Below are 69,914 nucleotides of genomic sequence, written 5' to 3' on the forward strand. Positions count from 1 at the left end.
AGAGTTTTCAGAAGAGACCTCGGAGGGCTTCATCCATATACTCTTATGGTAGCTGTAGTTGTAACCCTTTACTAAATCTTGAACTATATCGATATATCTATGTGTGTTGTGAGCTGTAAAATATTTCCATGTCCTCTCCTTCAAAGTTCTGTTAAAGCGTTTAACAACTGAAGCTTTCAAATCCGAACCTGTAGCAAAATGTATGATATTGTGCTTCTTCATGAGTTTCTGAAAAGTATTATTAAAAATATATTTTCCGCCGTCAGTCTGCACTTTCTTGGGGGCTCCTCCTTCCTTCAAGATAGAGTCAAAGGCCCTGGTCACCTCTGCCCCACTCTTATTTTTTAAGACCCTTACAAATGCTATTTTAGAGAAAATATCTATACCGTTAGCATGTAGCGATTTCCATCATTTTTATCTGCAAGGGCCTGCATGTCACATAGATCCGCCTGAAACTGGGACAAGGGATGAGTAGAAAAAAGTATATTTAGTGGAAATTGTTTTCGCACAGGTTTATGCAGAGTTTAAGCATCCTGCTCTGCTAGCCATTCATTCATTTGAGCAGCGCCTAACCTGCTACCTGTTTCTTCGGCTATAGCTCTCTGTAAACGCTCCTTACCCCCATAAGACCCTGGGTTAGAGGGGGGATAATAAATGTTTTTCAACATCTGCTCCGCCATCCTTCTTGCCTCTCTGATGTACAACGTTAATGAGCCCCTTTCAAATAACGACAACATTTCATTTTCATTTTCATTTTGAATTTTTATTTTTGCAAACATCAAGTATTACGTATACAGACAATTCAGGATTCGTAGCAGGATACTAGTCCCCGTTTTCTCAACGATCCATGCATGCAACACCCTGTATATTTGGTTTAGATTTACAGGCTTGTGTCACTGAATTTTCAAAACACACACATCCGTTATATATGTATATAAACAACAAATATGATACATGTTACAATTAAACGATGTTTCAAACAAATAAAGTTTGTTTCTAGTTCTTCAGAATCATCCACAAGATGGGATACCAGTTGTGTCCATTGTAGACTCTTGCCTGTATGTCGTACATGATTCATGATTTGCTCCATTTTTAGCACACGCTCTGCATTAGCCCATGTATTGTGGGTTGTGTAGAACAATACATTGTTCACTTTATTTTCAATAATTTGCTGCAGACATTTGTAAGTTCTCTCAAAAGAAAAAATGTATTTATTCTCTCTAACATCGTATGCATGTAGTTACCCATTGCTTTACATCTAAATAAAAAATATGTATTGTTACTCGGTCTCTTGCAGTTTATTGAGCCAGAAAGTCACCACATCAGCCACCAAAGCTTCCTTGTATTTGTTGTCATCCACCAGGGTGTGCCGGATTTCTTTGAGTTTCTCGTGGATGTAGATCGCCTCCTTCAGTTCATGTAGGAAAGCCTCGGTTACCCCGTAAATTCTGGGAATAGACGGCACAAGACCCATAGACTCCAGGGCTCTGACCATCGAAGGTATAAACCGGCTGTACCACAGTCTTTTCACCAGCTCCTCAAAATGGTTGAAGAAGTAGTACCGTGTGGGGTCTTGCCTGAGGGGAGTAGAATGGAGGGCTCTGAGGCATAGAGTCTTTAGGGTCTGGTATCCATGATGTATCGGAGTCCTGGTATGGTATATGAATATCCATGGTATATGCTGAAATGAAGAACCGGAGGCTTTATGGGCACTCCTTTTATTGTTGAACCAGTCCTTTGGTATCAGGGCGTGGTTAACGCAGCAGCCGCGTACTTTGTTCTCTCCGGGGGCTGACCCTTCTGAGGATGACCCTTCTTGGTGTTTCTTTGAATCATAATCCTCAGGATTCATATATATTATGCACTTTCTTGTTGGCTCTGTACAAAAAGAGTATCCACCAACTCTAACATTTTCAATTCCATTAGGTCCCAACTTTTAAAAGAAATAAGCATACGCAACCTAAAATCCCCAGTCAGGCCACCATCACAAATGTTTTGGTTGCGGATTTCCTCGTTGCTGATTAGAACTCCACGCACCCACATGGAAGTCCATTCTTTCTTTGTATTTTCACCCTATGAAATATTCTTCCTGAGGAGTCAAGAGCACCTTCCCAATGGGTCTCATAGCCCATGAACAAGCTATTCCCCTTTGTGATACTCTCAGTTTGGGACACACCACCTTGCGAAAAAACCTGCCAGTCTTCAAGCCTGTAGTCCACTCCTAAAGTCTGGTCTGTCTATTCTTCTCCTTCGGCTACGGAATAGAGTTTCACTCTACAGGCCGGGTAATCAAACAGATAACCCCATTGCTGTCCATTAGACATCGTCACTTGATCTTTCAGCGCAGTTGCGGGTGGTATTTGGGTTCTATACATATTTAGAAACTGCTTTTCTGGCACATTGTTGCTTTATACTCAAACCTTTCTCTATGTTTCAACCAAAGTCCTGCTTCCGTTGTTACGGTCATTACGGATGTTTCACTGATCACAAAACCCATGTCTAATTTCTTTAGTGGTTTATCGTGGGCGCTTGTGGTGTTCTGGCGCTTCTGTATAATGCGCCTGCCCCCCCAGTACCCCCGGACATTCCTGTTTCATAGACAACAGCCCTAAGGTCACTAAAACAGGGTGGGGGCCATACTCTTTGAAATGTTCAAACACATCCCCCCAGTTCAATGAGGTCCCTACACATCAATCATCATGAAAGCTTCAAAGGAACAGATGAAATATATGCATAAATGAACACTCACTCTAACGCGTGAGAACAGGAACAACAGGATGCCCATATATGGACACTCCCTAGAGCACGTGATAACTTCCCGCCAGGATGTCCTGACAGGATGCCCATATATGGGCATACACACGTGACCCATGACATAGGGTCATAAATCACAAGTTTGACTGTGCCGTCTACTGTATTCTCTCTCTCCTGCCTTTTCCTTCTGTTTTTTGCTAGCCCTCCCGGTTTTGACCCTTGCCTGCCTTGACTCTGAACCCGCCTGCCTGACCATACTGCCTGCCCCGACCTCGAGCCTGCCTGCCACTGTACCTCCTGGACTCTGAACTTGTTATGAACTTTTACCTGTCCACGACCATTCTCTTGCCTGCCCCTTAGATACTAATAAATATCAGAGACTCAAACCATCTGCCTCCCGTGTCTGCATCTGGGTCTCGCCCTGTGCCCTTACAGTATAAACCCAGATTTACAGTTTCTATGCCTTCAGTTTTCCATGTGGTCCAATTTATCAGTGAATTCTGAAAAGCTATCCAAGGATTGTTCATTAGGGTTGTGTTTTTAGGGAGTGAAATTAGTTCTTGTAGCAAATATGTTTAATTTTCGTCCATATTGTTATAGTGTTCTTAACTATGAAGTTGTTAACTTGTTATGGATAGGGGGCAGTATTTGCACAGCCGGATAAAAAACGTACCTGATTTAATCTGATTATTACTCCTGCCCAGAAACTAGAATATGCATATAATTATTAGCTTTGGATAGAAAACACTCCAAAGTTTCTAAAACTGTTTGAATGGTGTCTGTGAGTATAACAGAACTCATTTGGCAGGCCAAAACCTGAGAAGATTCCAAACAGGAAGTGCCCTCTCTGACTATTTCTTGGCCTTCTTGATCATCTCTATCCAAAACAGGGGATCTCTGGCATAACGTGACATTTTCTAATGCTCCCATAGGCTCTCAGAAGGCGCCAGAACAGGGAATGATGACTTTGCAGGCCATGGCTGAAAAACAGTAGCGCATTTGGATAGTGGTCGATCTGAGAACAATGAGACTGGGGGCGCGTGCACGAGCCGACACCATGTTTTTATTTTTTCGTCTTTGAACGAAAACAGGGTTTCCCAGTCGGAATATTATCGCTTTTTTACGAGAAAAATCGCATAAAAAATTGATTTTAAACAGCGTTTGACATGCTTCGAAGTACGGTAATAGAATATTTTGATTTTTTTTGTCACGAAACGCGCCGGGCGCGTCACCCTTCTTTACCCTTCGGATAGTGTCTTGAACGCACGAACAAAACGCCGCTATTTGGATATAACTATGGGTTATTTGGAACCAAACCAACATTTCTTATTGAAGTAGAAGTCCTGGGAGTGCATTCTGACGAAGAACAGCAAAGGTAATCCAATTTTTCTTATAGTAAATCTGAATTTGGTTAGTACCAAACTTGGTGGGTGTCAAAATAGCTAGCCATGATGGCCGGGCTATCTACTCAGAATATTGCAAAATGTGCTTTCACCGAAAAGCTATTTTAAAATCGGACACTGCGATTGCATAAAGGAGTTCTGTATCTATAATTCTTAAAATAATTGTTTATCGTGAGTAATTTAGTAAATTCACCGGAAGTGTTCGGTGGGAATGCTAGTTCTGAACGTTACATGCTAATGTAAAAAGCTGTTTTTTGATATAAATATGAACTTGATTGAACAAAACATGCATGTATTGTATAACATAATGTCCTAGGAGTGTCATCTGATGAAGATCATCAAAGGTTAGTGCTGCATTTAGCTGTGGTTTTGTTTTTTGTGACATTATATGCTAGCTTGAAAAATGGGTGTCTGATTATTTCTGGCTGAGTACTCTGCTGACATAATCTAATGTTTTGCTTTCGCTGTAAAGCCTTTTTGAAATCGGACAGTGTGGTTAGATAAAGGAGAGTCTTGTCTTTAAAATGGTGTAAAATAGTCATATGTTTGAAAAATTGAAGTTTTGGGATTTTTGAGGAATTTGTAATTCGCGCCACTCCTATCATTGGATATTGGAGCAGGTGTTCCGCTAGCGGAACGTCTAGATGTAAGATGTTCTTAGCTTTATCCTTTTGAAAACAGACATGTAAAAAGATTCCTGGGATGAACATACACATCTTCACTATGTACCCATTCTTCCTCTTTAGTACATTTAATTATATGTCACAAGTAAAAGCCTTGGGTAGCGAGTTGATACAATTCCAAGTCTGGAAGATTAAAACCACCCTGAGACTTAAGAAAATGTAAAACTTTCCTTTTTATTCTCAGTTTTATTTGCCCATATAAAGTCGACTATGACCACAAGTATACTTTTTTAATTAATGTCTTTGGTGGGTAATTGTTATTAACGAGAATAAATATACAATCTTTCGGAGCCATGCCATTCTGAAGAGGTTTATTCTACCTGTAAGATTTATGGGGAAATGTTTCCATTTAATTAGATCTGCTTTCATATTTTTGAATAATGGGATAAATTGAACTTCATATATTTGTGGTTTGTTGTCACTTATTAAGCATCCTTCTTTATTTAACCTGTTGAGGACAGACGTTCCTCTAGCGGAACCCCGTTCCACCTGCGGAACCCTTAGCTAACAGCCAATGGCATCGCACGGCGCGAAATACAAAACCAACTAAAATAAGACAATTCAATTTTCTCAAACAATCAACTATTTTACACCATTTTAAAGATAAGACTCTCGTTAATCTAACCACATTGTCCGATTTCAAAAAGGCTTTACAGCGAAAGCAAAACATTACATTATGTCAGGAGAGTACCCAGCCAAAAAATAATCACACAGCCATTTTCAAAGCAAGCATATATGTCACAAAAACCCAAACCACAGCTAAATGCAGCACTAACCTTTGATGATCTTCATCAGATGACACTCCTAGGACATTATGTTATACAATACATGCATGTTTTGTTCAATCAAGTTCATATTTATATCAAAAAACAGCTTTTTACATTGGCATGTGACGTTCAGAACTAGCATACCCACCGCAAACTTCCGGTGAATTTACTAAATTACTCATGATAAACGTTGACAAAATACATAACAATTATTTTAAGAATTATAGATACAGAACTCCTTTATGCAATCGCGGTGTCAGATTTTAAAATAGCTTTTCGGCGAAAGCACCTTTTGCAATATTCTGAGTACATAGCTCGGCCATCACGGCTAGCTATTTTGACACCCACCAAGTTTGGGACAACCTAAACTCAGAATTACGATTAGAAAAATTGGATTACCTTTGCTGTTCTTCGTCAGAATGCACTCCCAGGGCTTCTACTTCAACAACAAATGTTGTTTTGGTTCCAAATAATACATAGTTATATTCAAATAGCTCCATTTTGTTCGTGCGTTCAGGTCACCATCTGAAGAGTGACGCGCGAGCGCATTTCGTGACAAAGAATTTCTAAATATTCCATTACCGTACTTCGAAGCATGTCAAACGCTGTTTAAAATACATTTTTATGCGATTTTTCTCATAAAATAGCGATAATATTCCAACCGGGCAACGTTGTATTCATTCAAAGGCTGAAAGAAAAAAATGTAGTAGTCTCGTGACTGCGCATCTCCAGTGTTACTGTCCCCAGGCTGACCACTCACAGATTCTGCTGCTGTTCTTCGCCCAGAGACAGCAGACACCCCATTCCATTTTCTGGCGGCTTTAGAGAGCCAATGGAAGCCTTAGAAAATGTCACGTTACAGCACAGATGCTGTATTTTTGATAGAGATGCAACAGAAGGACAACAAATTGTCAGACAGGGCACTTCCTGTATGGAATCTTATCAGGTTTTGGCCTGCCAAATGAGTTCTGTTATACTCACAGACACCATTCAAACAGTTTTAGAAACTTTAGAGTGTTTTCTATCCAAACTACTAATTATATGCATATTCTCATTTCTGGGCAGGAGTAGTAACCAGATTAAATCGGGTACGTTTTTTTATCCAGCCGTGAAAATACTGCCCCCTATCCCAAAGAAGTTAAATGGGAGATCAAGCTTATCTTAGCTTTTAGGCCTATTTTTATTTTGGACAGTTTATCAAAAGTTTTGGGAAAAACTTGTCAATAATCAACTGACTGGCTTTCTTGATGTCTATAGTATTCTCTCTGGTATGCAATCTGGTTTCCGCTCAGGTTATGGATGTGTCACTGCAACCTTAAAGGTCCTCAATGATGTCACCATTGCCCTTGATTCTAAGCAATGTTGTACTGCTATTTTTATTGACTTGGCCAAAGCTTTTGATACGGTAGATCATTCCATTCTTGTGGGCCGGCTAAGGAGTATTGGTGTCTCTGAGGGGTCTTTGGCCTGGTTTGCTAACTACCTCTCTCAAAGAGTGCAGTGTATAAAGTCAGAACATCTGCTGTCTCAGCCACTGCCTGTCACCAAGGCTCGATCCTAGGCCCCACGGTCTTTTCAATGTACATCATCAACATAGCTCAGGCATAAGGAAGCTCTCTCATCCATTTATATGCAGATTATACAGTCTTATACTCAGCTGGCCCCTCCCTGGATTTTGTGATAAATATGCTCTACAACAAAGCTTTCTTAGTGTCCAACAAGCTTTATCTTCCTTTAACCTTGTTTTGAACACCTCCAAAACAAAGGTCATGTGGTTTGGTAAGAAGAATGCCCCTCTCCCCGCAGGTGTGATTACTGCCTCTGAGGGTTTGGAGCTTGAGGTAGTCACCTCATGCAACTACTTGGGAGTTTGGCTAGACGGTACACTGTCCTTCTCTCAGCACATATCTAAGCTGCAGGCTAAAGTTAACTCTAGACTTGGTTTCCTCTATTGTAATCACTCCTCTTTCACCCCAGCTGCCAAACTAACCCTGATTCAGATGACCATCCTACCCATGCTAGATTACGGAGATGTATTTTATAGATCGGCAGGTAAGGGTGCTCTCGAGCGGCTTGATGTTCTTTACCATTCGGCCATAAGATTTGCCACCAATGTTCCTTATAGGACACATCACTGCACTCTATACTCCTCTGTAAACTGGTCATCTCTGTATACCCGTCGCAATACCCACTGGTTGATGCTTATTTATAAAACCCTCTTAGGCCTCACTCCCCCCTACTGTATCTGAGATATCTACTGCAGCCCTCATCCTCCCCATACAACACCCATTCTGCCAGTCACGTTCTGTTAAAGGTCCCCAAAGCACACACATCCCTGGGTCGCTCCTCTTTTCAGTTTGCTGCAGCTAGCGACTGGAACGAGCTGCAACAAACACTCAAACTGGACAGTTTTATCTCAATCTCTCCATTCAAAGACTCAATCATGGACACTCTTACTGACAGCCATGGCTGCTTTGCGTGATGTATTGTTGTCTCTACCTTCTTGCCCGTTGTGCTGTTGTCTGTGACCAATAATGTTTGTACAATGTTATGTGATGCTACCATGTTGTGTTTCTACCATGTTGTGTTGCTACCATGTTGTTGTCATGTTGTGTTGCTACCATACTGTGTTGTCATGTGTTGCTGCCTTGCTATGTTGTTGTCTTAGGTCTCTCTTTATGTAGTGTTGTGTTGTCTCTTGTCGGGATGTCTGTTTTTTGTTGTTTGTTTTATCCCAGCCCCCATCCCGTCAGGAGGCCTTTTGTAAATAAGAATTTGTTTTTAACTGACTTGCCTAGCTAAATATAGGTTACATTTAAAAAAAAATAATAATTGTGGTCCACTTAAAGGATTGTTGTAGCTTGTGAGTTATTTTTATTTGTCATATTGCCTCTCTGAGTCCATTGTATAAAGTCAGAACATCTGTTAAATAAAGGTTAAATAAAATAAATATTGCCTTCATTTCATTTTTTTCCCCATGTTAATTTAAAATCCTAAGATTTTTTGAGTATTCTTAAATTATTTTTAGCAATGGGGCATAGAATTTTCTTTCTGTAAGAGATTCAATTGCCAGTGCAAACAGAATGGGGAGAGAGGACATCCAAAAGACTGGTGCCCCTTCCAAAGCAATTTCTTTAGATAATGTATTATTTGCGTGTATTTTTGCTTTAGGACATACAATACCAGTCAAAAGTTTGGACACACTTACTCAAGGGTTTTTATTTTTACTATTTTCTACATTGTATAATAATAGTGAATACATCAAAACTATGAAATATCACATATGGAATCAAAGTGTTAAACAAATCAAAATACATTTTATATTTTTCAAAGTAGCCACCCTTTGCCTTGACAGCTTTCCACACTTTTGGCATTCTCTCAACCAGCTTCATGAGGAATGCTTTTCCAACAGTCTTGAAGGAGTTTCCACATATGCTGAGCACTTGTTGGCTGCTTTTCCTTCACTCTGCAGTCCTACTCATCCCAAACCATCTCAATTGGGTTGAGGTCGGGTAAAGGTAGAGGTCAGGTCATCTGATGCAGCACTCCATCACTCTCCTTCTTGGTCAAATAGCCCTTGCACAGCCTGGAGGTGTGTTTGGGTCATTGTTCTGTTGAAAACAAATGATAGTCCCACTAAGCACAAACCAGATGGGATGGCGTAAATCAACGCCATCCCATCTGGTTTGTGCTAAGTGGGACTATGTTTAACACCCAAAATAAACACACAAGAAATAAGGTAGATATGTACAGAGGTAAGGTGACTAGGCATCAGGATATATGATAAACGGAGTAGCTGCAGCATATATGATGATTGTATGTGAGTGCATGTGCGTAGAGTCAGTATAAATGTATGTGCATATTTTGCGTGTGAGCAAATTATGTAGTGAGTGTGAGTGTGTAGGGCCCTGTGAGTGCATAGAGACAGTGTAAAAATAAAATACAAGGGTCAACTCAGAGTCCGTATAGCCATTTTGTTAGCTATTTATATAGTTAGCTATTTAGTAGTCGCATGACTTGCGGATAGAAGATGTTCAGGAACCTGTTGGTGTCAGTCTTGATGCACTGGTACCGCCTGCTGTGCTCCAGAGTTTCTCTGTGGAGATGGGAGAACCTTCCAGAAGAACAACAATATCTGGAGCACTCCACCAATCAGGCCTTTATGGTAGAGTGGCCAAAGGGAAGCCACTCCTAAGTGAAAGGCATATGGCAGCCCGCTTGGCGTTTGGCACCTAAAGACTCACACAGTGAGAAACAAGATTCTCTGGTCTGATGAAACCAAGATTTACCTCTTTGGTCTGAATGCCAAGCGTCGCGTCTGGAGATAACCTAGCACCATCCCTATGGTGAAGCGTAAAGGTGGCAGCATCATGCTGTGGGGATGTTTTTCAGCAGCAGGGACTGGGAGACTAGTCAGGATAGAGGGAAAGATGAATGGAGCAAAGTACAGAGAGATCTTTGATGAAAACCTGCTCCAGAGTGCTCAGGACCTCAGACTGGGGCAAAGGTTCACCTTCCAACAGGATGATGACCCTAAGCCAAAAGTGCTTCAACAAAGTACTGACTAAAGGGTCTGAATACTTATGTAAATGTCATATTTCAGCTTTTTATTTTTAATACATTTCCAAAGGGGAAAAAATTATGTAATTCATTTTAGAATAAGGCTGTAACGTAACAAAATGTGGAAAAAGTCAAGGGGTCTGAATACTTTCGAATGCATTATATTGTGCCACTGGCCTGAGATGATTGAAGTTCAATATGTAGCCTAGATCTAGCCTAGTAGGCTCACGTTAACTAGCTAGCTAACTTAGCTGGTTCATTGTTGTACATGAGAGGAAGTTAGGCTACCTAGATAAAATGCTTGCTAGCCTATGACAACAAAAACTAAAAGCGGGCTGTATGACAGTTCCACAGACCATTTTGCCAACATGAACGAGAGAAGGATGGCAATGGTGTTCTACTTGTCTACAAATAGGGTGAGTAAACTTACTTACGCACACACAGATGGAAATCTTTACCATGGACAACCACATGATATTAGGCAACATTGATTGGACTAAATTGTTTTTGGTATCTTTAAGTTTGTTTTCAGTGTATTAAACTAAGCATATATAGTTGATTTGATGATGTTTAAATGTTTAAGTTGAAATGGTGCTGGAATAGTGGAGACAGTGCTCCTGTTGTCCTTGTGCTGACTTGCGGTAACTCTGTGGTTCTAAATCAGTAGTTGTTTAGTAAACTGTCTAAAACATTAACTTGCTTGACCATGCTGCAGGTCATATAACTGTTTGTTACATGCATTATTTGCTTTGTGGATGTCACCGGATAGATGTTGCTCTCTCGTTTTGTGATGAAACAAAAGTATGTGTAGTTGAATTTATTCGTGTGACTTGTCTTGTTGTTCTCACAGCCTTATTGTACTTCACGGTGGCGTATGAACGAATGGGTTATAGAGCAAACAATGCAATTATCACAACATAGTTTGTAATATGGCTTTTTTACTGGCATGGCTTGGCTTCCTCAGTGATATTACCCACGCACCTCTACTGCTTCTGTCTTTGGGGCTCCCGAGTGTCACAGTGGTCTAAGGCACTGCATCTCAGTGCAAGAGGCATCACTACAGTCCCTGGTTCAGTTCCAGGCTGTATCACATCCGGTCGTGATTGGGAGTCCCATAGAGCGGCGCACAATTGGCCCCGCGTTGTCCAGGTTTGGCAGGGGTAGGCCGTCATTGTAAATAAGAATTTGTTCTTAACTGACTTGCCTAGTTAAATAAAAAATAGCCCTACACAAGAGAAAAACTATCAAATGTCACAGCTGCACACATTTTGCAATAACACCTGACTACATTCATCTTTCACAGATCACAGTGCATACAAGCTTCTGCACCTTCTACCACAACACCAAATATCAAATCTGCAGTGTGATCTGTTAAGGAAAGCTGTTTTCTCTGTGTCCATGCTAGTAAAAATGTATGTGGGCTTAGCTTCAGTGTGAACTCACACGCAGCAATGTGGGACAGGCTGGGTAAACAGGGTGGTAACATTAGTGCTCGAAGACATTCTGCTTTTAGAAAACGCTCATTTGAATCTCGCCCCTTTTGTGGGCTACTTGGATTGAAACGCCGAAAATACAAATGTACACAACAGTTGGTCACAAGTTGGCCACATACAATATTCCATGCAGCTACATGAAATAAGTAAACTATACTAGTAACTTATGATATTAGGCCAGTTTTTCTCTCACTACCCAATTTAATCATCACGTTATCTACATTTGTCATAATTTTATATGCAGTTGAGTCATTTTTTTCTGAGATCTATGTAGGTATATTAAATTAAAGTAATTGCATGGCATGAGGGCAAATTTCATGTAAGGTTTGATAGTGATGAAAGCAATCCGGAGACTACAATCCAGTACTGTTGAAATTAATTGCATAAATCATTGAGAGCCTTGTCCTGGAGGAGGATTTCACACTCAATAAATTATGTAAATACTCCCACAATCACGTGAGTGTGTGTGTGTGTGTGTGTGTGTGTGTGTGTGTGTGTGTGTGTGTGTGTGTGTATATATATATATATATATATATATATATATATAAATATAAATCACCCAGAAGGAGGAAAAGCTCCGTAACTCAAACGTCAGAACTTTTCAATCACTACACAATGCCATTAGGAACGCAATCACAAAATGAAGCAAGTCATTGCAAAATCCCCAAGAATATGCCCAGCTGCCTACCAGAGCAAGCTGTGGTAACAAACCAACCCCCCCAAAAATGGCTCATGAATGTTGTTATGAAATGAGCTCTGGAGACTTCCTGTGGACTGGCCAGTATGTCTCTGAGGATGATTTGGAGCTTTGTAAGCCATGTTAGTATCTGTAGCCTACTTATCAGTGACAGATGAAATACTACAGTCCTCCTGGGGTGCTGCAGATGGATGGGTGAGGGTGAGCGGCTGAGATAGGAGTGAGGGGAGGGGATGTCCTGTTTAGGTCATGTGCACTGGAGCACGTTAGTGTGGGAAAGGGGAGCACCTCAGTGGTTCGGGTGAAGGGAGAGAATGAGACCGAGAAGCAAGGCCTCACTGTTGTGACAGAGTCTGTTGGAGGACTCAGGGAGTTTTGAACGTTATGGGGACTCCGTGGGAATAGGGAACTTAAGCACACACGCACACACATGCATATTTTCCTGCAGTCGGCAGCTTTTGGGCTCTCTTCCTCCCTATGGTTCACTCTCTCTCTCTCTTTCCCTCTCTTTCTCTCTTTTTCTTTCTCTCTCTCCCCTTCTTTCTCTCTCATGGAACACACTTGACATTTTCATGAATCATGACTGTAACCTTTAGTAATTCATATTCTACACATTATAAACAAGGATTGGAGGGTGGAGTGTGTGTGGGGGGGGGGGGGATGTTGCTGGAGACCGGTAAACTCTCTGAGCTGAACAGTGCCGTTGGCAGACCCAGTCATAACAATGCATGTATGGGGAAGTATGGCACTCTTCGCAGTTCCTGTACCTCTTTTGGTTAAAATCATAGCCAGCCCATTTCCTTTAATTCTTTGCCTACTCTGGGAAACAATTTTATATCCTTCCTGCAGTCCAACTTTTGTGCTGCGGAGGCACTGGGAAGTCATCCTTGAGGGCATAATGCAAGACGGCTTCTCAGAATGAACTATTGTCTTTTTGTTTGTGTTTTAAACCCTTAATACAATGCCGAACTGTTTCTTGTAGTGTAAATAATGCCCGTTGTCTTGCTCTTCTTTGTTTATCCGAAAACAATGCTAACAGTAATCACTTCTCATTGTATATCACTCCGTTTGCCATCTTGATGATCAGAGTCGCATTGTCAACATCAATTCTCTTGTCTTTTCATACGTTTGTTTTCATTTCATAATAATGGGAAATGCTCCCAATTTTCGAAAGTGACTCTGTTTTGTCTTTACTGATTTACACAGAGGAATATGAACTCATTCATAAGGCCTAGTTAGTATCAATGCCCATATGGGACTGTATCAATCAACAATGTTGAGTTTTACCTTGAAGTTAACCTCATTTTCAGAACAACATACTTTTAGTTATGTAGTGTATGTGGACACTTGTTCGTCGAACATCTTACTCCAGAATCATGGGAATTGGTCCCCCCTTTGCTGCTATAACAGCCTCCACTCTTCTGGGAAGGCTTTACACTAGATGTTGGAACATTGCTACAGGGACTTGCTTCCATTCAGCCACGAGCATTACTGAGGTCAGACACTGATGTTCGGCGATTTGGCCTGGCTCGCAGTCGGCATTCCAATTCATCCCCAAGGTTTTCTATGGGGTTGAGGTCAGGGGTACGCACAATGCCAGTCCTATTTAGATTTTCCAATGGGGCTATACATTTGGGGTTTTTACTTGCCTTAGTAGCCTCATTTCACTGCCAAAAATAAAATGAAACCATCTAGTGTTCAGCGAAATAACAACACAATGTCAAATACAGATAGTCTAGTCAAATAATTAACATCCAATCACATTAACAGTTACTCTCTCGCCGGAATTCCACTAATGGTCCATATGTAGCCAAACGTAGCTGCTGCTCATTCCGTTTGCTTGAAAATGGATAAATGGTTAAATAAAAGTAAGGCACGCGTCCATTGAGACACACATATCAGCTCAACTGGGCTCATGAGTGGCACAGGGGTCTAAGGCACTGCATCTCAGTTCAAGAGGCGTCACTGCGGTCCCTGTTTTGAATCCAGGCTGCATCACATCCGGTCGTGATTGGGAGTCCCATAGGGCTGCGCACAATTGGCCCAGCGTCGTCCGGGTTTGGCCGGGGTAGGCAGTCATTGTAAATAAGAATTTGTTCTTAACTGACTTGCCTTGTTAAATTTAAAATAAAACATGTAGTGCTGCTACTACCAGCAGTACTACACCTGCACCTGTCAACGACACAAGTTGTCCTGCTTCCACGAGCACATTCAATGCTAGCATCAGTAATTCTACGTTTGTTGTTAGCCCAGCTAGCATGGACACTGACAGCTGTGAATCTGATGCAGCCGAAGAGCTACTGCCCCCTTACCCGGGAAAGCACCGAACAACAGACAGGGATGTTGGACCATGGAAGAGGCGCAAATATGATGAGAACTACATTGATTTGGGGTTCACTTATATTGGAAGTAGTGCCTTTCCTCAGCCACAGTGTTATATGTGCAAAAGTACTATATCACAACTCGATGAAACCTTCACTCTTGCGCAAACATGGCAATTTGAAAAATAAGCCACGGGAGCGTTTTGAGCGAGAATTAAGACGACTTTCGAGTAGTAAGACGTATAAAATCAGCAGATACCATTAATAAGGAGGGGCTAGAAACGTCTTATATGGTGAGCTACCGAGTGGCTAGAACAGGCAAGACCCATACTATTGTGGAGGACTTAATTCTTCCTGCTGCCGCGGATATGGCTGGGACAATGCTGGGGGAAAAGGACAAAAAACTATACAGACAATGTCTTCATCAAACAACACTGTTTCACGATGGATCAGTGACATGGCAGGAGATGTTTTAAACAATTACTGCTTCGCATACAAGCCAGTGAATTCTATGCGTTACAGCTGGATGAGTCAACAGACGTGGCGGGCCTGGCACAGCTCCTGGTATATGTCTGTTACGTTTATGGGGAGTCAATTAAGGAAGACATCCTCCTCTGCAAATCACTGGAAACCAGGACAACAGGAGAGGATATGTTTTAAGTACTGGACAGCTTTGTGACATTAAATGGACTTTGGTGGTCAAGATGTGTTGGTATCTGTACTGATAGCGCAAAAGCCATAACAGGGAGACATAGTGGAGTGGTAACGCACGTGCAATCAGTTGCTCCCGATGCCACTCAGGTACACTGCAGCATCCATGAGAGGCTCTTGCTGCCAAGGGAATGCCTGACAGCTTGAAATACGTTTTGGACACTACAGTGAAAATGGTTAACTTAGGGGCCCGTGAACTCTCGTGTATTTTCTGCATTATGCAATGATATGGGCAGCGACCACGTAACTCTTTTACAACATACAGAAATACACTGGTTATCAAGGAGCAAAGTATTGGCACATTTTTTTGAATTGAGAGACGAGCTTAAAGTTTTCTTTACTGACCATAATTTTCACGTCTGACCGCTTTCATGATGACGAGTTTCTCACATGACTGGCCTATCTGGGTGATGTTTTTTCTCGCCTGAATGATCTGAATCTAGGATTACAGAGACTCTCTGCAACTATATTCAATGTGTGGGACAAAATTGAGGCTATGATTAAGAAGTTGGAGCTCTTTTCTGTCTGCATTAACAAGGACGACACACAGGTCTTTCCATCATTGTATAATTTTTTGTGTGCAAATGAACTCAAGCTTACGGACAATGTCAAATGTGATATAGCGAAGCACCTGAGTGAGCTGGGTGCGCATTACGCAGGTACTTTCCCGAAACGGATGACACAAACAACTAGATTCGTTATCTTAATCCAAGATGGCGTAGCAGTTCAGACGTCCTCTACCCTCCTCTTGTCGTGTCCCGTGTATATATATATTTACATATTTTTCTTCACTTATCTTTTTACATTTTTTCTTCTAAAAACTCAACCTCAAAGCACTCTCCTGCAACCCGCCTCACCAATTTAAAAAATAAAGTATTATTTACCTAATCTGAATTCCACAACAGAAGCTAGCCAGAGGTTAGCCATTTTCACTGGCTAACGTTGGAGTTCAGCTAGTCAATAGCTCGAAAAGCTATCGCCAGTTTTTGTACAACGCGACTCAGACCAGAGCATACCGGACCTATTCTCTCTCCTTTCCCCGATTTCTACCGCAGGCTCTGGACATTTACACCTGGATCTTGCAGCTAACTAGCTGCTGCCTGAGTGACTATTGGCAACGTCAGTCCCGGAATTAACACACATTATTCCTGAGCTAGGCAGCTGAGGAGTTCCGTCAGCCACTCGTGGGCTTTTCCTGAGCTAGCCAGCTGAAGTGTCTCCTGGGCTACAATCACCTATCCTGACCCTTTTTACTGCCGATGCGGAGCCCCATCGGGTCTTCACGACTGGACCACCGACGTTATCTGCCCGAGGGAGTTATCCAACTGGCCCCTCCGTCGCGACGTAACCTGATCGCCCATCTGCGGCCGGCTAATCGTTAGCTGTCTTATCGGCTGCAATCTGAATAGGTCTATCGGACACTTTTCTTGGGCCACTATAACTAACTATTTTGCCAACTTGGACAGGTCCCCCCTTCCACACGGAACCCCACTAACCCACAGACGGAAACGCACGAGGTGGCTAAAAACAGACCTCCCTCCATCTTCCACCAGCTTGCTACCTATGGCCTGGCTAGCTGTCTGAATCTCACTGGACCCTCTGATCACTCGGCTAAGCATGCCTCTCCTTAATGTCAATATGCCTTGTCCATTGCTGTTCTGGTTAGTGTTTATTGGCTTATTTCACTGTAGAGCCTCTAGCCCTGCTCATTATACCTTATCCAACCTCTCAGTTCCTCCACCCACACATGCTATGACATCTTCTGGTTTCAATTATGTTTCTAGAGACAATATCTCTCTCATAATCACTAAATGCCTAGGTTTACCTCCTCTGTATTCACATCCCACCATACTTTTGTCTGTACATTATACCTTGAAGCTATTTTATCGCCCCCAGAAACCTACTCCTTTATCTCTCTATGCTGGACCTCACAGACGACCAATTTTTATAGCTTTTAGCCGTACCCTCATACTTATTCTTCTCTGCTCCACTGGGGATGTAGAGGTGAATCCAGGCCCTGCAGTGCCTGGCTCCACTCCTACTCCCCAGGCGCTCTCTTTTGATGACTTCTGTAACCGTAATAACCTTGGTTTCATGCATGTTAACATTAGAAGCCTCCTCCCTAAGTTTGTTTTATTCACTGCTTTAGCACACTCTGCCATCCCGGATGTCCTAGCTGTGTCTGAATCTTGGCTTAGGAAGTCCACCAAAAACTCTGAAATCTTCATCCCTAACTACAACGTTTTCAGACAAGATAGAACGACCAAAGGGGGCGGTGTTGCAATCTACTTCAGAGATAGCCTGCAGAGTTCTGTCCTGCTATCCAGGTCTGTACCCAAATAATTTGAACTTCTACTTTTAAAAATCCACCTCTCCAAAAACAAGTCTCTCACCGTTGCCGCCTGCTATAGACCCCCCTCGGCCCCTAGCTGTGCTCTGGACACCATATGTGAACTGATTGCCCCCCATCTATCTTCATAGCTCGTGCTACTAGGTGACCTAAACTGGGACATGCTTAACACCCCAGCCATCCTACAATCCAAGCTTGATGCCCTCAATCTCACACAAATTATTAATGAACCCACCAGGTACAACCCCAAAGCCGCAAACACTGGCACCCTCATAGATATCATCCTAACCAACGTGCCCTCTAAATACACCTCTGCTGTTTTCAACCAAGATCTCAGCGATCACTGACTCATTGCCTGCACCCGTAATGGGTCAGCGGTCAAACGACCTCCACTCATCACTGTCAAACGCTCCCTGAAACATTTCAACGAGCAAGCCTTTCTAATCGACCTGGCCCTGGTATCCTGGAAGGATATTGACCTCATCCCGTCAGTAGAGGATGCCTGGTTATTTTTTTTAAATGCCTTCCTCACCATCTTAAATAAGCATGCCCCTTTCAAGAAATTTAGAACCAGGAACAGATATAGCCCTTGGTTCTCCCCAGACCTGACTGTCCTTAACCAACACAAAAATATCCTGTGGCGTTCTGCATTAGCATCGAACTGCCCCCGCGATATGCAACTTTTCAGGGAAGTTAGAAACCAATACACACAGGCAGTTAGAAACGCCAAGGCTAGCTTTTTCAAACAGAAATTTGCTTCCTGCAACTCAAACTCTAAAAAGTTCTGGGACATTGTAAAGTCCATGGAGAATAAGAACACCTCCTCCCAACTGCCCACTGCACTGAGGATAGGAAACTCTGTCACCACCGATAAGCCCACTATAATTGAGAATTTCAATGAGCATTTTTCTACGGTTGGCCATGCTTTCCACCTAACTACCCCTACTGCATTCAACAGCACTGCACCCCCCACAGCTACTCACCCAAGCCTCCCCCATTTCTCCTTCTCCCAAATCCATTCAGCTGATGTTCTGAAAGAGCTGCAAAATCTGGACCCCTACAAATCAGCTGGGCTTGACAATCTGGACCCTTTCTTTCTAAAATTATCTGCCGAAATTATTGCAACCCCTATTACTGGCCTATTCAACCTCTCTTTCGTGTCGTCTGAGATTCCCATAGATTGGAAAGCAGCTGCTGTCATCCCCCTGTTCAAAGGAGGTGACACTCTTGACCCAAATTGCTACAGACCTATATCCATCCTACCTTGCCTTTCTAAGGTCTTCGAAAGCCAAGTCAGCAAACAGATTACCGACCATTTCGAATCCCACCGCACCCTCTCCGCTATGCAATCCATTCAACTCTCCTTCCGTGGTCTCCAACTGCTCCTAAACACAAGTAAAACTAAATGCATGCTCTTCAACCGATCGCTGCCTGCACCTGCCCGCCTGTCCAGCATCACTTCTCTGGACGGTTCTGACTTAGAATTTGTGGACAACTACAAATACCTAGGTGTCTGGTTAGACTGTAAACTCTCCTTCCAGACTCACATCAATCATCTCCAATCCAAAGTTAAATCTAGAATTGGCTTCCTATTTCGCAACAAAGCATCCTTCACTCATGCTGCCAAACAAACCCTCGTAAAACTGACCATCCTACCAATCCTCGACTTCGGCGATGTCATTTACAAAATAGCCTCCAATACCCTACTCAACAAGCTGGATGCAGTCTATCACAGTGCCATCCGTTTTGTCACCAAAGCCCCATATACTACCCACCACTGCGACCTGTACGCTCTCGCTGGCTGGCCTTCGCTTCATAATCGTCGCCAAACACATTGGCTCCAGGTCATCTACAAGACCCTGCTAGGTAAAGTATCCGCTCACTGGTCACCATAGCAGCACCCACCTGTAGCACGCGCTCCAGCAGGTATATCTCTCTGGTCACCCCTAAAGCCAACTCCTCCTTTGGTCGTCTCTCCTTCCAGTTCTCTGCTGCCAATGACTGGAACGAACTACAAAAATCTCTGAAACTGGAAACACTTATCTCCCTCACTAGCTTTAAGCACCAGCTATCAGAGCAGCTCCCAGATCACTGCACCTGTACATAGCCCATCTATAATTTAGACCAAACTACTACCTCTTCCCCTACTGTATTTATTTATTTTATTTATTTTGCTCCTTTGCACCATATTATTTATATTTTAACTTTGAACTTTCTTCAAACTACAAATGTACCATTCCAGTGTTTTACTTGCTATACTTTATTTACTTTGCCACCATGGCCTTTTTTGCCTTTACCTCCCTTATCTGACATCATTTGTAGCTCAGTTGGTAGAGCATGGTGTTTGCAACGCCAGGGTTGTGGGTTCGATTCCCACGGGGGGCCAGCCCAGATTTTTTTTTAATGAAATGTAAGTTGCTCTGGATAAGAGTGTCTGCTAAATGACTAAAATGTAAATTTAATCATTTGCTCACATTGTATAGTCTTATTTTTTCTACTGCATCATTGATTGTATGTTGTTTTACTCCATGTGTAACTCTGTGTTTTTGTATGTTGTCGAACTGCTTTGCTTTATCTTGGCCAGGTCGCAATTGTAAATGAGAACTTGTTCTCAACTTGCCTACCTGGTTAAATAAAGGTGAAATAAATAAATAAAATAAAAATCCCTTTCATGCCCTGCCTCCAGTCCGATATCTGAACAAGATATTGCAACAAGCGGTTCTGTGAAAATTGTATTTAATCAGAAGCCACTGACAGATTTCTGGATAGTGCCGCTCTCCTGCCTTGGCAAATCACACTGTTAAGACACTGATGGCCTTTTCAACCACATACCTATGTGAGAGTGGATTCTCGGCCCTCACTAGCATAAAAACTAAATACAGGCACAGACTGTCTATGGAAAATGATATAAGACTGAGACTCTCCACTACAACCCAACATTGAAGAATGATGTGCATCCTTTCAAGCAAACCCTTCTCATTAACCTGTGGTGAGTTATTCACAATTGGTGATGAACAAATAAGGTTTTATATGTAAGATGGCTAAATAAAGAGCAAAATTATTGATTATTATTATTATATTATTATTGTTTGGGCCCTGGTCCTATAAGAGCTCTTTGTCACTTCCCAAAAAACTCACACTCATTCTTATGTTTAATAAATGTATCGTGTAGTGTGTGCGGCAGGCTTACAATGATGGCAAAAAACAACATTTGAGAGTGTGTTGATCCTGGTGCCCTGGTGTTTGAAGGGGTACGGGCCTATAAAAAGTTTGGGAACCAGTGGTCTAGAATGTCATTGAACGCTGTAGTGTTACGATTTCCCTTCACTTGAACAAAGGGGACTAGCTCAAACCATGAAAAACAGCCCCAGAACATTATTCCTCCTCCTCCAAACTTTACGGTTCGCACTATGCATTGGGGCAGGTAGTGTTCTCCTGGCATCCGCCAAACCCAGATTCGTCTGTCGGACTGCCAGATGGTGAAGCGTGATTCATCACTCCAGAGAACATGTTTCCACTGCTCCAGAGTCCAATGGCGGCGAGCTTTACACCACTCCAGCCGATGCTTGGCATTGCACATGGTGATCTTAGGCTTGTATGCAGCTACTCGGCCATGGAAACCCATTTCATGAAGCTCCCGATGAACAGTTCTTGTACTGACGTTGCTTCCAGAGATAGTTTGGAACTGGGTATTTAGTGTTGCAACCGAGGAGAGATGATTTTTACTTGCTTCAGCACTCGGCGTTCTCGTTCTGTGAGCTTGTGTGGCCTGCCATTTTACAGCTGAGCAGTTGTTGCTCCTAGACGTTTTCACTTCACAACAGCACTTATGGCACTTACTGGCTCTAGCAGGGCAGAAATTTGAAGAACTGACTTTTTGGAAAGGTGGCATCTTATGACGGTGCCACTGTGAAAGTCAGTGAGCTCTTCAGTAAGGCCATTCTACTGCCAATGTTTGTCTATGTAGATTGCATGACTGTGTGCTCAATTGTATACTCTGTCAGCAACGGGTGTGGCTGAAATAGCCAAATCCACTAATTTGAAGGGGTGTCTACATACTTTTGTATATACAGTGTCTTTGGGAAGTATTCAGATCCCCTTACTTTTTCCCATTTGTTTTACATTAGCCTTATTCTAAAATGGATTAAATAAAAAAAGTTCCTCAGCCATCTACACACAATAACTCATAATGACAAAGCAAAAATAGTTTTGAATTCTTTTTTTAATTTTGCGAATTTAGTACAACATTTTTTTTAAAGTATACCTTTTGCTATGAGACTCAAAATGGAGCTCAGGTGCATCCTGTTTCCATTGATCATCATTGAGATGTTTCTAAAACTTGATTGGAGTCCACCTGTGGTAAATTCAATTGATTGGACATGATTTTGAAAGGCACACACCTGTAAGATCCCCCAGTTGACAGTGGATACCAGAGCAAAAACCAAGTAATGAGGTCAAAGGAATTGTTTGTAGAGCTCGGAGACAGGATTTGTTGAGGCACAGATCTGTAGAAGGGTATCAAACAATTTCTGCAGCATTGAAGGTCCCCAAGAACACAGTGGCCTCCATCATTCTTAAATGGAAGAAATTTGGATTCACCAAGACTCTTCCTAAACTGAGCAATCGGGGGAGAAGGGCCTTGGTCAGGGAGGTGACCAAAGACCCGATGGTCACTCTGACAAAGCTCTAGAGTTCCTCGGTGGAGATGGGAGAACCTTCCAGAAGGACCACAATCTCTGCAGCCCTCCACCAATCAGGCCTTTATGGTAGTGGTTGGACGGAAGCCACTCCTCAGTAAAAGGCACATGACAGCCCGCTTGGAGTTTGCCAAAAGGCACCTAAAGACTCTTTGACCATGAGAAACAAGGTTTTCTGGTCTGATGAAACCAAGATTGACCTCTTTGGCCTGAATGGCAAACGTCACATGTGGAGGAAACCTGGCATCATCCCTACGGTGAAGCATGGTGGTGGCAGCATCATGCTCTGTGGATGTTTTTCAGCAGCAGGGACTGGGAGACTATTCAGGATTGAGGCAAAGATGAACAGAGCAAAGTACAGAGAGATCCTTCATGAAAACCAGCTCAGAGCTCTCAGGACCTTAGACTGTGGCGAATGTTCACCTTCCAACAGGACAACGACCCTAAGCACACAGCCAAGACAATGCAGAAGTGGCTTAGCGACAAGTTTCTGAATGTCCTTGAGTGGCAAAGCCAGAGTGTCACGTCCTGGCCAGTATAAGGGTTAATTGTTATTGTAGTTTGGTCAGGACGTGGCAGATGGTATTTGTTTTATGTGGTTCAGGGTGGTGTTTTTCTAGAAGGGCATTTGATTTAAGTATTCCGGGGTTTTTGGGCACTGGTTGATTTTCATGTATTCTATGTTTAGTCTAGTGTGTCTGTTTATATGTTTGGTTAATTGGGGTTGGGACTCTCAGTTGAAGGCAGGTGTTGTCTATTTGCCTTTGATTGAGAGTCCCATATATTAGGGTGTGTTTGTCATTTGTGGGAGATTGTTCCGTGTATAGCGTCAAGCCTTACAGGACTGTTTATTGTCGGTGTGTTTCTTTTTGTATACGTGTTTATTTTGGGTTTGCCTTCTTTCCTTTTAATAAAGAAGATGAGTATACACATACCTGCGGCATTTTGGTCTCATCACTACGACAACCGTGACACAGAGCTTTGACTTGAACCCGATCTAACGTCTCTGGAGAGACCTGAAAATAGCTTTGGGCTCCCAAGTGGCACAGCAGTCTAAGGAACCGCATCACTCGATGCTGTAATCGCTGCCAAAGGTGCTTCAGCAAAGTACTAAGTAAAGGGTCTGAATACGTATGTAAATGTAATATTTCATGTTTATTTTTATTTTATTTTTGGGGGAAAAAATCTAAAAACCTGTTTTTGGTTTGTCATTATGGGGATTGTGTGTAGATTGATGAGGGGAAAAAAGGATTTATCAAATTTTAGAATAAGGCTGTAACTTAACAAAATGTGGAAAAAGTCATGGTGTCTGAATACTTTCTGATGGCACTGTATAGTGTAGTTTTAAGCAGAATTGATCGCATTTAACTATGTTTACACTTGAAATGTCAAAACAATATTATTTTGTTATGACCTCTAGAAACCTTACTAATACATTTTCAGAGTTGCATAGGAGTTTTGCTTCGAACCGGTAAGGACATGTACTACATCTCAAAGATGAATGCAATTTGTAGAGGTAGGAATTGTTTGGAAAGGCAGAGGGCAGAAAGAGGCAGAACATTTCACCATGGACATGTTGATTAATAACCAAAGCAGGGCCTTATTCTAAGTCATTTAATTAAAACATTAAATAGCAGTACAGCAAATTATCTAATAGCTCCTCAATACCAAAAGTTTACTTCTGGCAAAAGGAAATGATCTCAAAATGAGTCCCTAATCTTGACAGTGATTTACGTTCCTACCTCCCACACCTCCCCGGAACGATTAAACAGCAGAATTAAATACAAATTAGCGTGAGCAGAATTCCTGCTGATGTTACACCAAATAAGCAGTGCAATCAGTGATAACAACTTCTGCGGTATTGCCACGACAACCCAGAGACATGAGAAATAATGAAGGTAGATTCAGTGTGTGCTCGCCGGCGCCCCACAAACACTGCAAGAGAACAACTGCTCTATCATAAGGTACACATATAGGGCTTGTTCACACTCAATTCCCTATATCACAAACATGTATGAACATGAAAATATGCTTTTTTGTCTGAATTTAAGCTTTGGGTTAGGCATAAGGTTAGGGATGTGGTTAAGGTTTGGGCAAAATTAAATCAGGGTTAGGGTAAAATCCATTTTTTTCTATTTTTTTATCCGTCTGTGCAGCTTGACCCGATAGTGACAGCACATAAGAACAGATGAGGAAGCGTGAAGAAGAAACAGTACTGTACAGAAAGCATGGCGGCGATACGGGATCAAAATGTAGTTTCTATACAGTAGACGGCACTGGTACAGAAAAGAACTGTACATATTCAGGTCTCAGCTTGTCTATGTTCTATTGAGAAGACTTCTTCATGAGAATATATTTAAAAGTTTAACCATGTCTTATAAATTATGATATTTAAGCAGTCCCTGGGCCTCAGTCCCATTTCATACCAAGTATCAACAATCATAAATGTCTCGTATGTGTCTTGGGTCCTTGGGTACAGTATATCTATCAAAAGGCCTTGGACAGTCCCGAGCTCGAAAAATGGAGTTTGGATGCATCTCCTTCGAAGGCGTTAAGTGGCTTCTTTTAATCCCTTCAATCCACCATAATCCTGAAATGACACAATGAACAAACAAAAGTTCCCTCCGTAGGTTCCCTACCTGTCTTCCCTAACCCAATACCTCATCTATGGTTCAATAAAGACGTTTATGGATCTCTGGACATGCTGGACAGTCACATGGGAACCAAACCAACCGACATTCTAAGCCAGGATGTCGCTGCGCTTGCTGCACCACACCACCAGCGCGATCATGGCCAGGGTGAGGAAGACAGGGATGAGGATGAGGATGGTGAGTGTGTCGTCCGGCGGGTCCACCAGGATCACCCTCTCCAGGGTGCAGTTGGAGAAGAAGTGCTTGTGGATCCGGATGATGTAGCTCTCCACCAGCGGGTTGGGCCAGTAGCAGTTGATGCGCTCGGCGTTGGTCTCCGTGCACAGCGAGAAAAGGTGGTACTCACTGCGGAGAGAGCAGAGGAACACAAAGGGTTAAAAAAAAACTGGGCATACAGGCTTTTGTTCCAATCTTGCTCTAACAGCCTATGAGCAGCTGATTAGTAGATTCAGGTGTGTTAAGGCAGAGCTGGAACAAAAGCTTGCCCTCCCAGTATCTCTCCAGGAGGGTGGTTGGCCAATCCCTGGTCCAAAGGGCAGAGGAACACAAACTGTTTAGCCGATCAGAGGGCAGAGGACCACAAAGTGATTAGCCAATCAGAAGGCAGGGTGAGGGGAATCTGGGGCCATGGATTAGACTGAAAATCATGTTCTCTGTATCTCAACATTTATTCTCTATTTCAGGGGATAAGAAGAGTTCAGGGGTCTGTTTAGCAGAATAGCTTTTACCATACGCTCAGCTACTTAGGTAGGATGTGTCTAAACTGAGAAATAGGGAGGGTTTATACCTCAAATTCTTACTCTGCAAAAAAAGTTATCTCTCTCTCTCTCTATAGATAGATAGAGGCTAAAGTCCTGCATCTTGTTTCATAATACTCTATCAGAGACTGGTTTGTGGTCTCACGTGATCGTTACATCAATCTAGTCAACAGACAAATAGGCTGGTCCCACTTTAAATGAACAACAACATATAGAGCATTCATAAAGCCTTCATAAGCACTACTTAGATACATGAGACATAGTCCACTACCTCATATACCCATAAGTATGCCCTCCTTTATAGAGTATGACACAAGCCAATAGATGATTTGTGAAGAATCTATGTAGTGCTTATGAAGCCTTTAAGAATATGTTATAAAGCCCTTGTAACTTTCTGTTTGTTTTTAAATAGGACAAATGTGTTTATTTCACTGTGGGAAATTATGGAGTAGCCATATGCCTAGGAAACTAATGACACAGACCCTGTGGCCAGATGTGTGTGTCCTCCTCATTGTTTACTTCATTAGCTACTAGTTGTACCCAGGCTGCCTCATTAGGGTCAATTTCTGTGTGTCTTACAAAGTGCACTAAAAGCAACCCATTAGAACATAAACATGACACAAATGAGCTGCACTTTCAAGGCTTGGTATAGTACACGTTTAGGCGCTAAATGGGTGATTAGAGCCGAGATAATAGCCATCTAGGTGACATGGGGTCCCAGCCATGATGCTCACCTAGCAAAACAGATCATATCAGCCCCTGTTCGATGAAACTAGTCAAAACAGATCATATCAGCCCCTGTTCGATGAAACTAGCAAAACAGATCATATCAGCCCCTGTTCGATGAAACTAGTCAAAACAGATCATATCAGCCCCTGTTCGATGAAACTAGCAAAACAGATCATATCAGCCCCTGTTCGATGAAACTAGTCAAAACAGATCATATCAGCCCCTGTTCGATGAAACTAGTCAAAACAGATCATATCAGCCCCTGTTCGATGAAACTAGTCAAAACAAGATCATATCAGCCCCTGTTCGATGAAACTAGTCAAAACAGATCATATCAGCCCCTGTTCGATGAAACTAGCAAAACAGATCATATCAGCCCCTGTTCGATGAAACTAGTCAAAACAGATCATATCAGCCCCTGTTCGATGAAACTAGTCAAAACAGATCATATCAGCCCCTGTTCGATGAAACTAGTCAAAACAGATCATATCAGCCCCTGTTCGATGAAACTAGTCAAAACAGATCATATCAGCCCCTGTTCGATGAAACTAGTCAAAACAGATCATATCAGCCCCTGTTCGATGAAACTAGTCAAGACAGATCATATCAGCCCCTGTTCGATGAAACTAGTCAAGACAGATCATATCAGCCCCTGTTCGATGAAACTAGTCAAAACAGATCATATCAGCCCCTGTTCGATGAAACTAGTCAAAACAGATCATATCAGCCCCTGTTCGATGAAACTAGTCAAGACAGATCATATCAGCCCCTGTTCGATGAAACTAGTCAAAACAGATCATATCAGCCCCTGTTCGATGAAACTAGCAAAACAGATCATATCAGCCCCTGTTCGATGAAACTAGTCAAAACAGATCATATCAGCCCCTGTTCGATGAAACTAGCAAAACAGATCATATCAGCCCCTGTTCGATGAAACTAGTCAAAACAGATCATATCAGCCCCTGTTCGATGAAACTAGTCAAAACAGATCATATCAGCCCCTGTTCGATGAAACTAGTCAAAACAAGATCATATCAGCCCCTGTTCGATGAAACTAGTCAAAACAGATCATATCAGCCCCTGTTCGATGAAACTAGCAAAACAGATCATATCAGCCCCTGTTCGATGAAACTAGTCAAAACAGATCATATCAGCCCCTGTTCGATGAAACTAGTCAAAACAGATCATATCAGCCCCTGTTCGATGAAACTAGTCAAAACAGATCATATCAGCCCCTGTTCGATGAAACTAGTCAAAACAGATCATATCAGCCCCTGTTCGATGAAACTAGTCAAGACAGATCATATCAGCCCCTGTTCGATGAAACTAGTCAAGACAGATCATATCAGCCCCTGTTCGATGAAACTAGTCAAAACAGATCATATCAGCCCCTGTTCGATGAAACTAGTCAAAACAGATCATATCAGCCCCTGTTCGATGAAACTAGTCAAGACAGATCATATCAGCCCCTGTTCGATGAAACTAGTCAAGACAGATCATATCAGCCCCTGTTCGATGAAACTAGTCAAAACAGATCATATCAGCCCCTGTTCGATGAAACTAGTCAAAACAGATCATATCAGCCCCTGTTCGATGAAACTAGTCAAGACAGATCATATCAGACCCTGTTCGATGAAACTAGTCAAGACAGATCATATCAGCCCCTGTTCGATGAAACTAGTCAAGACAGATCATATCAGCCCCTGTTCGATGAAACTAGTCAAAACAGATCATATCAGCCCCTGTTCGATGAAACTAGTCAAAACAGATCATATCAGCCCCTGTTCGATGAAACTAGTCAAAACAGATCATATCAGCCCCTGTTCGATGAAACTAGTCAAAACAGATCATATCAGCCCCTGTTCGATGAAACTAGTCAAGACAGATCATATCAGCCCCTGTTCGATGAAACTAGTCAAAACAAGTGGTTAGTTCTATATTTATCTTCAGTTTCCTCTCCAATGCCTTTCACACTAGCAGTGTGGTTTGACGTCAGCCAAACCCGTCATTGCTTTCAGAAGACCTCCACCTAAGTGCTGCAAATCGAATGAGCCTCGATCAAGCGTATAAATTGTGTCTCCATATGGACATAAGCTACCTGATTGCCGAGATAAGGGAGGTTGCTGTAAAGTCAATGGATTGGTTGTATGGTAACTCTGGAATAGCTTTTTGGCTTGGATATTATTGTAAAAAAACTATGGTAAAACACATTGACCACAGACTGAAAAGTGATGGAATATGTGAAATTAGGATTTATGTTTACCAAGAATTTGAGGCTGTGTGCTGTGTTGTCTTTTATCATTTAAAACCGGCAAAATCTTACCTATCATTAGAAGGACCAATGAATTCTTATAAAAGCTGATGTTGACTCTTTCGTAACTATTTTATTTGTATTTATTTAACCTTTATTTAAGTAGACAAGTCAGTTAAGAACAAATTCTTACTTACAATGACGGCCTACCCCGGCCAAACTCTAACCCGGACAACGCTGGGCCAATTGTGCGCCGCCCTATGGGACTCCAATCACGGCCGGTTGTGATACAGCCTGGAATTGAACCAGGATCTGTAGTGAAGCCTCTAGCACTGAGATGCAGTGCCGTAGACTGTTGTGCCACTCGGGAGCCCGACAATGGTCACATTTCCATCCACAAGGAGCATTCAAGAGGCATCTTATTAAGGGATGGATCGAAATGTACAGGATGGTTACCTGGAGGAAAATGGGGAAGTTTCATGCATTTTCAATTTCAGTCTATTTGAGGGGAGGGTCATGCCATTTGTAATTGATTGCATTTCTATATTTCTCAGAATTTGTTGCTTATTAGGCTATATATCAATGTGTGCCTGATGCCGCCCCTCATCTCTAATTCTCAGCTGAGCGCTCAATATCAAGTGTGCCTATAGGCTATTTAGTGTGGTCTCAATCAAATGATCCATAGCCTATAGGCTATAAGCTATGAAGTGCATGATCAGAGAATGGCAGCGCAAAGTTATATTTCTAAGATAGGCTATACTGTAGGTTAGTCAACTATGTTCTGTTCAGAAACTAAAAAGGTTCCGATTATATAAAGTGATCTATAACAGTATTTCCAGCAGCCCTTTACATTTGGTGTAAGAGAAGAGCTGAGGAGACGGTTATTCAGATTCAGATGTATTTCTCCTGTAAGGAAAGCGAACACGTTCCAAGCTTCCTACTCGCAATGCCAGAACAAAACCAACCCTCAATGCCAACATTACATGTCAAATTGTTGGCATGTAATATCTGCTGCCTTCGATACTGTGAACCATCAGATCCTCCTCTCCACCCTCTCCGAGTTGGGCATCTCCGGCGCGGCCCACGCTTGGATTGCGTCCTACCTGACAGGTCGCTCCTACCAGGTGGCGTGGCGAGAATCTGTCTCCGCACCACGTGCTCTCACCACTGGTGTCCCCCAGGGCTCTGTTCTAGGCCCTCTCCTATTCTCGCTATACACCAAGTCACTTGGCTCTGTCATATCCTCACATGGTCTCTCCTATCATTGCTATGCAGACGACACACAATTAATCTTCTCCTTTCCCCCTTCTGATAACCAGGTGGCGAATCGCATCTCTGCATGTCTGGCAGACATATCAGTGTGGAGGACGGATCACCACCTCAAGCTGAACCTCGGCAAGACGGAGCTGCTCTTCCTCCCGGGGAAGGACTGCCCGTTCCATGATCTCGCCATCACGGTTGACAACTCCATTGTGTCCTCCTCCCAGAGTGCTAAGAACCTTGGCGTGACCCTGGACAACACCCTGTTGTTCTCCACTAACATCAAGGCGGTGACCCGATCCTGTAGGTTCATGCTCTACAACATTCGCAGAGTACGACCCTGCCTCACACAGGAAGCGGCGCAGGTCCTAATCCAGGCACTTGTCATCTCCCGTCTGGATTACTGCAACTCGCTGTTGGCTGGGCTCCCTGCCTGTGCCATTAAACCCCTACAACTCATCCAGAACGCCGCAGCCCGTCTGGTGTTCAACCTTCCCAAGTTCTCTCACGTCACCCCGCTCCTCCGCTCTCTCCACTGGCTTCCAGTTGAAGCTCGCATCCGCTACAAGACCATGGTGCTTGCCTACGGAGCTGTGAGGGGAACGGCACCTCCGTACCTTCAGGCTCTGATCAGGCCCTACACCCAAACAAGGGCACTGCGTTCATCCACCTCTGGCCTGCTGGCCCCCCTACCTCTGCGGAAGCACAGTTCCCGCTCAGCCCAGTCAAAACTGTTCGCTGCTCTGGCACCCCTATGGTGGAACAAGCTCCCTCACGACGCCAGGACAGCGGAGTCAATCACCACCTTCCGGAGACACCTGAAACCCCACCTCTTTAAGGAATACCTAGGATAGGATAAAGTAATCCTTCTAACCACCCCCCCTTAAAAAATGTAGATGCACTATTGTAAAGTGGTTGTTCCACTGGATATCATAAGGTGAATGCACCAATTTGTAAGTCGCTCTGGATAAGAGCGTCTGCTAAATGACTTAAATGTAAATGTAAATGTAAATTCACTGCCAAACATTGCCTGGACAAATATTCTTGAAAAAATGACCTTAAAGCCTTTTGGGTCAGTTTAAATTAGCAGTGGCTTTTGAAATACATCTGAACCGTGGAGCACAGTCTCCCTGGCCACATAGAATACTTTCAGGGTGTCACACCCTGATCTGTTTCACCTGTCCTTGTGATTGTCTCCACCCCCCTGCAGGTGTCGCCCATCTTCCCCATTATCCCCTGTGTATTTATACCTGTGTTCTCTGTTTGTCCATTGCCAGTTCATCTAGTTTGTCAAGTCAACCAGCGGTTTTCTCAGCTCCCACTTTTTCCCAGTCTCGCTCTTCTCGACCCCCTGGTTTTGACCCTTGCCTGTCCTGTCTCTGAGGCTGCCTGCCGGACTACTCTGCCTGACCCTGAGCGCGCCTGCCATCCTGTACCTTTACCCCACCTCTGAATTACTGACCTCTGCCTGACCTGACCCTACCTGCCATCCTGTACCTTTGCCCCTATACTCTGGATTATTGACCCCTGCCTGCCTTGACCTGCTGTTGCCTGCCTTGACCTGTTGTTGCCTGCCTTGACCTGTTGTTGCCTGCCTTGACCTGTTGTTGCCTGCCTTGACCTGTTGTTGCCTGCCTTGACCTGTTGTTGCCTGCCTTGACCTGTTGTTGCCTGCCTTGACCTGTTGTTGCCTGCCTTGGCCTGCTGTTGTCTGCCCCTGTTGCTATAATAAACATTGTTACTTCGACAGTCTGCATCTGGGTCTTACCTTGATCCCTGATACAGGGTAAGTGAAAAATATTGGAAAGTGAAGATATTCTTTGCTGAAGCCATATAATATCCTCTTTGTAAGGTCTAGAAAGATGCTTCGGAAATTTATGAAGTCTTTATGCATGTTCTACTGTAGAAAGCCTTGATAAAGTGTTTGTTTCAAATGAGACCCTGTTTTGAAGTGTTGAGTCCAGCTTGTAAAAAACATAACCAAACAGAATTATGTCTGATTGTGTAGAGTCAATCAGGTTGGCAGAAGAATCTATGCTGCTGAAAGATTTATCATAGTCTGCATTTGCCCTTAAACGAAGAAAAAAACCCCGACATGTTTAGAGAGGGATACTTGGTGGAGGAGAGGACTTTATCACTCACATTTTAGATGGATTATTGCCAGATTGTTTTGGATTATGGTTGTTTAGGCCAATGTTTTAGCCCAGGAGATCGACCTGGGGCATGGGGGGGGGGGGGGGGGGGGGGGGACTGTTCTCTTCAAGTGATACATTTATTTTATTTCCAACTCCTGTCCCCATCTGTCCTCTCTGACTGGTTCTGTACTGACTTCATTAAATGTTTTACTAAATCACACAGACAGTAAATTCTCATTGCGTTTGTAAATGGCTGCCGGGATGCCATTTAAGGCCACTCTAACATGCACTGATGACCTTGGAGCATCTGTTAGTTGGAAGACAGACCAGGCCTGCTGATGATAATGTCCCTGTGTTAATATTCATTAGGAGGGGATGGCACCGTACCTGGCAATGGCATTCAGTCTCTGTGGGTGTTCTGCAGTGGTCCTGGCCTGCTCAGCTGTCCCATTTGCTTGACTGTGTACCCGTGGTTTGCTCATTTGAATCAATATAGCTGGCCATACATTTTAGAGAGCGTTCACTCTAACATGTACCGACGCCTCACTGACATGGCCACATGCTTTGTTTTTCTCAGCGTGGAACCACTGGCGTCTATTCATGGATGCCAAGGGAAGCCAAGCTTTCCCTTCAATTTGCAAGAGGCTGAATGTATCTCACCGGAGAAAGCATCCGAGCGAGCGAAACAGCGCCCCTCTGTATGTGTAGGCCATATATCTGATGCTGTCTGGTCAAAAAGAGTATAACATTTACTGCCTGTAGCATTGAACGCAATGGAAACCAGCGAGAATTTGGCCTCACTTGATAAAAAAAAGTACAAAATAATAGCCAATCAGCATTGAGCTAAACTGAGTGAGCTCAACTGTGAATGGTCCTGGCGGACTAAAAAACAGTGTCAATGGAATTGGCTTCAATCACATTAAGAGCCAAACGTCATTGACAGAAACAACTTGAATTATTGCCTCTCATTGTGTTGTTGTCCTCCGGTGACTAGCTAGCTAAAATGGGCACTTTCCTAAATTACCCATGGATGGAGATAAGGATTTGGACTTGTGCTTTTGCCTAATTCTCTGTACTGGCCAATGATTATAACGGTGATTCTGATCCAACCATGAATTCATACATTGTACCCCTGGCCTGAGAGGATGGAAGTTCAAATGTAGCTACATGTAGAAGGCTAACGTTAACTAGCTGGCTCATTGTTGCCCATGAAAGCAAGTTAGGCTAGCGAGCAAGCATTTTAGCCAGGTAACCTAGGACATCAAAAAATACTGTATGACAGTCAGCGACCGTTTCATCAACATGAGAGGATGACATTGGATTTCTCTACAAGTAGTGTGAGTCAACATGTTTTTTCTACTTGCATGAATGCACACACACACACACACACTCTCTCTCAGAAATCAGAACCATGGACAGCCACATCATATTTAGCTTACGTTGATTGGACAAAATTGTTTTTAATATCTTTTAGTTTTGACCGTGTTAGACTGAGCATAGGTGATGTTGAAATGGTGCTGGAATAGTGGAGGCAGCTCCTGTTTTCTTTGAGACTTGAGGTAACTCTCCGTGGTGGTAAATCAATAGTTGTTCAGTAGTCCGAAAATGTCGGAAACATTAACTTGCTTGATAATGCTGTAGGTCATGTAACTGTTATATGCAATATGCTTTGTGGACTTCACCGACAGAGGTTGCTCTCCGGTTTTGTAATGAAACAAAGGTGAGGTTTAAGTTATTCTACCACTGTATCTTGTTATTGTCTCAGCCTTAGGCCTACATATCAAGGTCGCAAGGCATATGAATTAACAGGTTATAGAGCAAACGACGCAAATATCACAATACATAGGTTGTAATATGGCTTTTTTGGGGAAGGGGCTTGGCTTCACCAGTGATTTATTTATTTTTTACCCATGCACCGCTACTACATGGAACATAAACGAGGACCACTGTTTACATCAATCCATAATCACAGATTATTGTGAAATAGACACATATCTTATTGGAAATTCATGAAAGGCACACAATTATATATATATATGTTTTTGTATTCAGTGAATTTTAATCACAGATAAAGACAGTAGGTTACTTAAGACAGAAACGATACGAGGGAGGTTGGTGGACGAGGATGAATAGACGGATGGGCATATAACATCTAGCAACCAAAAGATTGCATGTTCGAATCTCATCACTGATAACTTTTTCATTTTAGCTAATTAGCAACTTTGTAACTACTTCCTACTTTTTAGCTACTATGTAACTACTTCGCATGTTATCTAACCCTTCCCCTAACCCTAACCTTAACCATTTAACTCCTTAGCTAGCATGTTAGCTAACCCTTCCCCTAACCCTAACCTTAACCATTTAACTCCTTAGCTAGCATGTTAGCTAACCCTTCCCCTAACCCTAACCCTAACCATTTAACTCCTTAGCTAGCATGTTAGCTAACCCTAACTTTGACCCGTAAACCTAACCTTAACCCCTAACTTGATAGTGTGTTGGTTTACATAAAGGTCCTTCACATTCTCCCTTTTTCAATTTCTGTGTCTCTCTCGCTCTCTTTCATCAGAGTGCCACAAACTCCCTGGAGATGTCCATGAGAATACATGTCTCATGAATAACACATTAACAAATACTGTAAACATCATTCTCAAATGCTCCTCATGAAAAAGCTGGTATGTATGGTAATGGCTGTCTCGCGAAGAGAGTAATGTCTTGACAATATGAGCTACTGGACAATGTTATAAGAGGTATTGTACTAGGTACAATATACGTGTATTCTTCCTAGAATTCCTTATCTAAAGCTTCAAGTGTATCATGTTTATATTCTTCACAGATAAAGCACAGTGTAAACTTAGCATCAAATAAAGCTTGTGCCCTGTTGAAATAAACAGATTGGAACTTTCAATGGCTGGTTATTACAAAAGGCCTTATGGTCCAACTTCTGTCGAAACCCTGTCTGTGGAAGATGGGGGTTACATGTATGTTTTCCTTACATCCAATATCTGTAAATATGGTCTGACTACCACATGGAATGTTGATCTCCCAATCGGGACTCCCCACGAAGAAGTAATAGAGACAGTTAATTTCCACAGAAACCGTGTGAGATGGCCACAAAGTGACTCGCAATGTTTTGATGGGCTAAAGAACAATGTCCATGGACACGTTCATTCTAGGAACGGAGCAGGCTTTGCTGACACTAGGAGAAAGAGGGAAGGGTTCTTGGAAATGGCCGTTTCATCCCTATTACATTCTGTCATTCATGCTGAATTCTATTGAGGCTTAATCGAATCAAATAGGGGAAAAATCAATGTCAGACCTCTGAATCCCCAGCACAATTATTTACATAACACTGACATTTACAGAGGGACATTTTTCTAGTGTTGATTTGTCTGTGTATGTGTGTTTGCGTGTGTGTGTGTGAACGGTTGAAGGGTGTTAGAGAACCATGCTGGGTCAGCCAGCAGGCGCAGATGCTGCTCATTGGCCAGGGGGGAATTAACACTGAGCAGGTCCAGCCAGGCAAATAGCCCCCTGGATCTACTATGCCAACAGGCATCTGGATTCCAATCGCCTGTTCACACACAAATAGTCAGATAGTGGGCGCAGAATCATGGTACGTTATATTTATTTAATTTTTTACTAGACTACCTACACTGCAATACAGTATTCTTTGATTCCTCCTACAGTGTGTCTTAATTGTTCTATTTAAAATAATATTTTCAACAATTTATGTTCTGAGCTTCCCCAAAATGTTGTACAACAATGTTAGTGCATTTAATCATTTTAATTGAAATGTGTTTTATTTTGGCTTCAAGTTCCAAATCTTAGACTGCATCCAAAAGCTAAAAGTTTACCAACTGGTGTAGTGGGATTACACAGGTTTTGCTTGCTGGAAGTAATCCTACCTTTGCATTCTGACATGGATTAATATAACAGTTATACTGAGTGCCCTTAAGAGCTGGGGCAGTGCATAAATAGATGGACTCTTAGGCTTGTTCTGAAAGGGCGGGGAGTCTTTTACCTGATGAAGTGTGTTAAGTTGCACCAGTTCTGGGGATCCACGTGGTCCATCTTTCGCTTGAATTCCTCCCCACACACCTCCATCTCCCACAGTAGCTGGGTCTCGTTGCACAGAGCCACACTAGGCCTTCGTGGTATAGACTCAACATTGATATTCTCTGTGGCTGCAAGACATAAAAAGGTCCAAATTAGAAGGGAAAAAAACACAGCCTTTAATGTTCCACAGTAGTATTAGGGTTGTCTTCATTAGGGAAAGCGACAGAAAAAGTACTACAACTGAAAATGTGGTGTTTCTTAATGGGTGAACATACTGTAACTGAATCTATTGTTATTACAAAAAGTGGCTATAACTTCTGGCACAGGGTAAGTCAGAAGTAAGGAATGTACATTTTATCAATTTTGCCAAATATTATTGGCACAAGGTTAAAAACGACTTCTTGTAAAAAGTAGTGCATTTGTAAGCCGTGCTGCACAGTGTTTCATGTCTTCAGAAGGAGATGTAAGCTAAACCTCCTTACCTGACAATCCTCTTGTCATCCAAGAGTTCACTGTCAAAGACAAAATCACACAGGAACATGAAACAGAGTTACTGGTCATGACAAGTCTCAGTTATGCTTGATTACATGTAGAACCATCATTAAACGCTGTTGACAAAACACTGAAACCTACCGCAACTGAAACCTATGCGGAACTTTTAACATAAAACTTACCATTTGACCAGGTGGCCATTAAATTTACAATTCCAAACACATCCTGGCAAAAAAATAAAATAATGAATCCTAAGTTCATGTAACAGTGGTTTGAGCACGGTTGACTAAATTAAGCTTAGAATAACCGTCATTAAGGAGTTTTCTGGTACAAATGCCAAGCTGTCAGCTGTTGGTGCTGCTGGGTTATTATAATGTTGAAGCTGAGGAGAGGGCAATAGCTAGTACCCTTTTCACATTATCGTGTCGACCTGAACCAAACCGTGCTGGCAAAGATATTTACTTTCACATTGTCCTTTTCAGCAGGATTCCAGCAACTAATGTGGATGCGTAACCAAGGACAGCTCAGTACAGTTCGGTTAGCTCTGCTTGGTTTCGGCTCAGTATTGTGAAAAGCTCTAAACTTAACTATATATACTGCTCAAAAAAATAAAGGGAACACTAAAATAACACATCCTAGATCTGAATGAATGAAATAATCTTATTAAATACTTTTTTCTTTACATAGTTGAATGTGCTGAGAACAAAATCACACAAAAATAATCAATGGAAATCCAATTTATCAACCCATGGAGGTCTGGATTTGGAGTCACACTCAAAATTAAAGTGGAAAACCACACTACAGGCTGATCCAACTTTGATGTAATGTCCTTAAAACAAGTCAAAATGATGCTCAGTAGTGTGTGTGGCCTCCACGTGCCTGTATGACCTCCCTACAACGCCTGGGCATGCTCCTGATGAGGTGGCGGATGGTCTCCTGAGGGATCTCCTCCCAGACCTGGACTAAAGCATCCGCCAACTCCTGGACAGTCTGTGGTGCAACGTGGCATTGGTGGATGGAGCGAGACATGATGTCCCAGATGTGCTCAATTGGATTCAGGTCTGGGGAACGGGCGGGCCAGTCCATAGCATCAATGCCTTCCTCTTGCAGGAACTGTTGACACACTCCAGCCACATGAGGTCTAGCACTGTCTTGCATTAGGAGGAACCCAGGGCCAACCGCACCAGCATATGGTCTCACAAGGGGTCTGAGGATCTCATATCGGTACTTAAGTGTATGTAAACTTCCGACTTCAATTATATATATAATTGAAGTCGGAAGTTTACATACACATTAAGTGTATGTAAACTTCCGACTTCAATTATATATATAATTGAAGTCGGAAGTTTACATACACTTAAGTACCGATGGAGTCATTAAAACTCGTTTTTCAACCTCTCCACAAATTTCTTGTTAACAAACTATAGTTTGGCAAGTCAGTTAGGACATCTACTTTATGCATGACACAAGTAATTTTTCCAACAATTGTTTACAGACAGATTATTTCACTTATAATTCACTGTATCACAATTCCAGTGGGTCAGAAGTTTACATACACTAAGTTGAATGTGCCTTTAAACAGCTTGCAAAATTCCAGATAATGATGTCATGGCTTTAGAAGCTTACGATAGGCTAATTGACATCATTTGAGTCAATTGGAGGTGTACCTGGGGATGTATTTCAAGGCCTACCTTCAAACTCAGTACCTCTTTGCTTGACATCATGGGAAAATCAAAATAAATCAGCCAAGACCTCAAATTGTAGACCTCCGCAAGTCTGGTTCATCCTTGGGAGCAATTTCCAAATGCCTGAAGGTACCACGTTCATCGGTACAAACAATAGTACGCAAGTATAAACACCATGGGACCACGCAGCCATCATACCGCTCAGGAAGGAGACGCGTTCTGTCTCCTAGAGATGAACGTACTTTGGTGCAAAAAGTGCAAATAAATCCCAGAACAACAGCAAAGGACCTTGTGAAGATGCTGGAGGAAACAGGTACAAAGTATCTATATCCACAGTAAAATGAGTCCTATATCGACATAACCTGAAAGGCCGCTCAGCAAGGAAGAAGCCACTGCTCCAAAACTGCCATGAAATTTCCAATGCACCCAGGGACCGCTGAAAGAGAGAGCAGAAGACACCGCTCAGCTGAGTGGAACAGTGTTTCAAGACACGACCACTTACGTTATCAGGCCCCGGTCTCTTTTGTTCTCTTTTGCTTTTGAACACTCGTTGTACGACTTCCTCATCGATGACAAGCGTGCTCTTGGTTGCCATGACATCCTCTTCCAGACGAGCCAGGGCAGCGGGGGTGACCCCTGTTTCAAAGCGGGTGAAGAACTTGTTTAGTTCATTGGCTGTAGAGAGGCACACCCTCTCATCCAGGCAGGGATCAATACGTTGCCTACTTTTTGAATGGGGAGTTTGCCATATTCTTAATGCTCAATCAGGCAGACTGAGAGTCTCCCTGTAACATTATCTGTTGCACCTTGTCCTTTTACTGGAATCTCGCCTTTTTTATCTCTTTCTTCACCTCTCTCTGTACCTCTTTTTTTGGTGGATTCCCAGAGGCACCCACCTGTTTCTTCTTATAAAGCACCACCTTCAATTCTTTGGTCACCCATGGTTTGTTGTTAGGAAATATCTTACATGTTTTTTTTGGAGATCACCAAATCAACACAGAATTCAATATAGCCAGGTATTACATTAGTCAACTCGTTCAGGTCAGCTGATGATTCTTCAAATACACTCCAGGTGGTACAATCAAAGCATCCCTGCAATTGATCAATACTGTCATTGTCCCACACCTGTATATGTTTTTCCACCACCTCCCTTTTGAGTAACTGTCTATAAGTTGGTCGTAGAAGACCAGTATTATGATCTGATCCACTCAGTGGAGGTCTGGCCAAGGATGAATATGCTTTGGAGATCGAGCCGTAACATAAGTCAATGATCTTATGTTTTCCTTGTTAGACAAGTCACATACTGGGTGTAAGTACTCAAATTGCGCTTAAGAGTACAGCTGTGGAAATCCCCCATTGGGGGCATCGGGGAAAATCACATCAAGCTCTTGAGTGAGGTTAAAAATTATGTCAGCTGCATTGACACTTTGCTCTTGGATGGATATAAACAACTGTCAGAAAATGCTGGGGGAACTCACAGGGGAGGTAGAAGGGGCGTAGTGACACTCATAGTAGCTCTATATCAGGAGTGCAGATTGTTTTCCTGACAATCGTAGTTTTACACCATCTATCATTCATCAGAACACAGACTCTGCCTCCGTGCTCCTTACCAGAAGCTTCACTGTCTCTGTCCATACGAGTGATGGTGAATACGTTAGGGTTGACTTCAGAGTCGGGCACCGCCTCCGACAGCCAAGTTTCAGAAAAGGCCATTACACAGGCCTCCCTGTATTCATATAGATACTGTGAGTTTGCCCACAATTCGTAAGTTTTTCCCTTAAGCGATTGGACATTGGAGAGCAGGATAGTTGGAAGCGGAATCTTTGTTTTGTTCCTTCTCAACCTCTGCCGCACACCGCCTTTCCTGCCCCTTTTCCTCTTCCTACTTAATAATCCTTCACCCAGGTTGTTTTGTCTCATGATCTCTGCAGGTGTGTCCCCTTTGATCTGTTCTCCCGAACGTGAGTTATTACATTGTAAGAGTTTCTGCTGTTGCGGATGTGTGGTGCCGCCGACTTTCTCATAGATTCGCATGCTGTTTCAGGTACCAGCAAAGGGAATCCAAGTAGGAGAATAATCCACTGTACACACTTCATGTCGCACTACCGTAGCCTAATCGGTAATCCGATGCAACATAAAACATTATTAAACTACTAAAAGCAAAGCAACAAAAACGGACGAGTTTAAACAACGAACAAGGAACAAACAAACGCTGTAGGGCACCATTGGACAGGACAGGACAGGATAGGATAGGAGGTGGAACAATTCTCTGCGCTTTCAGTGCAGTGTTTCCCAAATCTCTCCTTGGGGAGCCCCAGATGTTTCACAATTCTGTTGTAACCCTGAACTAGCACACAAGATTTAACTAGACAAGGGCTTGATGATTAGCTGACGAGTTTAATTAGGTGACAGAGTGGAAATCCACAACCCTCTGCACCGTAACACAACATAGTCCAGAAGCACCTTCTGGTTGTGGGGAGATGGTACTTGTAGGTCTCAGGAAGACCGTAGCGTTTCCCTTAACCATCCTCTACACTAGCTCTGGGAATAGATCAAATACATGTGGCGGGAATCCCTGAGGAGAGGTTTGAGAAATGCTGCTTAGCGGGCATATTCTACCACAGCACAGCACAGAGAGACAGAGAGGGAGGCAAGTCGATATGGCGCAGCGTGAAACCCCCAGTCCGACTCCATGCAGTGTCTGTTGTTTGGCGCTGGTGCTGGCACTGCCAAGTGTGGGACACACATAATCAATCTTCCATCCTCCGCCCTGACCCAGCTGCTTGTTTGCTTCAATAAGCCTGTGTAGCAATCCTGTTAAGTGGGACAGCTGTCCAAAACTGGAGCACCACTGAAGGACCTACTAGAGAATACACACGTAAACACACACACACTCACACTCTCGCTCATTCGTTTCGTTTTCACCTCAGACTTTCCTTGTCTCACTCTCCCACCATTATCTCCCTATTATAACTACAATGATACCAGTACCTCAATGATACCAGGCAGTAAAATGTTTGTCCTTGTTTTTCCTTGTTTTTCCTTCAAGTGCCAGTCGTAAGCCCCAATTCAAACAATCACAGATAAAGGTAAACCGCACTGCAGGTTCACTTAGAATATCTATGTTGTACCAGAGCTGCTAAGCACATTAAAACAGATATCTTCGTAGACTTTGTCATTGTTCTATATTGAATCGTAAACACAACTGCCCTTAAGAAACAGTCTAAGCATTCTGAGTGAACACAAAGTTTAGATTTTTCCTTCATATGTGATTACAAAAACCATCCTGTTCAGTTCAGTCTCAACCAGGGGATAACTGTTGTTGAGCAGCCAAGTTAAATTTAGCAATTTCTTCCTGCAGGATATGTGTTCAAAGCATAGAGGTCTGTGATTGCTACGCCTGATAACTTCAAACAGTAGCAGGGCATGACGCGAATACAGGGTTGCGTCACATTTGTTTTTAATGCCAAACCTTCAGTGTTACCCCCCCTCTCTTCCCCTTCCCCCTGCCAAACCTTAAATACTATTTGCATTCCCAGCCTGGCATCAACGCCATGCTAAATATACTTTAGGTATTTCTGAGCACCTCCAAGACGTATCATGGTCTAATCCGCAACAGTCTAGAAATCCAAAGGCTGCATTTTCGTGTCGCGGACAACTGTAGCATTTTAGCTAACCTTCCCTAATCATTATTCTAAACATTACCCAATTCACCTAACCTGCTACATAAATTCATCTAACCATGTGTCGTTTAAGTTCTTCTAACATTTGTCGTTAGTTTCCCTAACCGCCACCGTAAATTATCCCCTTAATTTTCCTGCAAGAGTCAACCTGGTCTCAGATAAATAGGTCTGCCAAGAAGGCCTCCAAAATGTATGAAAAATTATTTCATCCAATTCGTATGATTTTGTACAACCAGGAAAGGCGTATCATATACTTTTCTCTCTGCTACCGCACGGCAAGTTGTACCGATGGACCAAGTCTGAAACCAACAGGACCCTGAACAGCTTCTACCCCCAAGCCATGAGACAGTTAAATAGCTACCTGAAATAACTATTTAGCAATCTGCATTGATCGTTTTTGCACTCATCACATACGCTGCTGCTACTGTTTATTATACCTAGTTAGAGTGCCTTTATAAAGTATTCATACCCCTTGACTTATTACACATTTTGTTGTTACAGCCTGAATTCAAAATGGATTAAATACAGTTTTTTCTCACCCATCTACGCACAGTACCTCATAATGATAAGGTGAAAACATGTTTTAAGAAAATGTTGCACATTTATTGAAAATTAAGTACAGAAATATAAATATTCACACCCCTGAGTCAGTAATTTGTAGAAGCACCTTTGGCAGTGACTACAGCTGTGGGTCTTTCTCGGTAAGTCTCTAAGAGCTTTCCACACCTGGATTGTGCAGCATTTGCCCATTATACTTTCAAAATTCTTCAAGCTCTGTCAAATTGGTTGTTGAGCATTGCTAGACAAACATTGTCAGGTCTTGCCATAGATTTTCAAGTAGATTTAAGTCAAAACTAACTCGGCCACTCAGGAATATTCACTGTCTTCTTGGTAAGCAACTCCAGTGTACATTTGGCCTTGTGTTTTAGGTTATTGTCCTTCTAAAAGGTGAATTCATCTCCCAGTGTCTGGTGGAAAGCTGAACCCTGTTTTCCTCTAGGATTTTGCCTCCATCCAGTTTCATTTTCATGCTGATAAACTCCCCAGCCCTTAAGGATTATAAGCATACCCATAACATGATGCAGCCACCAATATGCTTGAAAATATGGCGAGTGATACTCAGCAATGTGTTGTATTGGATTTGCCCCAAACATAACACTTACTATTCAGAACAAAAAGGGAATTGCTTTGCCACATTTTTTTGCAGTATTGCTTTAGTGCCTTATTGCAAACCGGATGCATGTTTTTTAAATATTTTATTCTGTACAGGTTTCCTTCTTTTCACTCTGTCAATTAGGTTAGTATTATGGAGTATCTGCAATGTTGTTGATCCATTCTCAGTTTTCTCCTATCACAGCCATTAATCTCTAAAACATGTAACTTTTTTAAAGTCACCATTGACCTCAAATCACTGAGCAGTTTCCTTCTTTTCTGACAACTGAGTTAGGAAGGACGCCTGTATCTTTGTAGTGGCTGGGTGTATTGATACACCATTCAAAGTGTATGTAATAACTTCACCATGCTCAAAGGGATATTCAATGTATGCTTTTCTTCTTTTTTTACCCATCTACCAATAGGTGCCCTTTGCAAGGCATTGGAAAACCTCCATGGCCTTTGTGGTTTAATCTGTGTTAGAAATTCAGTGCTTGACTGAGGGAGGGACCTTACAGATAATTGTATGTGTGGGGTACAGAGATGACGTAGTCATTCAAAAATCATACTAAACACTATTATTAATGTGACTTGTTAAGCAAATCTTTACTCCTGAACTTATTTAGGCTTGCCATAACAAAGGGGTTGAATACTTATTGACAAGACATTTCAGCTTTAAATGTTTCATTCATTTGCAAACATTTCAAAAACATAATTCCACTTTGACATTATGGGATATTGTGTGTAGGCCAGTGATTAAAAAAAATCTAAATTGGATCCATTTTAAATTCAAGTTGTAACACAACAAAATGTGGAAGAAGTCAAGGGGTGTGAATACTTTCTGAAGGCACTGCATACAGTATGTACATATCTACAGTACCTCAATTACCTTGTACCCCTGCACATCAACTCGGTACTGGTAAACCGTGTATATAGCCAAGTTATCGTTACTCATTGTGCATTTATTACTTATTTATTACTACTTTATTATCATTACATGTTATTACTTTTCTATTATTTCTCTATTTTCTTTCTTTCTGCGTTGTTGGAAAGGGCTGTCAGTTTATGAAGTTTGTCACGAATAACATTTGATTTGAAATTTTATTTGATACTATACGTCCTCTAATTCGTATGATATTGTACGACCACTATTCCATTCATAATGTAGCCTAACGTAACGTAACATATCATACTAATGGAGTGTATAGCTTTATGTACAGAATAGTACAAATTGCCCATGAGACCATGTTGGCATCTAAAGACAAAAGGGCACTAGGCATCCCTTATACGCACACAGTGCTCCCCCCACCATTGTATAGGTGGCTCACGGCTCTCTTTCCCCCTACCTGAAAGAGTTTCAATTGACAGATTTGGTTTCCAATTGGTCTGGAAATTGCTTTGGGGGCCTTTGCACCTCGCCTGAAATGTCTGGAAGGGAAACACGAATGACACTCAATGTCATGGAAACCACTGTATTCCTAAAGGTTGGGAATTCATGTGCTATTTCACTCTTTCCCTCCCGTGTCACACTTCAGTGATGGTTTTGCAAAGATACGCCAGGACCAAAATACAATCTAACAATCGATCCAGTACGAGGTAGCTCTGAGTACACACCATGAAAATGAAATCTCTCTGATAAACCTACACTGCCACACTGAATCTTTGACGGCTGTTCTTGTGGAAAGTAGAAAAACAGTCTTACGGTGCCACTTTGAACCAACAAGTTATAAAGTCTTTATAAAGCATTCATAAGCACTTCATGACCACTAAATACATGTTTCACATTAGGACAAGTCATACTACATAAAGGGTGATATAAAAGGTCCTTATGTCTAGTGTTTTCCAAATGTGGCATAACCCTTTTGCTACTTTGGCTGCCTTCATCTTTACTGTAGCCTTGTATCCTCTCACTTGGCAATAGGATGACATGGTTTATGAGAAGCAGCAACTAGAAAGCTGAAGTCTCACACTGAATAATAGGCGTCTCTTGATATTCATGGTTTACATTTCCACAGCAGTTACAGGGCCAAATACATCATTAATGGAGAAATGCAGCTTTTATAAGCCTCCAGCTAGAAAGCCTTGTCTGTGTCTCTTCCACACTACAAGGATATCAAAAAGCTGAGAAATCCATTTGCATCCTGTCTCGAAAGAAAATAAACATTATTCTAGGGCAGGAAAAACTAAAATAGATATGAGCTATAAAAGAAGATGCTGTTTTCACATTGTAGAGACAGTATCGTAATTAGTTTCTTCCTAGCAACCACATAATCCATTTACAGTAGCAGCAGTCTAAGATAGAAGCCACACCTCCAAGACCTAAAACATGCCAGGTTCAGATGATAAAAATAGAATACAGCATTATGCCAAGTGCAGGGCCATCAAGCATAACACTTCCCATTAGGTTTCATCTTCATGGGGACATTGTTGAGACTCTGAAGTCTTGTCAACACCTCCCCGCACCTCACCCCTCCATGTGCCTAATATAGTCCTGTGGTTGAAACACTTAAGACCTTGAAGGTAGAGAATGTCGACTGAAGCATGAAATACAAAGGCTTCACCTTGTCACATTGCCATGTTCCTGAATTGCACACTTGTCTGGCATATACATATTCATATTCTTTACACAGATATCCACTTAAAGCTGAGTGTATGAGTGTGATGAAGTGGGGTGAAAAATGTAGCTACTGCAACAATTGAGTACGTACAGTAGTGGGGCTTAGGCAGACTAACTGTTTGAGCTTCAGATCATCTTTAGGTGAAGTAATATGATGTAATGAGTCTGTGTTCGGAATATGGGAGGCAAGGAAAGAACAGATACTGTAGATTCTAGCATATTCACATTGACTGACAAGCCAGAAGGGTTCCCATTAGAAATACCTCATAATATTTGCCTGCCTTGTTACTACTAATACACTATACATCTAGAAAAACAGTAACGGGCACATTACAGATGGAAGGGGGGGTTGTGACATGACATGACGTCATTATGGTATGTTAGTCTACATCCTTCTTGATTAGCTTCCTTGTTATAAGCCGAGGAATGTTAATTTGGAGACATTTCTCAGAGACCATGACCAGGCTTAATTAAAAGTGCTAATTTCTCAAATGTGATAGTTCTAATCTCCCAGCCATTTCCTTGAGGCTGCTTGAGGTTAACACAGGGCCAGACCCAGAATGTAATCAGAAAAGTACCCGTCTGTACTCTGCCAACTACTGTATCTGTAGGGGTCAAGACGTCATTCTTCGCTGGGCCCTGGAGTCGAGGACACTTACTCACCCTGCCAAGTACAGCTCCAGCTGTTAAAAAAAAGGACAACACTACTGCTCCCCCTTCCCTTGGCCGTATGGCTGTCTGTCTGTAGAGAGGAAGGCTCTTTGGCTCCATCTCAACTCACTGTATGCTTCTGTTGGTGCTTAACGTCATCATTGCTAATGTTGACCTATCGCTTTTCTATTACTCTGAAGTTGAGCTGGAGATTTGTGCATTTGTTTTTGCTCAAGCTCTGTGGCTGATTACTTGAGAAAAACAAAAAATCTAAAGATCAATGAAGACAAATTGTCTACTGGGTTACATGGGAAGATGTCATAGCGAGAAAGAGAGAGAGAGTGTGTGCATGTGAGAAAGAGAGACATATACTGTAGACCTATTTTCTTAAGATAGATGTGGGTGTATAGTAGGACTACGTGGTTATAATCTTATCTCTTTAACAATCCTTCACATTCAAACCAGTCTTCTGGTTCCTCAATGAATAAATGAGGCCAGTAGAATGAGCTCATTGAAGTACATTTCAGACGGGAGCCTTTATTTAAACAGATATCATATTGGAGTACAGATGGTCCGGGTATATAATAATTAAGGGGTACGTCTAGCGATTTATTTTGGTTGATAATATTGACATTGCGGCCCTCAAAGCCTTCATCCGAAACATAGAAGCCATTACTGCAGGAATAACTGAAATAGTCTGCTCTCAACATTGCTATTGTCCAAATTTCTGTCATTAACTGTGATTTTATAAATTGACTCTCACCACAAGGGCAGAAATAAGCACGCTCCCCTTGTCACAGCGACAATGGGAGGATGTAAGTGTGATACTAACGACTGGCCAAGGTTCCCCAAGGTCCTTCTACTATCTATTTGAAGCTTGTCTATCACTTCTTAAAGTACAAACCGCTTCCTGCTAAGGCTGTGCTCTAAAGGTTAAAAAGGCAGTCATCTACTGCTGGCCATGTTGGGATAGATAGAGAAACTCTATATTGCTGTGTTTACACAGGCAGCCCAATTCTGATCTTTTGCCGAATTATTGTCAAAAGATCTTATCTAATTGGTCAAAATACCAGTTTGTGGCAAAAAGTCTGAATTGGGCTGCTTGTGTAAATGCACCCTTTGTGGACCAGGTTTGGAATCTCTTGCAATCCATATATCAATCATTACTGAGAATGAGGGGGGGATCTGATGGGAAAACAAACAAATGGCAATAGCTTGCATTTGGCATATCTGATACCTATCAGATTTTTTCCAGAATGTTTAAGCAAGTTCCAATTTTCTTCTCATGTGGTTCTCAATCCTGAAGTGTTTTTGTGTGGCTATTTTAGAGGCTATATCAGTGTGAACAAGCAAATCTGATAAGGGTCACATGTAAAACTGCGTGTGGACAGTGGCTGAGTTTACACAGGCAGCCCAATTCTGATATTTTGCCCAATGTTGGGCAAAATAGCTGATCTGATTGGTCAAAAGACCAGAATTGGGCTGCCTGTGTCAACACAGCCAGTGTGGCATGGCATCGATCCAGATTAAATGTTTTATTACTTTACTATTTCTATTGCAATACATTTTATTTATGTTATGTACTTAGCTTTCTGTTGCCTTACTAAGCTGAATACTTTGGATAAAAGTGTCTGCTGAAGTGTCATACAATATTATTATTATCATCATCATCATCATGAGGTTGATACATTTTTCAAGTCGAAAATTTCAAAGTGGAAATTACAAACTTCAGAAGCCTTTTTTAAAACTCAAATACACTACAGTTCTCCTGCAGCAAGGTGATCAAATTAAGATCCTACATCTGTATGTAGACACTGGTATTGTGACACTGGTATTGTGCTGGAGATAATGAAAATGAGATTGAAAAGTGGTGGAGTTGCCCTTTAAGTACTGTTCTGTGTCTAAAGTCACGTACTTTAAAAAGCAATACATTTTTCATTGTCACGCTATTGTGTATAGAGCCCTAATGGGGCAGTGTCAAAAAAAGAATAAGCTACCAGAGTGGTGTAGCAATGTTACCAGGCCTGTCTTATTTATTGCACTTGGGGGAATGAGGGCTGGATCCCGTCATTTAGTCTGTCAAGAGAATGTTGAAATTACCTCTGCTAAGATTTTTTTTTAAATGCGGGTTATTTTCTGCATAACTAGATTAGAACAAACTGGTCTCTGTTACAACCAGGTAAAGATGCTTTTCCCATGGTGAGATCAAGACATCATGGGAAATACATATTTTATTTTTTATCCTTATACAAGCAGTATATAACCTGACCTTGAAGTCTTAAAAGACATCATAAAGACATCATTGCAATCACTTTTGCCCACGGATTAGATACAAAACCCATTGCTGCAAAAGATTATAACTAATTCAAGACAAACAGTAAAAGAAATCTCCAACAGGCAATGTGATCATCTTCTTAGATGATCTACACCTAAAACAGGCTTTGATCAAAACACTTTGATTGTTTTCCCTCAGACACAACTAATCCCTTCGACAACATAATTCATATTTCAAGTAAGGCCATTACACTATGGGGGAAGACAGGCATCAGCCCAAATAGAAAATGTACCTCTGAGCATGGTGGGCATGATCTTTGAAGTCAACTCAATCAAATTTACTGAAATAAAACTGAGCAGACGTGACCACATGTAATAACTTAACACCAAATTCCCTTGAAGGCCCCCAGTCATTCGCCTAAAACTCAGTCACCTAAATAATGAACAAAATGACATTCTTTTTAAAAATAATTCTTAATTGCTAACTGCTAATACATACATTCCATTTATCCCAGAAGCTCTGAAATATTTGCCCACCTTGTGCCCGACTTCAGCTTAGACTGAGGGGATGAAACACTAAGTGGACCAATGGACAAAAGCTCAAGATTACATTGATGTTGTGGTGATTTGGCACGTCACTCTCAATCCGAGGTCTGAGGGGAAGGTTCCATGTGGGATTGTGACACTGGCCCCGGGGGATTGAACAAAAAAAGGAGGGGAAAAGGAGGGGAAAAGGCGACTGAGGAAAAGCGGACAAGGCTCTCTGCACTTGGCAAACAAAAGCAGGAAGGGGTTGTCATAGGTGGCCAAGATGAAGAGAGACAGAAATAAATGCTGCATAGCCTGGGGAAAGAGAGAACCTGAATTAAAGCATGTGAGGGACAGTCACTCCATGGAGGGACTTTCCAAAGACGCTATAGCATTAACCCATTCCAACGGTTCAGAGAGGAAAGTTACTGTGGGGAGTGTTGTAGTGGTCTGGGTGTAGCTGGTGTAGAGGAGTCAGGCGCAGGACAGCAGAGATGAGTAACACAAGTAACTTTACTTAAATATTCCAATAACATGTCGTAATACCGAGCCCACAACAACGGACCGAACATACATAAAACAATCACGCATAAAAACCATGGGGAAAACAGAGGGTTAAATAATGAACATGTAATTGGGGATTTGAAACCAGGTGTGTAAAACAAAGACAAAACAAATGGAAAATTAAAAGTGGATCGGCGATGGCTAGAAGGCCGGTGACGTTGACGGCCGAACGTCGCCCGAACAAGGAGAGGGACCGACTTCGGCGGAAGTCGTGACAAGTGTGGACAACGGGACACATGTAAACAGATGTCTCAATCTAAATCTGACAAAATATTTGAGGTGTTTTTTCTCTGTTTTAGCTTAAAAACATGTTTTGATTCACATAATGATCAATTCCCTCTAACATCTACTTGTTTAGGTTGGAAGTGTTCTGAGAATGTTCCACTTGTTAAAGTTGCTTGAGCGTGATGAGGATGTTTCTGGAACATGATATCGGACAATCACTGCTGAAGATACAATGGGTATGTGTCATCACTAGGATCAGTCAATATTACCAATGCAGACTGTTAGTTACAGATAACGAACCTTAAGATGACAACATGGTGAATTGGCTGGAGCTGAAGTGTCTGAGCCATTTAACCAAGGCCTTTTAAATGTAAACTCATTCCAATACGGGGGAAAGAAGAAAAAAACTGTGGGGAAAAGTCACTGAGACATTTAGTTGATTGTCCCTGCTGTTCACAACTTCAAGCCAACTGTTTAATTCATGAAAAAAATGAAAGAATATCCTCCAGCCTCTTTCTGCCTTCAGTTCTCTCAAAACACATAATATTTAGGACAGATATTTTTACAAACACTGGCATTGCATGGCAGTCTATCAGCACATGATCTTCAGTAAGTTGATTAATACATTTAATACCATTGGCATTCTAGCAGTTCCATTAAATCCAGCAACAAGGGGCCGAAAGTCAAAAGAAACTACTAATAATTAAAACAGTTTAGCTTGGCAAGGCTATGGTTTACATGAGAACCAGCATCAATATACACTCATTGGACAGTTTATTAGGTACGCCACCCCATTCACAAAAATTGTTAGCTCCTACAGACAGTGAGTCACGTGGCCGTGGCTTGCTACATAAAGCAGGCAGACGGGCATTGAAAGATTCCGCTACTGTTCGATTGAACGTTAGAATGGGCAAAATAATTGACCTAAGCGACTTTGAGCGTGGTATGATTGTCGGTGCCAGGCATGCCGGTTCCAGTATCTCAGAAACGGCCGGCCTCTGGGATTTTCATACAGGACAGTGTCTAGGGTTTACCGAGAATGGAGCAACTTCCAAAAAACATCCCATCAGCGGCAGTTCTGTGGGCAAAAACAACTCGTTGATGAGAGGTCAAAGGAGAATGGCAAGAATGGTGCAAGCTAACAGGCGGACCACAACAGGCGCAGTACAACAGTGGTGTGCAGATCAACATCTCGGAACGCACAACTTGTCGGTTTTTGTCACGGGTGGGCAATTGCAGCAGACGACCACACCAGGTTCCACTCCTATCAGCTAGAAATAAGAAGCGAGTCCATGGCCCCACCCTGCCTGGAGTCAACGGTACAGGTTTTGGTGGCAGTGCTGTAATGGTGTGGGGAATGTTTTCCTGGCACACGTTAGGTCCGTTGATACCAACTGAGCAATGTTTCCATTCCCCAAAGTATTCAGGCTGTCCTGGAGGCCAAGGGGATCTGACCCGGTACTATATGGGTGTACCTAATAACCATTTTATGAGGTCACATACAACGGTGGTTTTAACAACAATACCGAACACCCCATACATAAGCGAAGTAATCACTACTTTGTGAGCACAAATCAAAATAATGCAACATCTTACATGACTTACTTTGTATTGTTGGTAACTATGAGGGAGTAACTTCTGCACAAACCTTGTACTAAGGGTAGACTCAGCTATATGAAATCCTCATACACAACAGGGTGACTTTATAAGGGCACAAGGCGAGACCCAAATGCAGACACAGGAGGCAGATGGTAGAGCTCCGTTATTTATTATAACAAAGGGAGTAGGCAAAGGCAGTTCGGGGACAGGTGAGAGTTCATAAACCAGGTCCAACCAGATCCAAGTCCAAAACAGTACAAGGGGATAGGCAGACTGGTAGTCAGAAGAGGCAGAGTGGTCAGGCAGGCGGATTCGGAGTCAGGACAGGCAAGGGTCAAAACCAGGAGGACTAGAAACAAACGGAGAGTGGGAAAGATAGGTGCAAGGAAAAACGCTGGTTGACTTGGCAAACAAGACGAACTGGCACAGAGAGACAGGAAACACAGGGATATATACACCAGGGACAAGTAGGGTGGATACGGAGGGTACGGGGTAACACGAGATGGACAGCAGTAGAACTAAGGACTCTAGAGATGGGAAAAGGACCAATGAAACGGGGGGTTTGCGTGACTCTACCCAAAGGGGCAGGTCCCGTGGGGACAGCCAATGCGGTAGCGGGGAGCTGGAGTCCGGGCGGCGGTCCGCTTGTTGACGATAGCTAGAGTTGGTCTTGAGAAGTGCTACCCGAGCTCTTCTCCAGGTACGTCAACAGCGACGGATGATCATCTGGGCGGAGGGTATGTTGACTTCCGGTTCTTGTTCTGGGAAGAGTGGAGGCTGGTACCCCATGGAGCACTCAAAAGGGGAGAGTTCCATGGCTGAACAGGGAAGGGTGTTCCGGGCATACTCCACGCAGACCAGTTGTCAGCTCCAGGTAGTAGGGTTGGTTGAGGTCAGGCATCTTAGGGTGGTCTCCAGGTCCTGGTTAGCTCGCTTCGGCTGGCCGTTAGATTGGGGTTGGAATCCGGAGGATAGGTTGGCTGACGCCCTAATAAGGGTGCAGAACACCTTCCAGAACTGAGACGAGAACTGAGGACCCCGGTCAGAAACCATATCCACCGGGAGTCCATGCATCCGGAAGACGTGCTGCACCATAAGCTGGGCCGTTTCCTTGGCAGAGGGAAGTTTGGGGAGAGGGATGAAATGAGCGACTTTTGAGAACCGATCCACCACCGTCAGAATGACGTGGAAGCCCAGTGACAAAGTCCAGAGAGATATGGGACCAGGGACGATGAGGGACCGGTAGTGGCAGAAGAAGGCCAGAAGGAGCTTGCCTTGGAGTCTTGTTCTAAGCACACACCGTGCACACGGCGATGAAGGCAGAGACGTCAGGAACCATTGTGGGTCACCAGAAACATTGTCGGAGGAATGCTAGGGTCCAGCGGGAACCTGGATGACAGGTCAGCCTGAAGGAATGAGCCCATTCCAGGACCCGGGGCCGGACTGAGTTAGGGACAAATAGCCGGTTAGTCGGGCCCCCTTCAGGTCCAGGCTGGGAACGTTGTGCCTTGCGAACCAGGGTCTCAATCCCCCAACCCACTGAGGCTGCAAGATATGAGGTAGGGAGAATGGTTTCGGAGACCGAGGGTGTGGCAGAGGAACTGTATAGACGGGAGAGGGCGTCAGGATTCACATTTTTTGGACCCTGGGCGGTAGGAAATGGTGAAGATGACTCTTGTAAACAGGAGAGCCCACCGGGCCTGCCTGGAGTTAAGGCGCTTGGCTGTACGGAGATATTCCACATTTTTATGGTCAGTCCAGACCAAGAATGGCTGTTCTAATGGCTGTTCTACTCCTTCCAGCCAGTGCCTCCACTCTTCCAACACCATCTTGACCACCAGGAGTCCTCGGTTGTCTACGTCGTAGTTCCTCTCTGCAGGATTTAGACGATGGGACAGGAAGGCACAGGGATGAAGCTTTTGGTCCTGGACAGATCGCTGGGACAGGATGGCCCCCACTCCAACATCAGAAGCGTCAACCTATACCACAAATTGATGGGACATGTCCGGATGGATGAGGATAGGTGCTGTGGTGAACCGATGCTTCAGGTCCACAAGGCTCTGTTGACAGCTGGAGACCATCTGAACGGTACTTTGGGAGAGGTGAGTGCAGAGAGGGGGCCACCAGGGCCCCAATTGAAACGGCAGTAGAAGTTAGCGAAACCCAGGAAACATTGTAACTGCACCCTGGACATAGGTTGAGGCCAATCTACCACTGCTTTCACTTTTCCAGGATCATTTGGACATTTCTCTCAGCAATGACATATCCCAGAAAGGAGATTGTTGAGAGGTGGAACTCACACTTCTCGGCTTTCATGAACAATTGGTTCTCCAGGATGTTCTGAAGGACCTGTCTGACATGAAGAACATGTTCTTGGACAGACCGGGAAAACAAACAGGATGTCGTCAAGGTAGACAAACACAAAACGGTTTAGCATGTCCCGGAGCACATCATTTACCAGAGCCTGGAAGACAGCAGGGACGTTGGTGAGTCAAAACGGCATGACCTGGTACTCATAATGTCCGCTGGCTGTGTTGAATGCTGTCTTCCACTCATCTCCTTCGCGTATCCGAACCAGATGGTAGGCATTCCGAAGATCCAGCTTGTAACAAATGGTGGCCTCTGGAGAGGTTCAAATGCTGAGGAGAGGTCGGGGGTAACGATTCTTAATTGTAATGTCATTCAGACCTCGGTAGTCAATGCACGGATGCAGGTTCTTGTCCTTCTTCTCCACAAAGAAAAACCCCGCGCCGGCAGGAGATGCAGACAGACGGACGCCTCCAGTAGCTAGAGAATCCTCAATGTACTCCTCCATGGCCTTGGTCTCCAGCCCGGATAGAGAATACAGCCGACCATGAGGTGGTGTGGTGCCTGGGAGGAGATCAATGGCACAATCATAAGGACGGTGCGGGGGAAGAGAAGTAGCATGCGCCTTACTGAACACTTCCAGGAGGTCATGGTATTCAGTGGGAATGGCAGAAACATCCAAAGCCTTGCTAACGCCCTGAGGAGGACGTCTCTGGGACGGCTGTGCTGCTTTAAGACGGTGGGAATGGCAAAATGGGCTCAAACCCAGGATGGAGCTCATGGTCCAGTCAATAACAGGGTTGTGTTTTATGAGCCAGGAAAATCCCAAGACAACAGGAACATGAACGGGCACTGTACTATGGGGGACTCTTCCAATTGAACGGCCGTCCACTGCCCTTGCATCCATGGGGACAGAGAGGGGTTGAGTGGGAATGCCAAGTTCAGAAACAATAGTAGCATCCATAAAACTTTCATCAGCCCCAGAGTCAATGAGCACTCGAAGAGACTTAGATTGGTCTCCCCACAGCAAAAGCACAAAAAAAGGATAGCGGGTGATGGGAATTAGGGAACTCCCAGTCTGGCTCACCAGAGTACGTGTACCCACCAGAGACAAGGCTTTCCTAACAGGGCAGGTAGCTATATAATGTCCTGCCCCTCCACAGTACAGACAACAGTTTGAACTCAGCCTACGTAAGCGTTCCGCAACCGATAACTTAGCTCTTCCCAGTTGCATAGGCTCAAGATTATCCAACTCACCCGTCGTTGATGATTCTCGGGGAACCTTGGGTGTTTCGGCTCTCCTCAGAAATACACACTTCAGGAATTTCCGGATTCCTTAGGACGAGTGCCGTCATTAGACAAATGAGTGTTCCCAAGGCCCGACCTCCTCTCACACCGCCGTTCATATAAGTGGCCATCAATCCTAATCGAAAGGGCGATAATGGAATCAAGGTCCAGTGGTATTTCCCAAGCAGCAAGCTCATCCATTATCCCCTCCAACAGTCCATGTAGGAAGGTGTCGAACAGAGCCTCCGGATTCCAGGAACTCTACTGTGTAGTCTGCCACACTACGGGAGTTCTGATGTACCTGCAGTAGTTTGAGCCGCCTCCCTCCCGGGCAGCAGAGAATTGAAAACCTTCCTCACTTCTGCCATGAATTCCGCCAAGCCCTGAGACACAGCGGATTGTTGCTCCCACACATCTGTTGCACAGGAGAGCGTCCTTTCAGATATTAGAGTAATTAAATACACTATCTTCGATCAGTCCGACGGGAATGAGAGGGCTGGAGTTCGAAGATGAGAGAGTACTGGGAAAGGATTCTGGCAGGTACCAGAATCACCTGCACAATGTTCCTTGAGGAGGTAAGTGGGGCTCTCGGGGAGCCGGGGTAGGTTGAACCAATCCACCACAAGTAGGAAGGTTACTGGGTGGTTGGGAGGTCTCAGATGTGGCGTGCTGCCTATGGGCTAATCCACTGATTTGTTCCATTATCGCCTTGAACCCTTGGTCGTGGCATTCCATCAGGGAACAAAGCCCTTCCAAAAGGTCCCTAAATAGCTCCTCATGCCTCCCAATGGTGGCTCTCTGCAGGAAAACAACGTGACAGAGCTGGTCCAAGTCTGCTGGGTCTGTCATGGCCAGTTTGTACTATAAGGGCCCAAGGCGATGCCTAAATGCAGACAAAGGAGGCAGATGGTAGAGCTCCGATATTTATTATAACAAAGGGAGTAGGCAAAGGCAGGTCAGGGACAGGCGAGAGTTCATAAACCAGGTCAGAGTCCAAACAGTACCAGAGTACTAGAAACAAACTGGGAAAGATAGGAGCATGAAAAAACACTGGCTGACTTGGCAAACAAGACGAACTGGCACAGAGAGACAGGAAACAGGGATATATACACCGGGGATAATAAGCGACACCTGGAGGGGTTGGAGACAATCACAAGGACAGGTGAAACAGATCAGGGTGTGACAGACTTCCTGCTTACAAACATCAACAACGGCCCTTGAGGTATGCCTAGCATTGCCTACATTAAGAAGGCGGCAATCCTGGTTGATTTGAATGTAGTTCTTGGTTTCTGTGAGCAGGAAGTCATCCCACTGTCAATGATGATGTCATTGCTGAGTGCCTACCTATCGTCAACACAGCACTTCTAGTTTCATGCTTACTTTTCGCAATGCATCTGGGATAAGTTCAGAAGAGGGGAGAGTCAGGGATAAAGCTTCACTGACTGAAAAGCATTCATTCACACCAGTTTCATAGGATTTGTTGTTAGGGTACTGTCAAATTGAAGTTGCTAGGATTTTTTGTTAAATTAAGGTTTTATTTAGATTTTCTCCTAATCTTATTTCCAAGACATTCAATTCCAGAAACATATTATTATTTATTATTTTGTTCTACCTTGTTATTTTTTGTTTTACATTGTTATTGATTACGGCATTGTGGGGAGCTTGTAATAAAGGAATTTCACTGTACTTGAGCACGTGACATTAAAACTTGAACTTGAAACTAGTAAATCACATCACAAGAGTTAAGTAATGGAAAGTTACCATTTCTGTCAACCGTGCTCTTTTTCGAAATCTGTCTCAGTGCCAATTACCCTTGCCATGCAGGAGGGCGACCCACTGCCAAAGATGAGCGTTGCCATGCAGGAGGGCGACCCACTGCCAAAGATGAGCGTTTCCATACAGGACGACCCACTGCCAAAGATGACCTTTGCCATGCAGGAGAGCAGCCCACTGCCAAAGATGACCTTTTCTATGCAGGAGAGCAGCCCACTGCCAAAGATGACTTTTGCCATACAGGAGGGAAGCCCACTTCCAAAGATGAGCGTTGCCATACAGAAGGGAAGCCCACTGCCAAAGTGGCTCTGTGACCTGCTGTGTGTAGGCAGAGAAACAGAGAGAAGTGTGTGTGTGTGTGTGTGTGTGTGTGTGTGTGTGTGTGTGTGTGTGTGTGTGTGTGTGTGTGTGTGTGTGTGTGTGTGTGTGTGTGTGTGTGTGTGTGTGTGTGTGTGTGTGTGTGTGTGTGTGTGTGTGTGTGTGTGAGAGAGAGTGAGAGACAGAGCAATAATGTGAGAGAAGAGTTTGAAATCAGGCAGAGAAAACACTGCATGCCTTTCCATAGGAACTCAACGTTCAGCTTGCATGAAAACGTACTCAGCACCCCATTTAAGTACTTAAAACCCATATTGAGGTGTGAAAGATGGCACTGTGGGTTCACCTCAGTTTCAAATCACACTGACAGTACTCTTTCAGACGCCCACACAATCCAAGAGAGCGTACCCACTACCACATTACACCGACACACTCCATTTAAACAAAACCTGGATTTATTCCTGGCCTACATATTCAAACTACTGTATCAGTAAGCAGACGACAATAATGCTAAACATGTCTGCTTATTGAGAGATATGAGAACAGTATGTGTTCCTTGCTTATTTTCAGGAGTGCGAGAGGAAAGCCATGGCTGAGCTGATGCGCACACACACACGCAGGCAGGCAGGCAGGCAGGTAGGCAAAAAACACACACACACAGCACTCTGCTTTCTACACTATCCTTGGCTGATCTACAACACTGTTCAAACTCTGCCCTCTTGCAGTGACAGTGGGAAGCCAAGCCAGAGGCCTGGGTTCCTACTCTGCCCTCTTGCTGGGACTGTGGGAAGCCAAGTCAGAGGCCTGGGTTCCTACTCTGCCCTCTTGCTGGGACTGTGGGAAGCCAAGCCAGAGGCCTGGGTTCCTACTCTGCCCTCTTGCTGTGACAGTGGGAAGCCAAGTCAGAGGCCTGGGTTCCTACTCTGCCCTCTTGCTGTGACAGTGGGAAGCCAAGCCAGAGGCCTGGGTTCCTACTCTGCCCTCTTGCTGTTACAGTGGGAAGCCAAGCCAGAGGCCTGGGTTCCAACTGGGGGTTTCACTCATCAGCACTATTACATTATCGGAGGCGGTGACCCATTAACAGTGCACGATCTCAGCACTATTACATTATCGGAGGCGGTGACCCATTAACAGTGCACGATCTCAGCACTATTACATTATCGGAGGCAGTGACCCATTAACAGAGCACGATATTGATTGAGTGCCTTCTCAAGATGGAAGACACTGCTCATGCAAATACAGGAGCCATTTTGAAAACCTGGACAACCTGCAGAACTGAGATTTAGGTAGAGTACGTTGACAATGTGGTACTTTGCCTCAGTACAGGCATGAGTCTATATACAGCTCCAGCTGGGGACTTCATAACTTTCCAGGGGCCAAGTTCATGAGCCCACGGAGTGTATGAAAATGTTACGGGGTCATTGAAAGATTAATACAGCTTTTTCACAGATTTTCACAGCTGTTGAGAGGGCAGCTAAAATAAGAAGCCTTTTAGTGAATCCACATAAGGAAACTTACAAGACTTTTGAAACATATAACTACTAGCAAGTCTTATTTACCATTGGTCTGGCTGCTAGTACCAACCAAATGTAGACGTATAGCAGTAGAATTGTATTACAGAGATGTTTTTGAGCATGAAATGCATTCTTTTTACAGCACTACACTGGAAGCTGCTGTGGCTGATGAGCCCAAGGCATTTTCCTTGGTTATGGAATTCCGATGCCCTTTTATAACTATTATTATCTGCTAATTCAAGTAGACAGACCTTACTCAGTGGAGCAGTGCTGCTTGTGCTTCAGCTCTGATCTAATTACATAAGATTCCTAAAATACATTTTACAACAAATATATCATAGTCCCCCTGTGCTCCAGACAGTTGGACTCATGAAGCTTTTGAGGATATTATGTGTGCATGTAAGATGTCCCATTTGCGTTGTTAATCTCAGAACCTTTGCATTTTCCCCTGGTCATTGGCTATTTTGCTGTGCGCATAGCCTACATGGCAGGTATCCAGGAGAGTTCTGGACAGCTTTGGGGACTTTAGTATATCCCTGATCCATAATCTTTGGGGCTCAGCTCTGAATCTAAGCTCTTGGGTATTCTGAGATGGGTTCCTGTCTCCTCCTGATGAGAAAACCAGAAGAAAAATCCTCCCTAAAGAGAAATCATCTCGGGTCCGGGACAATAAAGTCCGATTTTTCATTGCACTTTCTATAGGGTCCAAGTCCATATAGACGATATGTTACCAAAAATAAACATGAACTTGCGATAAGTGAAGATATAATTTCGCAAAGAACATTAAAATGTTAATGATTGCATATCATTATAGACAATCATAACGCTGAATACCCCCTTACAATGACAGGTAGGCCGTCATTGTAAATAAGAATTTGTTCTTAACTGACTTGCCTAGTTAAAGGTTAAATAAAACATAAAAATGTAAATACATTTAATTTCAATGGACATCCAACGTCATCATCCCTTGAAGACCCACGTTTTCATGAATTTACCTGAAAAGCATACTGGTATGGAGATTCTTACATTGTTTTATGAATTCTTATGGTATTTTACCATACAGTCTTTTACATAGCCACTAGGGTCAAGAGACAGTGGTGTTAATTTGGCGATTGACTATATTTGATCAAATATATTATGAAATCACATCAAATTGAGGAAGTCATTGATCAAGATGGATTTTATTTCATATTTTTTATTAGCCTTTTTAAAGATGATAGGCCATGCAACTTTAACATCTTATTGGCTATGGAATGAACACTGAAAGCAGTTTTGAAACAAAAGGATCTGAGAATTATTGAGAGTGTTATTAATATGTTGTTATGCATTTTTTCATTCATTTTTTCGATTATAAGATTCCATTTCAGACAGCGGCAACACAAAAATAGCTATTAAATCATTAAGAAATAATATAATTTAATAATCTAGAAAACTATCCAATCGACTACTAATAGCCTATAAAATAAAACACTAGAATACTCACCCAAAATTCCAACCACTAAAAGTTTAAACACAGCCAACGCATTTGTATCCATCACGTTGAGAATAACAATCCCACACACGATTCGGATTCTTTCAATGAAATCTCAACTGGGTGATAAATGTCTGTGGCAAACCATAATTATCCAAATTCAATGAAAGCACGCGCGCGCGCAACTTCTTTCATAGTTCATGAGTCAAATTTAGAACTCCGCAATACCTCCTCAAATCAGGCCCCTCAGATCAAACCTCCACATGAGATGCGCGTCCTCGGTGCTCTTGCCTCACCGTCCTTGTGCAAGCTTGCCTGCACATCTCGTTGCTAAAATGACTTCTGCGCTCTAGCATCCTATCAGAGGGAGGGAGAAAGGAGGGGAGATAGATCGTCCCCTTTGTCTCCGTTCTTATCTCCTTCCATATGCAGGAAACCATTATGAAATGGACAATTTAATATGAACGATAACGATTGTATTGTATGACACGTGCATATTAAAGGTCTAATGCAGTCGTTTTTATCAAAATATCAAATCATATCTGGGTAACAATTAAGTACCTTACTGTGATTGTTTTCTATTAAAATTGTCAAAAGAACCAAAAATAGCATCTTAGCAAAGAGCAATTTCTCAAGCAAGAATCGTGCTAGTCAGGGAGTAGGGAGGGGAAGACTGAAAACTTGCTGTTATTGGCAGAGAGGTTTGGAACTCTCTTATTGTTCTCTTAACTAATCTACTACCAGGTGATGTCACCAGGCAGGCCAATACTCCATCCCACCCAAACAGGCAGAAATTTCAGGTGGTCTTTTCAAACAGCTCTTACGCTAAAAGGGCATTATCATAATTTTCTAAATGTCTCAGTATTATTTCAACCTCATAGTGTGGAAATATATATATATAATACAGGAAAATCACGTTTTTTTGCACTGGTCCTTAACATGTCTACTAGACTATTAGTTTAGCTGTCTACTTTACAGATTTTGTATTAAACAATCTAAATAACCAATAACTATTTGTTACAATTTTTAAATAGCTTTCAAGAATAAGCCATTGTAAAATGTTATAAATGTGTTATAGATTATTACATTTTATGTTGGACTATTCATTCTTATGCAATATTTTTGAATGGTTAATATTCCTATACATGTCCATAAATTGTAACAAAGAATGAAATACTTGTTTATTAATAGGCCTATTGTGTAAGCCTACTCTAGGCTATAAATATGCCTAGATTTTTCATGAAAGTTATTATAAAGTGTTATCACCTACCTAAAACATGACAGAGGAAAAGTGGGCAAGCCACAAGTAGGATTGATACAAATATAAGTTGGTGATGCTGTTTGTGATTTTAGGCCTAACTAAATTGTATTCAATCTAGGCCATTTTCTACATTATTATCCAAACATTTTAACCTGTCAAATGCTGCAATTCAAAGAAATGCGTGCAAAATAAAATCCATATTTGGAATATCCAAAAAAGTACTCTGAACGGTATCAAATTGAATGCAATTTATATATTCCTTTTCATGCAGATACTTTACTTGACTCATGGATTCCTTTCTGGAAGAATAACAACCCGAGCGCTATCTTGAGGATTTACTGAGAATGTCAGTGCAGCCAAATGAAAGCAGAACAAAAAGGCAATATACTTGTTTCTCAGGGGACGTATAACGAAGACGAACCATTGGTTTGGCGGGCCAAATTGAACGTCGCAACTAAATATTTATGACAGTTAGAATAACATTGAAGATGAGGTTCCGAGCAAAAATGAATGATGTTGGTTGCCTTAATCATTTCACACGTAAGTCATTTGTAATGTTGCTCATGTATGTGGTTGGCTTTGTGTAGCTAGCTAGATAGTTAAACAGATAATCCACCCCCAAAAATATGGTTCGGTTCGGCACCGAGGTAAAGTTCGTTTTAAATTGGATATTCGGATTTCTCTCTTCAATAGCAAAACAGGGTAAGGGGGATACCTAGTCGGTTGTACAACAAGCATGTATATTCTGAATCAGAGGAGGATGGAAAACAATTCACACTTTTTTTTGTGTGAATTTCAATTTTTTTTCAATCTTCAATTTGTTTTTAAATTAAAAAAAGTGTGGATTGTTCACCATCCTCAGCTGATTCAGAATATACCTTTTGTTTTTCTATTGATCAGAGAAAAACCGAATATCCAATTTAAAACTAAGAGCACAAGCATTTTTTGGGTGACTTTCTCAAATCGTCAATAGCCTATAGTCGCATCATGCAGGCCATATACACTATATATACAAACGTATTTGGACACCTCTTCAAATGAGTGGATTTGGCTATTTCAGCCACACCCGTTGCTGACAGGTATATAAAATCAAGCACACCGCCATGCAATCTCCGTAGACAAACATTGCCAGTAGAATGGCCTTACTGAAGAGCTCAGTGACTTTCAACATGGTACTGTCATAGGATGCCACCTTTCCAACTAGTCAGTTCATAAAATTTCAGCCCCACTAGAGCTGCCCCGGTCAACTGTAAGTGCTGTTATTGTGTAGTGGAAATGTCTAGGAGCAACAACAGCTCAGCTGCAAAGTGGTAGGCCACATAAGCTCACAGAACGGGACCGCCAAGCTCTGAAGCGCGTACTGCGTAAAAATCATCTGTCCTCGGTTGCAACACTCACTACCAAGTTCCAAACTGCCTTTGGAAGCAATGTCAGCACAAAAACTGTTCATCGGGAGCTTCATGAAATAGATTTCCATGGCCGAGCAGCCACACAAGCATAAGATCACCATGTGCAGTGCCAAGCGTCGGCTGGAGTGGTGTAAAGCTCACCGCCATTGGACTGTGGAGCAGTGGAAACGCGTTCTCTGGAGTGATGAATCACTCTTCACCATCTGGCAGTCCGACAGACAAATCTGGGTTTGGCGGATGCCAGGAGAACTCTACCTGCCCCAATGCATAGTGCCAACAGTAAAGTTTGGTGGAGGAGGAATAAAGGTCTGGGGCTGTTTTTCATGGTTCGGTCTAGGCCCCTTAATTCCAGTGAAGGGAAATCTTAATGCTACAGCATACAATGACATTCTAGACAATTCTGTGTTTCCAACTTTGTGGCAACAGTTTGGGGAAAGCCCTTTCCAGTTTCAGCATGACAATGCCCCTGTGCACAAAGCGAGGTCCATACAGAAATGGTTTGTTGAGATTTGTGTGGAAGAAATTGACTGGCCTGCATAGAGCCCTTACCTCAACCCCATCGATCACCTTTGGGATGAATTGGAACGCTGACTGCGAGCCAGACCTAATCGCCCAACATCAGTGCCTGACCTCACTAATGCTCTTGTAGCTGAATGGAAGTCCCTGCAACAATGTCCCAACATCTAGTGGAAAGCCTTCCCAGAAGAGTGGAGGCTGTAATCGCAGCAAAGGGGGGGACCAACGCCATATTAATGCACATGATTTTGGAACGAGATGTTTGACGAGCAGGTGTCCACTTACCTTTGGTCAAGTTAGGTTTTTTCTTATTTCTAATGCCTTCAACGGTTTGTATCATTCACAATTAAAGTTGCCAAATAACTCAATCTAGTTTATAGGACCTATTTTTCGAATGATCACTTTTAAGCTCAACATAGCCACTTCATATGAGCGCACTCTCGCTCCGGAATGGGAAAAATGTCCATTTATTTTATTTAGCTAAGTTCAATTGTATTCTTCTTACTATAAAATAATGGCACGGGACTCATTGTTACTCAAAGTGGAACAAGGGAACCCAAGAGCAGACTCAGACGAAGAGACTGGGATTTAGTAAACATTGTATTTATTGAAACACAGGGGAGAGATGGAGTGCAGGTCAGGGGAAGCTCGGGTGGGTTGCAGGAAACCAGGTGTGGAGGCTGAGGCTGGAGCGAGAGGGGTTGGGACAGGGTAAGCAGGTCCGGAGGGAAATCCAAGAGAGTAGTAGAGTGGGGAATAAAGGACAGAGAAGCAGGATGACGAGACGTGGAACTGGAGACAGGAACCGGAGTCAGAGTGGGCGGAACTGTAGTGTAGAGGAAAACAGCATCAGGCAAGGATCACAGGATCTAATCGTAACAAACGGCTAGACACGTAGACTGACTGAGCAGAGATTACAATCTGGCAGTGTGGAAGTGGCAGGGCTGAGTATTTGTAGAGGTCTTGATTATGGAACAGGTTGCAGCTGGTGGGGATCTGCTCTGACTCCAGCACACCTGTCTCTGCCCACACAATCACACACACACACACACATACACACAGAGAGAGAGAGGGAGAGCGTACTGGGGGAGTGGCGGCAGGTCAAGGAGACACAGGATGAGCAGTAGAGGGCGTTGCAGGAGCAGATGGGACACTCATAAAGATACACTATATTGTCTGCTAAATGAACAAACTCATGGTATGGCGCGTAGCCAGATGACATACAGTAGGCCAACTCATATTCTGTTCTTCTGAAATACATGTTCTTCATATCATGTTTCTTTAGCCCTGCCTAAAATAAATAATGGATTTATTGTGATGTTGTATATTCAATTGATTTATTAGACTTTTGTAAATGTAGATGTTCCAAAGGAGCGCGTCAGAGGTTTCTATGCGGCTTGTATACCTGGAGCCTGGAGATGCTAAACGTGTTTATGTTAATTCATGTTCAATTATTGTGAGCCAGCAGGCTTTTGCATGACAATAACCTGCTGACAAAATTTCATGACCGCAACAGCCCTACCCAGACACATCAAAGATACAGACGTCCTTCTGAACTGAGCTGCAGGACAGGAATAAAACTGCTCAGAGATGTTACCATGAGGCCATTGGTGATTTTAAAACAGTTACAGAGTTCAATGGATGAATGGTGAATGTGCATGTAGAGTTACTGGGGTGCAAAGGAGCAAAATAAAATATATAAAAAAATAACTGTAATTTTGTGAGCTGCTCTGACAGCTGGTGCTTAAAGTTAGAGAGGGAGTTATGAGTCTTCAGCTTAAGTGATTTTTGCAATTCATTCTAGTCATTGGCAGCAGAGAACTGGAAGGAAAGGTGGCCAAAGTAAGAATTGGCTTTGGGGGTGACCAGTGAAATATACCTGCTGGAGCGTGTGCTACAGGTGGTGCTGCTATGGTGACCAGTGAGCTGAGATAAGGCGGGGCTTTATCATGGTTGCATCATGGTATGGGTATGCTTGACATCGGCAATTACTGGGAAGTTTTTTCAGGATAAAAAGAAACGGGATGGAGCTAAGCACAGGCAAAATCCTAGAGGAATTCCTTTCTTCAGTCTGCTTTACACCAGACACTGGGAGAGGAATTGACATTTCAGCAGGACAAAAACCTACAACACAAGGCCAAATCTACACTGGAGTTGCTTACCAAGAAGACAGTGAATGTTCCTCAGTGGCCAAGTCACAGTTTTGACTTAAATCTGCTTGAATATCCATGGCAACACTTGAAAATTGTCTAGCCGTGATCCCCAACACCTTGACAGAGCTTGAAGAATTATGAAAATACATTGAACAAAAATATAAACACAACATGCAAAAATGTCAAAGATTTTACTGAGTTACAGTTCATATAAGGAAATCAGTCAATTAAAATAATTCCATTAGGCCCTAATCTATGTATTTCACATGACTGGGAATGCAGATATGCAAAGATACCTTTAAAACAAAAAGTCTGAAAAGGTTGGCAAAAAGTGGCATGGGCCCTCAAATCCCTTTTGTTTATCCCATGTGTAACTCTGTGTTGTTTTTGTCGCACTGCTTTGCTTTATCTTGGCCAGGTCGCAGTTGTAAATGAGAACTTGTTCTCAACTAGCCTACCTGGATAAATAAAGGTGAAATAAAAAATCCTCAAAACGTTCTACAGCTGTACCATTGAGAGCATTTTGACTGGCTTCATCAGTGCCTGGTATGGCCCTCGATCACATGGCGCTACGGAGGGTGGTGCGGACAGCTCAGTACATCACTGGGGCTGAGCTCCCTGCCATCCAGGACATCTATATGAGGTGGTGTGGTAGGAAAATCGTTAAAGACTCCAACCAGCCAAGCCATATACTTTTTTTCTCTGCTTCCGCACGGCAAGCGATACCAGTGCATCAAGTCTGGCACCAACAGGCTCTTGAACAGCTTCTATCCCCAAGCAATGAGATAGATAAATAGCTAACAAAATAGCTACATGGACTGTGTTAACCTTGTAACTTTTGCCCTTTTTTTTTGCACTGTCTCTATGCACACACACACACTCAATCATCTGATCACTCACACATAATATGCACATACATTTATACTGACTGTACACACACACCCACTCACATACAAGCTGCTGCTACTCTGTTAATCTTACATCCTGTTGCCTAGTCACCTTACCCCTATACATATCTACCTCCATCACTGCAGTATCCCTGCACATTGTAAATATTGTATTGGAACTGACCCTTTATATAGTATGCTTACTTACAAATTGTGTTCTTATTTTTCTTGTTTTTTTTTCTTCTAGTATTACGTTATTGATCATTGAATTGTTGGGCTTTGAGTTTCCAAGAAAAGCATTTCACTGTACTTGTGCATGTGACATAAAAACTTGAAACTTGACCACAATTTGACTCTTGCAGTGTGACATCTCCTTCGCATAGAGTTGATCAGGCTGTTGATTGTGGCCTGTGGAATGTTGTCCCACCCCTCTTCAATGGCTGTGCGAAGTTTCTGGATATTGGTGGGAACTGGAACACGCTGTCGTACACGTCGAACCAGAGCATCCCAAACATGCTCAATGGGTGACATGTCTGGTGAGTATGCAGGCCATGGAAGAACTGGGACATTTTTAGCTTCAAGGATTTGTGGACAGATCTTTGCGACATGGGGCCGTGCATTATCATGCTTAAACGTGAGGTGTTGGTGATGGATGAATGTCACGACAATGGGCCTCAGGATCTTGTAACGTTCTCTCTATGACGGTTTCTGACAGTTTGTGCAGAAATTATTTGGTTGTGCAAACCCACAGTTTCATCAGCTGTCTGGTTGGCTGGTCTCAGACAATCCAGCAGGGGAAGAAACCGGATGTGGAGCTCCTAGGCTGGCGTGGTTACACTGTGCCTAAAATGACGTTGGAGGCGGTTTATGGTAGATAAATTAACATTAAATTCTCTGGCAACAGCATGCCAATTGCACGCTCCCTTAGAACTTGAGATATCTGTGGCATTGTGTTGTGTGATAAAACTGCACATTGTAGAGTGGCCTTTTATTGTCCCCAGCACATGGTGCACCTCTGTAATGATCATGCTGTTTAATCAGTTTCTTGATATGCCACATCTGTCAGGTGGATGGATTATCTTGGCGAAGGTGAAATGCTCACTAACAGGGATGTAAACACATTTGTGCACAACATTTTTGAGAAATAAGATATTTGTGCATATGGAACATTTCTGTGATCTTTTAATTTATCTCATGAAACATGGGACCAACACTTTACATGCTTCGTTTATATTTCTGTAATGGACTAATATTGCACAACACAGTTGTATAAAGCTTTTAGGGTGGGTTGCACCCACATAGCTTAAATTAATCTTTGATTAGAGCTAATGTAGGTTTTGTAAATCTAGGTTTATAATTAAGCAGAGCTTTGTTGTACTACTTAATTTGTATTAATTTAAATTCCTCAGGTAGGTCCTCCTCAGTCTCCTGCCAAAGTTATACAGAACTGCTACTGCAATAATGATTGTCAGTGTAGTGTCCATCTTTGTGCGGAGCCCCTCCTGTAGGCACTGTAATATTTTTTTCCACACTCCAAAAACTCTATGAGACATCTTTTCAGGATATGAGATGTGTTGTATTCTCTCTTTTCAGATGTCTGGCGGTTTAAAAAGGGAGTGCTAAGGTACCTACGACAGGCAAATCCATTGTCACGGAATAGTTTTCCATTCTCGCCACCAGGGTTGGGAATAGGAATGTGTGTACAGTCTATTGCCCCTAGTACACCTGGGAATCTAGCTGTCTTGTAAAATCCAGCTGCTGTTTCCTCTGTAGGATTGAACCTTATGTATTGATTATTCAGACTGGCAATAGCACTGGACACTCTGACTACAATCCTGCAGACGGTTGACTTGTGGAATCCAAAAAGGTCCCCATCCACCATCTGGAAACATCCAGTTACATAGAACCGTAGGGCCACCAGGAGCTGAAGTAGTGGGGGTACAGCCAAGTTCCTATCACTCCCATGCTTAATGGTTTGTCCAACCTTTCTTTTCAGTTGCATTACAGAGTCCTTGGAGAAGCAGTATCTCCTTGAAAACAGTATCTCCTCATCATTATCATAAAATTCAACAGGATTTAACCTGTCTCTAATTATTCTCCGAGGAACTCTGTCGTTTTGGTCTCTCCGCAGTAGATATGCTGCCATTTTGGCAGTTAAACCATATCAAGTGGCAGTTTAGAATTCATCTCCAATCTAAATGTATATTCATTTTTTTTATTGAGCAACAGGCGTAAAATGTATCTAGGTTTAAAGTGAAAACTAAACTTATATTAGAGGAAGGAATTAATTTAACTATGATTAATTTAAAACTAAGTTTAACATTTGGTGCAACACGATTAATAGATTAACCTTGATTTAACCAGGTTTAAGAGTTAATCCACGTTGGTGCAAGCCACCCTTAGAGATTTACCTAAAAAGGCTCACACCTGTAATTGCTGCCAAAGATGTTTCTGACATGTATTGACTCAGGGACCTGATTACTTATTCAACGACTATATTTTAGTTATTTCATTTCGATTCATCTTAAAAATATATGAAATGTCTTCCACTTTAACATAAAAAATTATTTTATGAAGATTGTTGACAATTAAATACATTTTAATCCCACTTTGTAATAATAAAATGTGACAATCCAAGGGTTATGAATACATTCACAAGGCACTCACTGTACACGCTTCGCCTTTGTACACACAGTACGTTGTTTTCATTTGACAATAACTTTTGTCTTATGTATGTATTGTTGATCACTTGTTGTGTTAAATATAGTGAAACATTGGTTCAATTCATTGCATATGGTAATAGAGGGAGATTGGGGGATAAGGCCACTTTAGAAAGATAAAATTACCCTTGTAAAAGATGAGCTACCAGTCTGTCAAATGCATGTTATCTTGTAATAGCAAAGACATCCTTTTTAAATAGTACGCACAGTTGGTGCTGGACAGACCAAAGCACCTTAGACATACACAAAGAAGAGATTGCAGAAGGCAAAAGATTCATAAGCTATTTAATGTGTTTTTATAGTGGTAACGTAACAATAATTTTTGCCCAAGCAAAAGGCTAGTCAATGTCTACAGTGGGAGGGGGCAGAGAAGAAACAAGGATTTTTGTAACTGACTGAACCAATCAAGTGTAATTCCCACTGCGTTCGGACCAGCCGGGGAAAGGGTGTCATCGTGTGGTATTTATACCGTTCTACGGCGTCGACGTTTTGGATAATGGTTAGGGACTGTATATTTAGCACATCGTGTGTAGAATTAGATATTTTCACGTTTTA

At 42.7% G+C, this 69,914-nt stretch overlaps 1 protein-coding gene across 2 annotated transcripts; it reads right to left on the reverse strand.

Moving 5' to 3' along the window:
- Positions 1–24,018: 24,018 nt before the first annotated feature.
- LOC115150679 (receptor activity-modifying protein 3) lies at positions 24,019–60,720 on the reverse strand. 2 transcript variants are annotated; one of them, XM_029694195.1, is made up of 4 exons: positions 60,426–60,720; positions 36,759–36,788; positions 36,242–36,404; positions 24,019–25,432 (listed from the first exon to the last, which is right to left on the reverse strand). In XM_029694195.1, the coding sequence occupies exons 1-4, from the start codon at positions 60,475–60,477 to the stop codon at positions 25,177–25,179; spliced, it is 501 nt and encodes a 166-aa protein (XP_029550055.1). In that variant the 5' UTR covers positions 60,478–60,720; the 3' UTR covers positions 24,019–25,176. The 2 variants fall into 2 exon arrangements, with proteins under 2 accessions (XP_029550055.1, XP_029550063.1); XM_029694203.1 differs by lacking the exon at positions 60,426–60,720 and having other exon boundaries at positions 36,759–37,372.
- Between the last annotated feature and the right edge of the window lie 9,194 nt (positions 60,721–69,914).

The sequence above is a fragment of the Salmo trutta genome, chromosome 2 (assembly GCF_901001165.1).
Source record: "Salmo trutta chromosome 2, fSalTru1.1, whole genome shotgun sequence".
Classification (NCBI taxonomy): Eukaryota; Metazoa; Chordata; class Actinopteri; order Salmoniformes; family Salmonidae; genus Salmo; species Salmo trutta.

Bases quoted from the DNA above. Each gene is read 5' to 3' on its own strand.
- LOC115150679 (XM_029694195.1), bottom strand. From the start codon at position 60,477: ATGGATACAAATGCGTTGGCTGTGTTTAAACTTTTAGTGGTTGGAATT. The intron at 36,405-36,758 runs GTAAGGAGGTTT...TATGTCTTGCAG, and splicing joins GATGACAAGAGGATTGTCAG to CCACAGAGAATATCAATGTT. The intron at 25,433-36,241 runs GTAAAAGACTCC...CTCTCTCCGCAG, and splicing joins AACTTAACACACTTCATCAG to TGAGTACCACCTTTTCTCGC.